General features: G+C 38.2%; 1 protein-coding gene across 2 annotated transcripts; it reads right to left on the bottom strand.

Annotated features, from left to right (window-relative positions):
• Positions 1-568: 568 nt before the first annotated feature.
• Positions 569-24,557, bottom strand: AZI2 (5-azacytidine induced 2). Of its 2 annotated transcripts, XM_084222810.1 has the most exons (9): positions 24,351-24,557; positions 21,643-21,694; positions 15,903-16,132; positions 13,329-13,454; positions 12,905-13,004; positions 11,088-11,236; positions 8,591-8,652; positions 5,746-5,861; positions 569-2,924 (listed from the first exon to the last, which is right to left on the bottom strand). In XM_084222810.1, the coding sequence occupies exons 3-9, from the start codon at positions 16,125-16,127 to the stop codon at positions 2,536-2,538; spliced, it is 1,167 nt and encodes a 388-aa protein (XP_084078936.1). In that variant the 5' UTR covers positions 16,128-16,132; positions 21,643-21,694; positions 24,351-24,557; the 3' UTR covers positions 569-2,535. The 2 variants fall into 2 exon arrangements, with proteins under 2 accessions (XP_084078936.1, XP_084078935.1); XM_084222809.1 differs by lacking the exon at positions 21,643-21,694.
• Between the last annotated feature and the right edge of the window lie 27,473 nt (positions 24,558-52,030).

The raw sequence follows: 52,030 nt of genomic DNA, 5'->3' as shown, positions 1-52,030 counted from the left end.
AGATGCTTCACAAGCCAGCGAGCTCCCAAGTGACTCCAAGTCTGGGGACTTCCTCTTCAAATGTTACAGCTTGGACATGGCAGTGAGTGATTGGATTGGAAATGCTGCCTGCAGCAAACTCTCTGCCATCGGTCCCTCTTCTCCCTAGTTAGCAGCAGCACTCCTGAAGTCCCTCTCATCAAACATTGCTGCTTCCTTCTCCACCCTGGGAAGGAACACAGAATATAGAACCAAGGGTCAAATGCAAAACCTGGAAATTCTCAGGCTCTGCACAGAAAATCCTAATTTTAATTTCATACAGGATAGAACAGGCTGACTGGGAACCTTTTCACACAAGTAGTCAAAGGTAACTAAATCCTTCAGGTTTTGACATCCAGGAGGATACTTCTCCCAGAAGATGCTGAAGCAGACTACAGCAGATGGCTGATTTTTTTTCCTTGAGTCAAAGCAATGAACCTCAAATCTAATTGTCTGTATTTGGAATAACATTTATACATAATAAAGGAATTAAAACTTCAGCAAAAAATTTTGTGCCAAATACGGAAAGGAGATTTGTTAGTGAAACAAATTTCAAACAAAAATAAATTTATTTAATATCTTACAGAGTAGAATTCCTTCATTGCACAAATAATATTAATGCCTGTTGAATATTACATTCCTTAATAAAAAACCTCTGTAATATTGAGGTGGGGGACCCCAAAAGTAAACTACATCAGAACTAGGTACCATATAGCTTATGCAGCCACATGAGAAATGTTTTCTTTGTTATTACATAGGTAGTTGATTCTATCAGCTAAAGCCTAGTGACTTGGATTTGTTTTATGCATATTGGATTTTGTTCTATTACTTTCCAAGAGATTGTACTCCCCTGAGTCAGCTGTGTTCATTGGTCAGAATAAATTCCAGCATCTGACACCATTTCCATTAATCACAGACAAGCCAGTATACGTGAGCAAGATAATAGAAAGATAAAAACAATATCTGGTGAATGGAAACATTGTTTATGCATGCTGCTTGTACTACAGGAGAAGGTATCTGGAAGGCATTTTTTTTTGCCTTTGATAGACAGAGTGAAAGATGGGCTCTGTGTGAAGTACTTACTGTGCAGGGGAGGGTGTGTGGAACCACACAGGTCACGTAGCACCCTCGTAACACTTCTACAGCCCATCATTATTACTATGGCTGTGCTACAGCCACAGCTTCCCCTTGTATTTGCAAGCCATCTTAAGATAATTAGCTACTAAACAGCTGTGAAATTAATTTTTATTACTTTGATGTTAAGCTGAATACTTCATCCACCCACACATTTGTAAATAGCATATTCAGTATTAAATATCTTCCTGGCCATTACAAGTTAGGTATCATGGATCTAAAATACAATGCATTTTTCTTCCACTTTTTGAGCAGTCATTTCACTTAACCCTGTTATTAAGCCAGATATGAAGCAGAGCAGTTTACAAAAAGAAAAAAAAAAGCATAAATTATATTTGTCTAAAAACAGTTCATGGCCTTAAGAGGAAAAAAAATAATGAAAAAGTAGTGCCTAGACACCCCTAATCTATAAAGCAGGTAGCTGGAATTTGAGTTGCTCTGGTTCTCAGGGGCATACTAAAGACACCACAAAAATACCTATTTTTGTATATCAACAATGCAACAACACCAAGTCTGATTAAATTAAGGCTTTGTTTCTTTAACAAAAGAAAAATTAGTAGCCTTCACCACCACCAGGAATGAAGAGTCAGAGTTGTGGTGCTGTGCAAAGGAGGCACAATATGGAAAACTGCACTGTGAGCACACTGGGTCTGTAGCAGCAGCTCCCTTCAGCAGGAACTGAGGGAAGCAAGCTGAACCTCCAGGATGCACAGTGTTCAGCAGCAGCTTTACTTACGGTCCTTCACCATTCACAATCAAGCCCTAAATGAGGCAATCGAAACAGGATAGCCTAAGGGTGGTTCTTCTCCTGCCACTCTCTCATATAAATCAAGGCTGGAACAAAAAACAAACCAAACTCACCTTTCTTAGTTAAATATTACAGAAAAATGCATTTGCAAACCAGAGGAATCAAAGCTAATTGAAAGGAGGAAGGAAGAGAGAATCCAATTCTTCATATTATCTCTTATTCTGAAAAAGAACACTGTCAAAATATAAGCTCAGAGCTGGTACAAGTTCTAATACTGGATACCAAGTATTTTCTTGATGATATACAAATAGCAAACAAATGCAGAACTGGATTATTTTGTTTTATTCCACAAACTCACTTTTCATTGTAACCTTTAGCAAATGTATGTCATTTGCAGTACAAGACTATCTAGGCCCCATGCTAGATTTCTCTGTATTTACATTATACCAGCACAGCTTTAACATCAAGGAACTCACTCCTGATTTACAGCAGAGGAAGACTAGACTTTCTGATTTGGAACTAGAATTAAAAATAAAGAAAGAACATTTCAAGCAATTTCTCTCCTTAAAAGTTCGAGTATTAAGGTGCCTATTCAGAATCACTCCAAAAATGCCTCAGTTCATTCTAAAACTTGTTTAACTCTTGTGGAGACAGTTTTGATTATACTGATCCAGGTAATCTGCTGGACAGTTTAACAAAGTTGGATTATTTTTCATTTCCCAAAACATATTCTCATTGGGCTTTGGAGGACTTGGAAACACCCAGGAATTATCTTCCAGAGAGCTCTTTCCGTAGGAATGGTGTTCCTGAAACATTCTGCCATCAGCTGGAATTGGTCTCTCATCTGTCCAAGCTTGTAGGGTCACCCTTTCTGATGGGACACTGGCATCTCTCAGCAGAGGGGGAGACACAGCATTGCCGAGGGCTTTATCGTTTTGTGACAGGTTTTTATAGACTACCCCAGATGTCAAATTCACCTTTGAAATGTTCAAGTCAACACATTGCACTGGGTCAGTACAGGCAGCTGAAGGAAGAAGATAAAAAAAGATTTTAAAATGGCATTATCTAATGCATTTTTCATGTACCCCAAATGTACTACAGTCTAGCAGGAACGTTAAACACAGTTTCTTCAAGCCACAAGTTTTTGGACCATATTCAGTAACTACTTGAAATCTAAAAACAACATACTACCCTCACCAGTCTCAAGATGAACCCAAAAATGTGAAATCACAATGTCTAAAACACACCCAACTCCAAGGGTATCCAACTCCCGTTTCAACACAGATAAACTGTTGGATCTTCCTGACCAGATTGAAATGAATGCTGAAACTGAGACTATTTTCACATGCTTGGAGAAATCATCCAGATGCAGAAGACTGAATGCTTCTCCCTATTCTACTGATTCTTTACCAGGTTGTATTCTTGTGCCATCCAGAACCCGAACTCTCACTGCCCATGAAGCAGTAAGAGGGAAACATGTGGTGTTCACAGGTTCTCTTGTCTGACTTTTAAAAGTAAAATGACAGACTGCAATGTTCAGCCATGTGACATCCCAGAGGAGTTTTAAATTGTTAGGCAGGGGGGAATTTTGAAACAGAACAGGATCTACCTGAAATGGAAGAGCTGTATCTTCAACACACATTTGAACATATGGCCAAATATAAGCAGGTCATTTTGTTTTGTAATGATAATGTACATAAACATGTAATCAGAGTAGATTCATGCTTCCTGAGTTAAAACTCAATCTTACATAAAGTTTTCTAGTGCAGCTGTTAATCTGGAGCTTAATTTTAACTTTTGTTCTTAAGGGACAGAAAAAGAAGTTGATATCTTGGTCAAAGAATACAACTTCTGTTTGTCACAATAAATTAAAATTTGTGGATGTCAGCCCAAACCACTCTCCAATAGCATGAGCATCATGTCTGAAAGAAATGCTAAGGCACTGCATTTGGCATTTTTGTGCTGGCAGGTGTAAAGCAATTTGAGGCCTACAGACTGTTAAAAGTTCAAGAAAAATAGAATCCACAGAAAACAGATTGAAAATGTACAAAAAAAACCCCCCAACCCAAAACCCCCCAAAAAACCAACTAAAACCACACAAATAAAAACCAACCAAAAAAAAAAACCAAAAAACAAACAAACAAACAAAAAAAACCCAAAAAACCAAACAAGAAAAAAATAAACAAAAAACCCCACCCCATCCCACAAGCACACCCATTTGTTGAAAATTCCTCCATACATAACATACATAAAACGCCTCTGTACATTTTAAGTAGAATCCACATGTTAACTGATACTGTTCACGTACCACACAAAGTAATGAACACGTGTTCTGCAGAATTAATGCACCTCTGACAATGGCAGCTGGTTTGTAGATGCCAAAAGTCAGTACTAGAGGTGTAGGAATTGGAAGGTTTCAGGCAATTGTATCCATATTTTGCATAAGCCAAGATTTGTCTATAAATATAAGCAAAGATATGTCTGTATTGCATTCATAAGTGTGGCTGATGAGCAAGATCAGACCGGTTCACTCTCACATACTTCTGAAAAATTACTGAAAAAAGTCTACAGATGAAAAGGCAAAAGTCCACTGTTTCCTGATCAATCAAGAATGCCTTCTATGGCTGTGGATGAACAACTGCAGAAAATGAGTCTCCTCATCAAGAAGAGAAAAATAAGTAGTTGTGTAGTGGCAAGACAGGTAACTCCATATTAAAAGTAAGGACATAAAGACTGTATATGATCACATCAAACCTTGACAGATTTAAGATTATTTAGACTCATTCAGTTCCCAGTTTCTCTGCTGCAGTTATTTGACAAACATGTTTTAGAATTGTAGGAACACAGACTCACCTGGTAACAATATGGCCAAGTCTACAAAATGGGTTGACAGTTTGTATCAGCCAAGTACCAGAGACAAAGTGATCATTAGTCACTGCTGACCACAAAGGCAGGGACTGCTCGGGAGGTGAATCCTGTCATTACCTCACTGAGCTGTTTAGAAACAAAATGTCTTGATCTGGTAATGGACAGGGACATCAGAGACTGTCACCAGTACATTGTAACCAAGTTCACTGTCTTCCACCAGTATTCTGAGCACAGTAAAGACCACAATTGAAGTGAGCAGCAAACAAAGGAAATTAACTCTTTACCACAGTTTGTTTGCCTGATAGTCTAGCATTTGGCTTGAGAGAAACATATGTATGGAACAGAAAAACTGTCTGATGATGTGCTCACGGAAATTTTAAATACTTATGTGAAAAATATTTAACCCTTAAAATTATGTAAGGCAGTTTTGTTTCCCCAGTATTCTAACATTCAGAAAATGTCACACTGTGTAGCATTCTGTTAGAAAAGACAACTTTTCTGAATACAATATAAAGAAATAGGGAACCATAATGAATTTCAGTCTTTTAAGGCCTAACTTTAAAATGTTGCAAATTTAATACTTCATATATTCTGACTGGGAAAATAAGACTGCATTTGCGAAAAGATTTTTTCCCCCCTAATATGAAGTAGTTGTGGTAAAAGGTCAAATACGAGTAAACTTAACACCTCAGCCTTGTGCACATAAGCAACACTTGACTGAGAAAAAAGCCACAAGGGGAACAGAATACAGTACTGAAGAAAAAACACATCAGCAACACCTTTATGTGTGAAGTTGACCAGTATGAGACAGAAGCAAAAGCAGAAAATGGGGAAGCTGGAACCATAATACAGTCTAGCTTATCAACTTCAATTGATGAGATTCTGATAAGATATGATAGCTGGTTTATTTTTAAAATGCTACAGCTTGCATCAATGGTCTGTGTTTGTAAGGTCTGTTACTGCCAACACTGACTTGCCTTTCTTGGCTCCTGGTGGGTTCCTTTTCAGTTTTCGTAGGATCTCGGCTTGCTTGTCAGTCACTACACGTAAATTGGACATTTCTCTCTTCAGGTCCCAATATGTTTGTTGCAAACTTTCAAAACAAAAATTTATTACAAGTTAAATATTGCTGCCTCTAAAGCAGCCTAATAACATGCTATCAAGTGTTGACTGTTAATAAATTGTTCTGCAAATTTTGTTGGAGTACCATAACTGTAACTGGACTGAACAGTACTGAGAATTACCTTAAACAGATGGACCTTTGTATATAATTTGATTCTTCCCTATTGCAATATATAATGCATTATATATTGACATACTAGGTAAAAATAATAATTTAAACTCTCCAAAGGAAAGAAATATGAAGCTTACGTTTCATTTCAGTATCTGAAACTAACCATCTTGCAATAAAACCAGTCATCTCAAAGGAATACTTTATTTAAAGTGACACCAAGTTATAAAAAAGGTTATAAAAAACTCTGAATACCTTTCAATAAATGACCACATACCCCAACACATATTATGAGCCTAGTAATATTGATTGATTTTAATTTCAAATAATCAAAAGCCAGTATTTGGGTCTCATACCATGCACACTGCTACACTAAATTCAGTCTAAATACCCGAGACCCAAACTGAGCATACACACAGGGTCCAATCTAAAATATAAACTATACTCTTTCATATTCAAGGCCTCCAATTTATGTTAATACACTGCCTGGTCAGACAATGTAAAAAATCATGTTCCAATTCATTCTCTAAGACAGCATAATACAAGAAACTTATTTAGCAACAGCAGGACTGTTCCAACACTGATGTTTCAGGTTAATAACTGGTAAGAAAAATTAAGAGGGGAAAAAAAAAGTCAGCATCACCATATGTTTCTTGGTAAAATTTCTAGCAAAGGCTCACTGAATATCACATTTATGTTGATTAATAATTAACTTCGTGTTCAAAGACATAAGGATGTAGTTACTTCAACTTAAACATGAATGCAATGATTTAATGTTTTTTTAATTATTAACATTCTACCAAAACACATCCATTGAAGACAAATACAATGGATAAGAGTTTCCAGAATTTTTTCTTCCTCCCTACATTCACTAAAAGACATTTATTTGAAAACAGCTCAGTATCCCAAACTATTGAGATGAGTAAGAATGAATAAGCTTTATAACTGTATGTAACCCTATCCTTCAAAAAAAGCAATATAAAATCACTCCTGCATGAAATATCAAGCACAAATGTTCAAAATCACTCTGAGAAGTGCCTATAATGCAAGTCAACACTAAGAGAGTTCCCTTAGAACAAAGAAATAGAACTTCTATCCACAGAAATACTTCCCCAGAATACAAACGTTCATCATAAAGTTCTGTTAAAGAACACAGGAAGGTGTTATTTTAATAAATAATGTATTAAGTGTCAGCAGTTCTGACAGAAAGTTAAAATTTTCAGAATTGATATTTCAAGAAGTTCAGATAAACCTGTGGCCTTTCTACTGCAGACTCCTTTTGGCTCTTTCAACTCTTAAGAGATGACAACTTAATTTTAAAGCTGATGTGGCAACCACACTTCCTTAATTCTCATATTTTGATCTAAAAAATAAGATCAAAAACTTTAGTTATGTCAAACCAGAACTGTCCAATATTTAACAGAGAAGTGGTAAATATAGCAACAGCTGAAATGTCTGCCATGTCTGCCACCAACTAGAAGGAAAGTGCTTGGATCAGTTTTTTAAACCACATTCAGCACTTTTACAATCATCTTGCAAAGGGCTGCAGGTACCACAATTCCACTTAAATCACATGCAATTGATTTTAATTGTTTTTGTGGATACTGGCCTAGAATCCCATTGCAAAGCCTAATTTTCAAGGAATTTGTAATTGAAAACCAAGGACTCCCTGTGCCTGGAGGTTTATCCTATACTGCCTTCTAACATGTAATATGAACCTTCACTATGACAGCCAGTTTAAATGTACAGCAAATTAGATTTTTTACACTGAGAATTTAAAGTCAGATTTGCAGGCTGCTCACAAGTATGAAGTAACTAGTTTCCAGAAAGTTAACTAGGTACAAATGCCTCATTTCTTATAAAAAGCAGGACTGCTTGCTTTAAAATGTTTCTCATAGGAGGTTTTTCAAGTGTTTTCTCCACAGATTTTTGGATGGGCTTACATATTTATTACACGTTTAGTATTTACATTACAATAAACACTATATTGTCCATATGCTATTTTAGATGGCTGCCACCTGAGCACCACTTGGTGGAATAAATCTGCTCTGATCAGTAATTATTTCTGATCAGTTTGATCAGAGCAGTGATCAAAGCGATAACTGCTGTGTCTTGAGAGAACATCTTTCATCAGGCATGTGAGGCTGACAGCAAAGCTCCAGGAGGAACCACAGGAATAAGTATCCAGTCAAGGTGAAAGGACAAAGTGTGATTTGTGTGTAGTGTGTGCATTGTTAGCCTCACTGCACCAGAGAACAGATGATGGGAAGTGTCTGTATGTTCTCTTTCAGTGGCTGAAAAGTCTCTTCAACACCCAAGGAAGCACCAAGGCCTGGCATTGTGAAGGGCTGCTCTTCCCTCTGGTGGAAAATGCTGTAAGTGCACCAACAGGCATAACTATGTAAATATTCATCATCCTGAACTACAAACACAAGAAAGAAAAAAAATGTACAATGATCTTGCTGAATAACTCTACCTAGACTTTCAATGAAATTATATAACTTGAAATAACACACCTGAAGAATCTGCAAGAATAATTTACTTGCTCAAACAACTGTCCCTCAGTAAACTGAAAATAAAGTATTTCATACCTCTGGATGTCTTGCCTTTGAAGGTGGTCTCCATGTAATGGATTTTCTTCTTGAGCCTGGTCCTGCATAACAAAGTGAAGGGAAGACAGAGAATGAATGAACATGATTTCAGATCTTCTCTCTCAAACAACAGCAGTGAAACTCCGAAATTCACAAGTAGTCTTCATCTGTGTTAGCTGCAGTGGGTTTCAAAAGTAGGTTTCAATTCTAGTAAGAATTTCCACTAAAAAATGCTTAAACTACCCTACTTATATGAAGGCATTGCTCAGCCACGTCCATACTCTTCTTTCTGGAAACAGCTGAACTCTCAGAGATTGATTACTTTCTTAAATGGACATGTCTTCTTAAATGACAAGTCTTTCTCAATTTCTGCTTTTTAAACAGTCTCTTTTTTTGTTCTTTCTCTGTCACAGTATATAAAGATCCTTAACTTAAAGGAAGCTGTTTCAGTATAGATTTACTTCCACAAGTTAGTTTTATGACAGAACATAATTTATCTCTTCAGCCTGAAAGACTGCTTTAAAATTGCACATATAGGCAGCCACACCGAATTTACCAGGACTGTTTAACAAATCAAACATTGGGCTCATTTTGTTAGCTGTGCTTCTATTAGACCCTCATTTGTGATGAGCTCCCTCCCTTTCATATTCCTTCTTTCCATGTTCCCTTCCTATCATTCCCTCTAGCCAAAGCTCTTATGGATTTGATCCCTTTACAGTGGCTTTAAGGCAGGCTGCACATATTTCAAGCAACTTGTCAATACAATGTACACACTGCATGAACTACAATGTAAAACTTGAGTAAGACTATATAAAAGTACAGAAAAATAGAAAGTACACTTGCCTAAGGTAGAAAACATTTGAAAACATGTTTTCCTGTTTTCATTTTCATTATTACTTACTTTCATTACATGTTAGCTAAACTAACTAATGTAATGAAAATAATTAATAATGAAAATACCAGCTGAGTTGAAATAATGCTGATTTGTCAGTGCCCATTGATCACACTTGACTGTATTTCATCTGACAGATTTTCCCCTCCTGAACTTTCTCACCATCTCCCAAAGATTTAAATTCATAGCATAAAAAAGTTGCACTGTATTACCCCATATTTGAAAACATGCACTTTATTTCCTGTATTAAGCAGTTACCAGGATCAAGAAGAAATTATATTAAAGACAAACAAAAAAACAGCCCGCCCCCCCCCCCCCCCCCCAAAAAAACCAACGAACGTAAACCCCCCAAACCTCCCAAAACAAAACAAAAAGCTGTTCCCTGTATTTGTTCTGTGCAACAAAAGCTGCTGGCATAAGCATTATTTAAACAGTGTCACATGCAGTATTCCTTACAAATGCTATTTTAGTCTGTTCTCTCTGACATCATTCACTCTCACAATACAATCTGCAATTATTTATGCAGCTGTTCCTCTGTTCTAGAGTTACCCAAAGACACCAGAACTTCACACAGGTTACAGCAAGCCTACAAGTTATTGAAAGCACCTGAAATAGCTCCAGACCCAAGTGAAATAACCAACAGTAAGGGAATTTAACAAAACACCTCACATGCTTTATCCCCACCTAGTGGAAAAACTGAAACTCACTCAAATGCTGTGTGATTCCAGATTACATAACCATAAGGAATCTAAAACAGTCTGCCTCCTCAAACAATGACATTTAAATGTTTTACATTCACTGTGTAACTTCAGTGTGACTGCAGAGTCCTAGAGACTGGCACTGTACCTTCCATCAAAGCTAAGATGGAAAGCAGAAAGAATGCACTAGACAATAACTTAGTGCTTTTTGTTACTGTTATCTTAATTTTCTTTTTGAGATCCTAACATCATCTAGGTTACAAAATCTGTCCCTCAGAACAGATATCTGCCCCATAAATTGCAGGGAAGATGCCAAAAGAGGTACTTTCCTGACAAGCTTCATGCAACTACCCTAAAGAAAAGCACCAGACCTCCTTAAACAAAGTTCATGACATCTTAAAACATTAGCATCCCATTGCTGTTTAAAAAAAAAAAAGTAAGAGAGGCCAGTTTTTGCCCAAACTTTCTTAGTAGCCCAGCTTACATAGAACTTCAGCAGCTACTTATAAAAAATCCTAAAGCTTTATTTTCTGTTGTTATATGGGCAATGGCTGGGAAATCTCACTTGTATAGAATCATAGAATATCTGGAGTTAGAAGTGACCTGTAAGAATTACCTTAACTCCTTGCTCACTGCAGGACTACCTAAAGCTAAACTTTCTAATTAAGAGCGTTATCCAGACACTTCTTAAATTTGGACAGGCTTGATGCCATGAACACCCCCCTGAGGAGCCTGTCCCTATTTCCAAGAAATATTACAGTCTATGAAAATATTTAAGGTTAATTTTACCAAGATATTAATCTTTCACTCAATTGTATACTTCATATTTTTGTTAACCCTTGATTTTTTTTGACCTTGGGATTTAAAACTAACCATTCATACAAAAACTCCTTAAAAATTAAGGTACCTTCTGCTTGGAATTTTGCAACTCCTTCCTGAGACTGTTGCACTCTTCCTTGAGTTTTTCTAGATCCTGTTCCAGACTATGCACTTTCAGGTCACTGTTCAGCTTCTCTAATTCCCAGTTAGCCGGAGTACAATTCAGACTTTTTATCACTGTAAAGAAGACAAGCAAGACAATTAGATTCCAATCTTAGTCCAAAGAACATAATTCAATATGCAAGATCCTCTTCTATCATCCCATGCCCTACAAAAACATTGTATTCTGAAGAAATTGAGTCTGTGGCAACAGGGAAATATAACACTAGTAACGGTATTGGCAGAGGTGGTCTATTTTCTGGGTTTAAAGCATGAAGCCCTACTTTCTAGAAATGTACTGGACATTTGACACAGAGAAAAAGGAGGTACTAGCACAAAAAGGCACTGGAAATTAAAAAATCAATTTATGGCAAATACACATCATATATGCCAACTTGCATACTTACACGCTGTGAAAACATGAGTCTTTTTGCCCTCAGATTTGTATTATTACATCACTTACCATTAAGTTTTCCCCAAGTTTAACATCAAGAAGTTCCACACAGAACAACAAAAGATACAATCCAAACAAAACGGGAAAGCATAAAAGTTAACAAATCTTGTTAGACTGTAGCAATTCACACGGTAAGAAGCAACCTAAGCTGATCAGCAACCTAAGCTGATCAGATCAGCAGCAGTGCATTGGTGAGACAGCAAGAAAAGGATGTGACAGGAAGAAAACCCACAAGTCTTCAACTGTGTGGTACACTTGTTTCCAGATTTAATAGTTTAAACAGCCTTAAGTTACACTGATTCTTTTTTTTTTTAAAACAAGGTACTCAGAGTCCACTTGCGAGTAAAACTGAGTTACAAATAAGGAAATCATCAAATTTTCAGAGCTCTTACAAACTTTACAATTCTTACCTTCTGAAACAATGACATCCTCAACAGTGATACTAGCACTACCTGCAATTTGTTTTTCTAGGTTTAAACATTTGTGCAATTGAAGTAGTGCATTACATGCTTAAGGTCCTTTTGGAGAGTAACGAAATTCAAGCACAGCTATACTCAAAAGTGCCTTTCAAATGACTGCATTTGTACAGACTCTGAAGTCAGTCCATACTCTAACCTTATACAGATGGCATTTTCTTGTAACTAAATTATCAAGGGGTGTTTTTCCTTCCATGGTGTTTTGTTTTACGCATCTATCACATACAGAGCGCTCTTTACAACTGCAGTAAGAGATGCTGGATTTGGGCTTTTGGAATTGCCAGGACATAGTGTTAGTTTCTCCTTCCTCTTTTCACCAGGCTCTCTACAACCAACATCCTTCTATTTTTCCTCATTTCCCAGCCAGCTAAGTAACTGTTGGCAACTGCAGCTGTTGCTATACAACATCCTCTTGTATTTGTCGTATCCAACAGTGAGACAAAGCAATATACAGGACCCTCTGTAGGTGCCAGAGGAAATGGGATTGACTGGAATGATCTTTATACTTGAACAGGCCTCTGCCCTGCTCTGAGGAAAAGGTGGTGGGATCCAGAGCTGTATATGACACAGCCTATAAACTGTTAGGTGGTGCCCATTTCTCAAATTTGTAAATCACTTAGGGTGGGAGAACACAACAGCCTCAGAACATATGTGTCACCATTCATGAGAATGAAGACAAGTTCCAAGTACCTCACTGCTGTTCATGCCTCTCTTACCTCACCCCTATATAGGGTTAAACCTCTTCATGCCCCGAGATCACAATATAACCTCTATGGCTCCTCAACATACTTAAAGATGAAGTAACCAAATGCATACCTTGCTGAGTTTCCACTTCAGTTCTTAGTTGTAACAGCTCTACTTCTTTAGATTGCAACTGTTCATTCAAGTTTTTCAAGGATTCCGCACTTTCCTTTGCCTATTTTCAGAGGAGAGAAAAACCCCAACCCAAAATAATTTGTGAAGCATTTTTCTATCATGTCTGACAATTCAATATTTTAGAACAAATACAACAACAAAAAATATTGCTTTGATTTTTTTTTAAAGCATTATTCTGGCCCAGTAATAAAACTGAGGTACTTTAAATCGTTATTTCTACGGAAAGTATTGTCATGTACTTTAAAAGAGTGATAAAACCAACACCGCAGATCTTGAGAATATAAAGTTCATTCTACAGTAAACATGTACTAACTATGCAGTACTGATAAAGCAAGCACTGAAGCCACTACTTAAAAAGGCACACCATTTTTTCCAGTTTGCTTTTCAGATGGTCGCGGTCGATGCAGGCCTCTCGATAGGCTTGGTACGCCTTATTGACTTGTTCCCGCCCAACTGAGCTGCATTCCTCTTCCATCCGGGAGCCAAGCACCTGAACATTCAACACACAGGAGAAGTGAGAAGTTTTGTATGTTATGCTGGGAACTGCAAAATTTTAAAAAGGCAGTGGTACAGCCTGCAATATTAATCTAACAGCTCTTCCTTTTTTTGCAGTTTAGATAACAAATTAATCAAATACACTGATATGGGCCAAAGTTTTTTACAAAAATGCAGCAAAGGCTGTCTACAGATTCTGAAATCTCTAACAATGCTTAATGCTCACTAATTTATAGAATCATAGAGCAGTTTGAGTTGGAAGAGGACATTTAAAAGCTCATCTAGTCCAACCCCCCTGCCATGGACAGGGACACTTTCTAGTAGACTGCTATGAGTTCACTCCTATCAGTGGTTAAAAACCATTACTAAGTTATCATTACTGCCACGAACAATCCCTTAATCATATTTTTTCCAGGCTCCAAAAAAATGTAAACTGGTTTTTGAAAAAGGAGTTTTAAGCATATAAATGCACAACACACAAAGTTCAAAGGAAGCCAAACATAATTTCTTAAATGCTTCATAATGTAAATAAAGACCTTTTTTCAGTGTATTTATGTACAAAAAGCCAAAGCAGAATAATTTTACAAATATCTATAACTTTCAGATCGCCACCATCTTACTGCCTGCTATGGCAAGAGACAAGCAAGACAGAATAACCACACCCACTGGATTGCTATAAAAAAAGGAACAGTTAAAATACATTCAGTGTTTTTAATAAGACAGAAAGTAAAGAAGTCTTACATCAAATTATATCCATTCATATAAAAAATTCTTGCTATAATTAAGTATTGTGTTTTCCTTTTCATTCTTTTTATCCTGAACACTTCCTTTACGTATACCTCTTGCAGATATTCACAACAGATTTGCACATATTTTCTTAAAAATTAGGAGTCACACACAAAAAAAAAATTACTAAAATAAAGCATTGACACTCATATCTACTTTAATTATCTCCTCTTTTAAGTGTTTGCTTGAAAGAAAGTATGGAAAAACAGGCCACAAAGATAGGAAGCTCCTGCCCTTTGCTTTTTTTTTTTTTTTTGGTACATGTATGACTTCTTTTAAGTTTTGTCCTTTATATTTTCTCCCCCTAAAAAAACTTTCTGGAAGTTTCCATGCACGTTGCAATAATAAACTCTGAAGGGGTAACTCCCCATATATTTTTTAAGCATACAGGTACATTAGCTATTGACAAAGTCACTAACAGCCTTGGCCTTGTCAGTACCTCTCCCTCATAGAAACACTGCAGTAGTATTCACATACAAAAAAGTTTTCTCTACAGAAAACAAAGCAGCATCTTCAAGAAAATTAAGCTACACCAGGCCAAACCAAAACACAGAAGACAAAAGGAATTGTCAAGGTCAAATCCTGTTTATTGTGATTCTGAGTAACAACATAAAAGATGTTACACTTGGCATGGTTCAGGTCTAAAGCTCTAGTCCTATTCCCAACATCCCCCTAAACTTCATATAAAGACAGTCTTGAGATGGTTTTTCTTTTTGAGAAAAACCTCAATCCAGCCTTCACCAAGAATTCCCAAATAAGTGTCTCAAAGCTGTGCCAAGTGTGACTCAAGTTCTTCATTCCAATGCCACAAAATAATACACACTTGGAAAGCTTTTAAGAGTCAGTAGCACAGTAAGGAGAAAGTCCTAAAAATGTCTCAGCTCTAACACTAGGATCTATCTTTGCATCTTACATAAGAAAGCAATCTATCAAAGTCAAGAACTTCTGCAGTACAAAGACACTTGGTGCTCTGAACAATGGATGTACATTTTATCACGGCATTCCTTACTTGGAGAGAAAAACCTATGCTCTGGTCAATTTTTAGCTTTAATGACCTTCACTAGTTTATGGCCATGAGAAACTGCCTATAAAACAAAATCCAATCTTCATTTACATTTCAGAATTACTGCATCAAAAGCCAGCCAGCCAGCATCTATATTAGGCATTGCAACTTTGCATTTCACACTTGAGGCTGTGATTAGCTAGACCTAGCTGTATATTCTTACCAACCAATTTTTCCTTATCATTTTGATATGCCCAAGGGTCTTTTGATAGACAATTCCTGGATTCTGATAATTTGCACCTCACTGTTCAACAATACTGTGTCACATGCGCCCAAGCTAATAAACACCATGAAGAGGCACACAAACTACAGTGACAAATTCTATGCAACTACACATCTGTCTGAATCAGCCACTGTCTTTGCATTGCATCATATATATGCCCAGTGAGAATCAAAAATGCCAGTATGACCCAACTACACCACCAGAGGAACAAACTGCATTTCACTTAAATAAATAAAACAATTAATAAAAACTTTTTAACATAAAAATGATTTCAAGTATATATTCCAAATCCTTAACCTTCATCTCTGCCATCCAGCCAAGAGCAAAAAAGAAGCTGCTACCAGAAACTGGTATATCAACTATTTTCTTACCTTCTCTTCTAAAATTCTCACTTTTTTTTTCAAGAAGGAGTTCTCCTTCTCTGTCTCCTTCAGTCGTTTCTTGATATCTTCATATGCAGTGACAAGTGCAAAGTGTGAGGCAACAGACTCATCTCCACTATAGGATGGAACAGGAATATCGCTGTCTCTCTTGTGAGCATTGTCTGCTTTTTCATGGTTCAAAATACAGATGTCATCCTCTACCAACTCCTCCATGACAGCTGTTAAAAAGACAGATATAAGTGCTAAGTTTTCACAAAGACAAATTCATCAAGAGTCTGAAAACCTTCCAAAATAATACTGCAGGGTGTTTAACTATGACAAGACAAGACAAGACTGAATGATCAGGAAGTATCTTAATATCGCAGAAAAATCTTGAAATCCATTTCACCTTGAAAATACACTGTTTAGAAAAGACACATTTCACCTTGAGATAAATATTTTGAATACCTATCAGATGTATGAACCCTCAAATTAATTTTTATTAAGTCTTAACACCAATGTAGAATTTGGCTGGTACCAACTATCTGAACTCCAAAGGAATATTATATCAGAGCTTTTGCAAGCCAGCACTGCACAGTAAAACAGTACAGTTCCAACAAACCAACTAACTCCTGTGGTTCCTGAGCACAAGCGCCAAAGCCTCTTTATTTTTGAATGCAAATACTTATATTTTCCTGAAACTTCAAAACAATCTTATATTACACTTGTATTTGTCATTAAAGAGACTGCATGAGTAGCTATTCTTTCCCTGGTCACAACAGAAAACCTCCTTCTGAACAACTACAGTAATTTTTGACTGAAAATATGATGAGAATGAAAACATGCACAGTAACATGACCTGCCTCAGTATGTGTGGAGAAAACTGACAATAATCTGATCCTTAGTAAAGTGTCACTCTAAAATACCAGGAAGATCCACCTGAATGACAAATGCAAAGGAGATGTTACACTGAGTTTTTGTTGCAACTTAAGTCATTCAGCAACAGCAAAATATTCAATAAGAAAATACAATCTTAAAGAAATTCTATTTATTTTCTTGAGCAACAGGTCTCAATGGAAAATCCCCAAAAGCATTTTCCCTAATAGTTACAAGTTATCTGGAACAAGTTTTGAGGTTTATTTAAAAAAAGCCAACCTCCAAAATGCAAAAACAACCAACCAAACCCAGACACATCTCATTTAGTTATGAATATCAAGATTACTTGTATTCCTATGCAGTACTAAGAAATGCTACAAAGTGCCTGATAACACCACCCCCCTTTACACAAACTAGTCATGTGACTTCTACAAAAAGTAGACTTTTATTTTTTTCCCTTCAACAAATCCTTAGGTTCCTGATGATTCGCTAATGAACCAAAAGAAATGCTGGAATGAAAGAATTGAGCATAATGAAGACAGCTTTTTGTACAGCAGGAAAAACTTCAACAGAAAACCGACTTGACCAGCAGAACTTTGCAGAAAAGGCAGGCAGTGAAAAAAACCCACAGTCACAATTGCTGCTTCTACTGTGTATTTGCTATTTGAATTCAAACTAAACTTCCATTTGTTTATAGATTACAAGAAGTAAAGGCCTGGAGCTTGTCTGTATGGTCAAATTTCTCTCACCATGCTGGAAAGCTTTCCGAGTGCAGCACTATGAAGAGCTGTAGAACAGCTACTGCTGAAGAACAGTGCTGTTATCACATTTGTCTCAATTTGCTCCAAGCCAGTTAGACAACGTGATAAAAAACTGTGACAGCTCATTTCTACTAAATAAGACAGCAGTGGAGTCTTTCAACAGTGAAAAAAAGACAAGAACACTACAAACCAAAGCTGAACTCCTTTTAATGGTTATGTTCAGGAGGTGAATGGATGCCTTGCATGTTGTGTTTGATGCCTTCTGACAAAAAAAAGTAGCCTAAGCTTCCCTTGCTTGTTGTCCTGCCTTGAATATTCTGAGATTTTTGTGATATTTAAGTAGAAAGAACCCTGCAAGAAAGGTTTGCTTCCTTTTCATTGTAGGCACAGTATCACTCCATGCACAAGGTGACCTTGACCAAAAGCACCACATCATTCAAACTGCATTAACTGACTGAAGGAATTGCTCATTTTGTCTTCCAAGATGAGCATAACATACCAGCTTATCCTCCCCCATTTCACCAAAGGCTCTGCAAGTCTTGTCACCCATCTCATCAAATTCCCAAGAGCTTGCCCTCTCAAGGCAACACATCTCCTTTTCTTGGAACGCTTGACTCAAAAGTCGTTAAAGAAGTGTCACAGCTTATCATTATCTCTCAAAGAAAGCAGCAAATTTGTGACCTTGTACATAACACAGATCTTTGTCCCCATGCTTTCCTATAGCTCCTAAACCTGAGAATCATACATTCCCTATTTCTTGCACACATCAGTGCTACCAGGAGATGGCAATATGGGAAAACGGGACCATATTTATTCTGCATTTTGTTAACCAAAAGCGCCTTTATGAGCCTCCAAGCGAGAAACACCTTCCAAATAAGACTCAGCATACACAAATACTATTTTATAAATACAAGTACACAGCTAACCTGCACCAGTTAGGAAGACCAGTTACTCTAACATTTTTTTACTTGAAAGATCTATTTAATTTACAGGATCATTCAACTCTGGTTCTCTGATGCTGCTCTCTAAGCCAGAACATGAGATTATTTAGAAGAGAAGCATATAATTCCACATAATTCAAAGGGACTTTGCATGCTTTTCTAAATTTCTACACTGAAGATAACACTTCCAAAAAATCCAATATACATATTTTTACTAACTATATTGCATACTAAGTGATGACAAGATGCCATTAAACAGTTCAAGATCAGCAGTACTATAAAAGGCCATGGTGAAATGCACAGCTCACCCAGCTTTTTTTGCTGTCAGGATACACAAAAGCCCTCAGTATAGAAAAAGGGGCTACGTCTGTAAGAAATCCCTGACTCCAGCTGTAGTCTTTAACTTCACCCAAGGACAGGAATCAAAATTTAGATTCCCCAGTACTATAATACCTCATTTAAAAAATATGAACCGACAGCAACAATCAAATAAGTATTTTGATTATTCCACAGGTTACAGCTCCTCAAATCTGGAAGAAGGATGCCAGAAGGTCTTTCAGGATGGTTCACCAAGTCCTGCCACAGACTTCTGCCCTGTTTTAATCTGTTTGACTTCTCCTAATTCAAAATCACATTCGTATGCACTGCTGACACTCTGAAACACCTGAGTGAATACTGACCTCTCTGGAGCTGCAATTCATGAGATAATCTGTCCTACAGTAGCCAGTTCAAGTGAAAGATTTCTCACTAAAATATTTTAAGTAATATACTGACAAGTTAATGTCTCTGAATACAATTGATATCCATCTTGGCTTCCTTAAGGCAAACTTCACAATCCCATTTACCACACATCCCATCCTAAGAAAGGTCTTCTTAACAGTTTTTACTCCCTTTACTTCAGCACAGTAGCTAACTATTTTGCCTGTGATAAATATATTTCATTTACACTTTAGAACGATCTGCACACAAAACAGCCTACTTAAAAGGACTTTAATCTTTATGTCCAAAACTAAATACGTTAAATGAGTACCAGTACTACTGTCTGTATTAACTAACTAATGTTTAAAAGCCAACAAACAAAAAATCCAACCTGAATACACTGTTGACAGGAAACAGCATTAAGTCCTAGCAGGACTAATTATGTTTATAAGCAAATGAGTTTGAAGAGGTGGCACCACTGAAGTTTTCTTTCACACAATGTGAAGAACAGAAGAACTAACAGAAACCATTTCTGTTGCTCAACATAGGTTATAGAACAGCTTTGATTCAATACACTGAGTATTTTGAGCAAAATAATGTTTTCCCATATCTTACTAATGCTTGGCAGAAACATCACTTTTCTCTTTAAAGAGCTTTAAGAACACTAGTCATTAACACCATGGGAGGCAGTTAAATATAAAACACATTCTACATACAAGGAACATGGGATGCAGAGGCTCTAATACCAAACAGACCACTGCACAAACAGAGCTCTGCAGTTTGAAATGCTAATCTTATTCTCGGATCAGAAGGAGAGATAGTAAAAGGAGGATTACATTAAATTTTTCCCAGTATGAAGCAGATTCTCATTTTGGCCTAATGGTTGACTTGAAAGAGAATAAAACAGTTCTCAAAATATTTCCAAATATCAAATGCAAATAATTTCAAGATGGTTGTTTTCCTGTTTGCCTTCCAGACTTGAAGAGTTTGACTTCCTAATGGTAATTTGAACAGTTTCCAGCTGTTGATAACAACAGCATAATTTTTGTACGGATTTATCTTGCCTTACAGAGAAGGGTATACATAAATGCATGTAACCATTAAAAAACCCTTTAAATTCAAGAAATGCCTTTGAACCAAAGGAATCCTGAGTGAGCATGTTACAACCTTCACCTCAATTTCAGAAAAGCTGTACTGTTTTTTTCTTCTTTTTTTAGAAGATACTTCAGCAGAGCAAGGAATAATACAGAATTCCTGTGGCCAGCATCAAAAACTCCACACGGTACTTGGAGCATATGACACAAGATGTTAAAACAAGCAAGACTTCCAGTCTCTTAAAGCATCCATCACTTTGCACCTCTCCTTCAGAAATCTTAGGTTCACTTTGATTCCAGTTGTGAACAGACTGTTCTACAGAGAAAGGCATCACTTTTTTACACATACTTGCTCCACTTTAGAGTAATAAAAATTCTCACACGCACACCCACATCTCAGCAGCTGCTACTTTGGCCGCTGTTCATTCTCCCCTATGGCCAAAGTCCACCCCTCCCAGCGAGTCCCAGAGCACAGGGGAACACCCAATGTACTGGGTACTCCTTCAGAAACACGTCAGCATGCGAGCTACATCTCACCTCCACAGCACTTTCGTTTTATTGCCTTCAGGAAATGGAAACTCACTGTCTCTGAGCTCACACACCAGATCACTGTAGCTCATCTATCCTGAACATCTGGGTAAGCTACAAAAGCCAAGTAAAATCTCCTTAGGTACAACAGGCAATTTTTTTCAATCTCAAGGTTTTTACAATAAATAATCTACTCTCACAAGGACCAGAAAAGCAATAAAAAGCCCATTTTACTACAGAAGCGCTTGATAAATTTTACTTTCTCTGAACAGTGTCAGACTCCAGTACCTCCACTGCTAATTTGCAAACCTTATGCATCCTCAGTGTAATATATTCAATCTGCTTTTCTGTGGATGCTGTCACCATAATCACTCTCCCTGACAACTACCTGAAAAGGGGGAAAATAAAAATCCAGAAGTAGGAATCAATAAAATATTATCCTTTCAGCATCACATAATCCTGTTTATTAAACTATTATGTTTACTGTTGAAAGTAATTAAAAGCAGTACTGTCAAACCTAAGTAGGAGCAAAATGGCTTTTGGCTGTTTAACATTTCTACCACCAAATATAAGTATCTTGAAAGGTTACTGAAACCCTTATTTTGCTGTTCATTCATTCCCACTTCAAAAGGTTTATAAGGAATAACAATTTCCAAAAGTTTAGAGGGCTTGTTTTGGATTTTTTTTTTCATACCTTCTTTTGTAAACCAAACAGCAGGTCCTACCTCCCAATCACAAGTTTCCTTCTATTCAATTAAATAGGTTAATTACCATTCAGTAAGTTCACAAGTTCAGTGATAAGCCTTTTGTAATTGTATTAACTTTTAATTCAAGTGGAAATGTGCCTCACCTGTTACAGCTACTGGAAGGCAAGTGAGTCTCACCGATGGCCCTTGATCATCCTGCAACTCACAACATCTGTAGGTTTACAAGACACAAATGGACAAGATGCCAGCAAATCTGATTCAGGCTCCCTTTTACAAGGGGACCAGATGATCTTCCCAGGTCCTTTTCAACTTGGGCTGTCTTCTAAAATTCTATATTCAGATTTAGATAGCAATATTTGAGACAAACCTGGTAATTTGAACTTAAGTTCCACTTAACAGCTTCTAAGTGGATGACTTTGAATATTCAAGCCTCCTTTATGCTTCACCTACCCACTCAAACTTTATTTCTTCTCCCCAAAGGTCCTGCCAAATTTTAGCTGCATCTACAATTTCATACACTAAGAACTCCATATAAAAACATTGTATAATCATATAAATTACTTAATTAATGCAATTATAGTATAAATATTTAGCAAAAACATAAGACTGAGTACAAAGTGAACCATGGATAATGGACATAGCTATGGAGTTGAGCAGAACTCCCCACTGACTCCTACCAAGCTGGTCCCTATCCTGACCCCTTTGTTAATCCCAGCATTGCCATTTTAGCAAACTGGATCTCATTATCACTGTTTTAATCAATATGGACTGTCAGACTTTCCCTGTGAAAGAATGAGAACATATATCAAAAGGTAAACCCACATTGCATTTTATCCTGTTTCCTTCTACATGTTCTCTTTTTTTCTTCAAATTCTGTTCTAAAGAAACCATATGAATAGCATGTGCAGCGACAGGGGAGTTTCCCCTTTCCCAAATAGGCGGCCCACAATCTCCAATTCAATGCATCTCTTGAAATAATACAAACAAATGTTACTGCATTTGCAACTCTATGATTTTCCAAAGCTCTGAGATGAAATAATTCTATTTCTCTGCCCTGAATACACTAAGTACAGTTTGTTAATATATTTCACCAATAATTTTCACACTTTCCCCACCTTTTGAGTGACACATGTAACAGATGTACTGAAAACCAAAGTAGAATACTTGCTGAAATTTAGGCAATCTTAAAACTATTTCTCATTTATTACCCATTTTTGCTGCACAAAGATGTCACTTCACCCTCTTTGCTCTTTTGAAAAACTTTTTACTATTTAATTTTCATTGTAAAACATAACCTAGCTAGCACTTGAGCAATGGTCACCTCACACTTTTCTAAGCTACAGATGTAGCAAACAAGGTTCTGAATAATTATGATTTTAGCAAAAAATACAGGTGTTGGGAGTGAGAAGGTGGCTAAACTCTTCATATAGTTTAATCTAGAGTTCAGTGAATCAGTGTTTTCTGCCTTCTGACTTCACTGAGAGTTTAGATGAAAAAATTCTGCTTAGAATTTGAGGCAATAATTATCTACTTAAGCTATAGGGCAATTATCTGATAAACACTTCTAACAAAAGTGCTGTTATTAAACAGCAATTATTCCAAGAACAAAAAGTAGTCATAGATTTCTTTTAGTTTCTACAGTAATTCCAGTAGAATTACTAAAACTCTAAAATAGATGTTGGAACAGATAACTTGAATTTTTAGCAGCAGAAGCATGTGACCATACACCACTATCCCGGAAATGACAAGTTTCCCATAGCCCATAACAACATCTCCCACAAAAATGTCTCAGAAGAGAAACTGACCTTTGGAGTCCAGAACAGACTTTACTGTCCTGGCAGTAATTCTCCCCTAACTCTGCTTTTTCCAGAGTCTGTTTCCAGCACACTGATTTTACTGCATACATACATACAGTGAAAGGCAGTGGGGAAATGAAAGAATTCCTTAAGAAACAAAAAACTCCTAAAAGCCCTCACTGGAACAGTTGATACTCACTTCTAAGTTACTAGAGGACCAATTCATTTATGGAGATTAGGGTATTTTCTCTACCAGGTGAAACAGCAGGATTTCAAGAGGCAATTTTAAAAAAGTTTAAAGCACCACTAGCACACACAACTACCTCAATGCTCATCTACACTTCCTTCTTCCAAACTAACATAGCCTGCAGCACCTGTGTTCCTGTCAGCTCCAAAATTCCATGTTTCTGTTTTCACACCCGTAGTTTGCTCATTTCCTTTGCCAGACTGCTCTGTACCAAGGCACAAACTGCAGATCCAAGAACCCACCCAGTTTTTCAGCTTGATCAGAGGCAGCTTTGTAACCAGCCTACCCGAGGCCCAACCCCAACTTGCTGGCGGTACCTGTAAGCCTTGCTCACCCTCCCGCCACGGGATGACTCCTTATTCCAGCCAAGTGTGACTGGGCAGGGCACGGCACAAGACCGGCAGGCTGCTCCTTCTGCAACTCAGGAAGTTCCACTTCAACATGAGAAGGAACTTTATATGAAGGAGGCAGAGCACTGGAACAGGCTGACCAGGGAGGGCGTGGAGTCTCCCTCTCTGGAGTCACTCAAAACCCACCTGCACGCATTCCTGTGTCACCTGTAACCTGCGCGAGGTGACCCTGCCTCGGCAGCGGGGCTGGACTACATGATCTCCCTTCCAACCCTCACAATTCTGGGCTTCTACGAGGACGACTATATTTTAAGGGGAGAAACGAAAGACCAGCCTCTTTCCCCAGCGGGAATCGCTCCTCTTCCACGGGGCACGAAGCTTTACAGCACCCCGGGGGTACCCCAGCCGGGGGAGCCCCGGCCGGGGCCGCCCCGCGTTCCCCCCGCGCCGGGACCAACCTGTCCGGGCCCCGCTCGGCCGGGCGGGTCAGCGGCGGGCGCTCAGCTGGGCGGGGAGGCAGCGCCGCCCCTCGCGGTCTCCGCTCGGGCCCCTTCGGACGCCCATGGCCCCCAGGCCACCGGCCCGGCCGCGGTTTCGGCCTCCGCCACCGCGGGGAATTCCCGGGGCTCGGCGCCGCCCCCGCCGCCTTCGAGGAAGTCAACAAACGCCGCTCACGGTCCCCGCCAACGGGCGCGCGCCGCTCCCGGAAGGAGAGAGGCGGCCCCGCCGCCTGAGCGGGCCGGAGGAGGGAGGGCGGACTGCAAATCCCGGCGTGCAAGCGGGCCGCCGCCCCGCCCAGCCGAGCGCTGGCTCCGCCCATCCGGGGTGGGGCTGCCGCCGGCCCCGAGCGGCCTGGGAGCTGCTGCGGGTCAGCGTTCCCACCTGGAGCGGTCTGACAGAATCACGGGGTTGTTAGAGATGGAAGGGACCTTTGGAGATCATCCAGGCCCAGCCCCCTGCCAAGGCAGGGTCACCACGAACACTGCTACATTAAGGCGTCCAGGTGGGTTTGGAATTCCTTCCGAGAGGGAGACTCCCCGACCTCCCTGGTCAGCCAGTTCCAGTGCTCTGCCTCTTCAGTGTAGAGAAGTTCTTCCCCATGCTGAGGTGAAACGTCCTGTGTTTCAGTTTATGGCCATTGGTCTCTGTCCTGTCTCTGGCACCATCCTCTTGGCATCCACATCTAAGATATTTATATGCACTAATGAGATCCTCTCTCAGAACAGGCCCAACTCCCACAGTCTCTCCTTAAAAGAGAGACCCCTGAGGGTCCCACTGAGGGACCCTTTCCAGTAGCTCTTTGTCTTTCTTGTATTGAGGAACCCAGAACCGGGTACAGCACTCTCATCTGGCAAGGATACAGATGTGCTCTCTGCCAGTGCCCACTCTTCTAGCACCACTGGGCATCTCCACAAGCAGGCAGCCGCTAAAAACCCGCTTTTCTCCCTTTTCTGAGGCACACTGCACTCCCTGCTATCATTCAAAACAAGGCTGTAGCAAAGCAATAAAGATCGGTGACTTGCAGTGGGAGCTGCCCCCAGCTTGCTCCAAATACTCCTCAGCAGAGGAGCCCATCCAATTCACATTCTTCAAACTCTTTCCAGCTTCTTGAGAAGTTACACCTGCACACAGCTGAAGAACTAGTGAGACATGGTGTAACATTTTACATTCGTAGTCTTAATTTTTTTTCTCCCCACAAGGCAGAGATGAAAGGCAATGGATGCTCTGTTGCTACAGCAGGGTGAAAGATCATCTCATGTAACCTCATCTGCCAAAAACACAGCTTTTGTTCCTCCACCAAGGTCGAAGTGAAGCAAGAATAAATCTAGATTACAGATCAGGACCTCAGTTACAGGGAATAAAAACAAGCTGATTCAACAAGCCTAATGTAGATCTACAGGGGAGAGCAGCTGTGCTCTTCAAGACTAATTTAAAACTAACAGGAGTTTCCTTTGCTGCTAAAAAAACAAGCAGTTTGCTTTTATGTTGTGAGAGTTCTTTAGCCAAATCCCAAAGGACTTTTGGCAACTGTGCCACAAAGTCAGCTGGAGCAAGGGAAGTGTACTAACGTGCCAAATTGATGTATATATGGAAAAATGTTGCAATATTGAGTACTCCTTAAATGCTTAAAGACCAAATGGAAACAGGACTCCTGCTGTGGGTAGGGAATTCTTGTTTGGACAAGAATGTAATTTAAAAACCAAAACCACAAGTTCTCCATTAATCATGCTCAAAGGCCTCAAAACAAATTTTTAAAAAGTTTGTAGCATACTACCACTACTAAGATTTTCACTAGAAGTTTATGTTACATGTAAATTGCTTTTTATTTTATGAACCAAAGTAGCACAATGCTACTTTCTGCTATATTTCTTACCAAGAGCAGCAGCCTTCAGTTGAAGGGCAAAAAATACTATTTCCAAGTTAACACCTCTTTGTAACAATTCATATGACATGGATACACATGGATACATGTGTTGCATGTCATTAAGATGCAGAGCAGAGGTTTTACTACATGGATTAACATTGATTTGAAATAGTGCTATTATGAAATCCAGAAGGAAAGCACATAAGGATTTGGGCTATCAAATATGCCCACTATTGCAAAATTATCACATTTTTTTTATCTAATGATCACATTTATTTTATCATGTATTTAATTTGTAATCTTTTCCCCTATAAAATACACAGTTGGCATCCTATCTACAGAACAGTTAAACAAAAAATAGCTCCAGACAATGGCTGGTATTGTAAAACCTGTTGCTACACATTTAAAAACAGCTTAAAGACAGTCATATTAAAAACGAATGTCAGAATTTTCCAATAGTAGAGGGTCTGGTTTTGTTTGTGTTTTTTCTTTGAAATGTTGAATCTTTAGGTGGACAATGATTCATCATGTCATTTATATTTTCTGAAAGAGACATGCTTTGATTTCTGAAGAAAGAAAAATGAATTTATTATCACCCCATTTGCAGAGGAAGTGCTAGAACAAGGTATGGATTAAAAAGCTAACTAGCAAATGTAAAAACATACATTGTTCAGGTGCATATGGGCATGCATTGTTCTGTTGAACAACTATGGAATAAAAAAAAAGATAATGAAACATACCATTAGATTGACAGATTCTTCTTGTAACACCATCATGTTTCCACACAGCTGTTTGTAAGCTGCCCAGCCTAGAGCTTGGAAGCTACCAGGAATTATCTTCTTATTAGCAGGACATTTCCCTGTACTTCAGTCTGACATCCTAATCCCAGCACATGTTAAACACATACAAAGGAAACACATTGCCAGGCACAAGCATTAGGCCTGCAGAACCAGAATACTGGACTTTTAAAACACAAGAAGAAAGCCCCACCAAAAACAAATCCCAGCTCTTTTCAGACTTTAGCAAATAATTCACCATAACAGATGGCCACAAGGATGTGTGCCAGAGCATCCGGTGTCTAAAGGTGTCTTTCACTGAGACTAGTAACTTTCCAGTACTAAATACATTCCAGTTTCATGACCCATCAGAAAGGTGTGTTAGCTGATTCCATTGTTTGTTTTTCAGATTTATGGGAAGACTGTGTTTTGCTACAAGAGAGAAAAGTTAAAAATTCTATAATGGAAAAATAAAATTCTATCACTGATTAGCAATCAAATATAGTTGTTTGGTATAAGTAATATTAAATGACACCACACCAGATTTTCACCTAGAAAATGGTAAACAGAAGATAAAATATTCAGAAATGTTGAGGCCCCAGATGACAGTGTGAACCCTGGCAGTGTTCAAAGACAGGCTGGGTAAAGCTTTGAGCAACCTGGTCTAGTGGGAGTTGTCCCTGCACATGGCATGGAGGGGTTGGGACTAGAGGATCTTTAAGGTCCATTCCAACCCCTTGGCATACTATGATGATTCTGTGGCAGTTAAATAACTCTGATGCATTAGAAGTGTGTGCCTAGAACAGCTTACTCCCTGTACTCTGTTGAATTCTCTTGACTACTTCTATTATGTGTGATTTAAATAAGTACAATTAGAATGATACAAAACTCTTATTGCATATAATTAGAACAGAACAAGCTTGATATAAAAATCAGCATTCTGTGAACCACATTACATTAGATTTCACTTTGACAGATGCAAAGGCTGTGTTAAACACATCTATTTATGCAGTGCAAGTCCTTGCAAATACAAAAATAAGTCATAGTTGCTTTCTTCTGATCCCTTTCTGTGCTTGACATTGTACAAAAGCAACAGAAAGATCACAAAACCTGTCCTGCTCAGAGATTATGGCTCAGCACTCTTTATACTCTTTGCAGTCCTGCACCAGTCAAAGTAGGACACAGAGTTGCAGTAAAAATTTGGGAGTACCAAATAATAACGTATGCAATGAAAATCCTACTTGTGCATTTCTCTAGACTACTGATAAAGCATAAGTAACATTTAAAATAAGTCTGCCCCAGCACAAACAAGCAGTCTGTTTAAGGTCAGTAGTTAGCTGTAGAGGTAGGAAAAAAGTGAATAGAGCCCACAAACAAACCAAGCCCAAAACGTTAATTTCTTGTAATTAGTGTAATTTCTTGTTTATGGATTTATAACAAATCAAGCCCTTTATTAGACATGAAAAGAAAAAAAGGTCCATGCAGTAACATGTGCTATGCAAGGTCATGGAAACAATGCTAGCCTTGCCAAAATTACTAAACTTTGTAAGATGACTAGACTGGTATTTTTTTAGCTGTCTATCTTGACAGATGCAGGCCATACTGGAAGGTAAATCTTCATGGTTTTGGTGACTCTGGCAGGCAGCTGGTGCTTGTTCTGTCCTGGCTATTGTTGCAGGGTCTCTTTAGGGAGGCTATGAAAGGAAGGATTTTGTCAGGAAAATCCACAAATGCCAGAGGTTTATGTCCAAAAAGGAGATACAGGAGTCCTTCAAGTTAATCAAATAAAGGGAGAGAGTCAACTGGGGCAAACACCTGCTGGGTTTTCTCTCTCGAGGTTTCAGAGGGCGCAGCCTCCTTTTATCCTAAACTTTGGCCGCATGTTGCCCTCTTTCTTTCTCCTTTGCTGAGGCACTAGGAAGGTACAGCCTTCATGAACCACCTGCCACATATTCCCCCCTTGAACCTGCTATTTTACCCCAAAGTTCAGGCTTGTGCAGACCCACTTGTTTGTTCCAGGAGCCAAGCTGTCTGAGCTCTGCTGCCCAAAGTTAGCAGAGACTTTAAGACCTATTTCAAAGCTGTTAACATCCATACCTTCACCCAGCAAATTGCTTGTAAAGACATTAGGTTTCCTCTCAATTTGATAACACAAAAAGAAAAAAAAAGATAGGTCTGTCTGGGGGAAATTATTTAGGATATGTTTATACTTTGTTACTTTATTAGGATTTTTGTTAATCCAGTTAAGCATAACTGGATAATTTTATGACTAGCAAAGAGCAAGCGAAGACTAAAAACAGAAGAAAAGCAAACTGCACCTTTATTTTCTTAACAAAAGTAGTACATTTTCCTTGATTAATTCTGAGGTATTTACAGTTCCCTAAGAAAACTATGACTAAAAACCTCCACATAGGCTCAGTCCTGTATGAGATGAGGGACAGGTGTGGGTGACACTTCCGGTGCACCAGCTTCTTTATGGACACTGCTGTGGAAGAACATTTTTATTTTTTTTAACCTTACAGTACATAAATGATCACTATTGCAATAGCAAATGGTCTTGCAGAATAATTTCTAAAGTTTTAGTTTAAAAGGATTTGAGAAAGAGCTGTAAAGCTGATTTTCACCAGGCAGGGCTTGCTGACTTGGGCGCCAGTGGGTCCTGTGCTGGAAAAGGTTATAAAGACAGGTTTCTGACTAAGAACTGTCTTACCCAGCTGCCAGCAAAGAAAATGAAGCTCCAAATTAAAAAGCTGCCAAGCTGCGAGACTTCTGCCCAGGTCCGGTCCCCTCACACCCGGCGCTCCGCAGCGTTTTCCCTCACATCACTCCGTGCCTCCACCGCCGGACGGGCGCTGCCGGACGGGCGCAGCGAGCCCGTGAACAGCTGCGGAAATGCCCGCAGGGTGCGGGACAGCGGCTGAGGCCCCGGGTCGGGGCGGAGGGGCACAGCGGCCCTGCCCAGCCCCGTTGTCCCGGCCGCGGCTCCTGGCGGGAAGCCCCGGGAAGCCATCGGGCGGGCGGGGGGCGCCACGGCTGCGCCCCTTCCCCTCAGAGCGGGCTGCGCCCAGCGGCGGCGGGCCCGGCTCGGCCCCGGGCTCCCTGTCAGGCGGCGCGGGGAGCAGGGCCGGTGATGCCGCTCGGTGGTGCCCGGTTCGCCCCTCAGCAGGGCGGCCCGAAGGCTCCGGCCGCGGACAGGGCGGTTCCGCGTCCTCCGCTCGCTTCAGGTGCCCGCGGATGCTCGGGTGCGGCTTTCCGTGAGGCGATGGGCGCTGCAGGAACACCGCAGGTACCGCGCCCGCTCCGGTTCGCTCGGAAAGCAGCAGCTCTGGAAGCAGAGCAGCTCTGGAAAGCAGAGCAGCTCTGGAAAGCAGAGCAGCTCTGGAAAGCAGAGCAGCCCCGGCCGGCCAGGCTGAAAGGGGCCGCCCCCGTGCCCTCCCCGCCCTGAGCGCTCCTTGCAAAAACCTCCCTTCCTTCCCCTCATCCAGAGCCCTAACAGGTTGAAGGAAGAAACAGGTTGATCATAGGAGTTTAGTGGCTGGGGCTTTTAAATTTTTTCTTTTCTTTTTTCTTTTTTTTTTTTTTTTTTTTTTTTTGTTTTGTTTTGTTTTTCTTTTTTTTAGTTAACCGTTAGCAGGCTTCTCAGAAAATCTGAAGAATTTTTTTTTTTTTTTAATCACAATAGGTCTACGTATACTTATATTCCTTGAACCTAATGGTGCTGCCTTGGTGAATTAGCTGAAATGGTGAATCCTTGCAAAGAACAGATGCTTTGGCAGATTAATATTAAGTTTCTAATGAGAAAGATAGTGCTTAAAAGAGGCTAAAAATATAAAATACTGAAGATCCAGCTTTCATAATCATCTATAACTTAAGGAAAAGGGGTGTTTTTTGATTGACAAAATCAGTGTCAAACCTTTTACTAAATTCAGCTGAGCTAAATTTCTCTTGCTGTCTCTTAATGATGTCACCAAAATCCCCATGATTTTGAAATACTAAATTGTTTTGTGCATTAAAATTGAACATCTTTTGTTTGTGCTTAAGCAAATATTATTTTTACTTATTCTTACTTTGTTCTTTCTGTACTTTGAAGTTTAAAACAAAATCTTAGGTCCTTATTGCATTCAGTAAACTTGACTAACTTTTCTTTCTTTGTAGCTAAGACACATCTACTGGGTTTGTTGTGTTCATCAAATGAATGAACTGTATGTTTGAAGTTTTGTACAATCTACAAATGTCTGGAAAACTCTTGGAAGTTCTCTTTTGACTATTGTGTGATGTTGCCAGAAGGTTTATTTGTGTGTGAATGAAAAGAGAAAGGAAACAGAAAGAGGTCTGTCCTGAACTAATTTGGTGGTAAACATCATGCTTTGGAGGGGTCACTTCACTCATTTTTTTAATAGGAAACTCTCTTCTGAAAGAAAATCTTGGCTAAAAATGAATAAACTCTGAGGCACAGCTATTGCCATTCTAAATATGGCAATTTATGGCCATAAACTTTTTTCACACTTTTTACAGAAAAAGGTTTTGGATTGGAAAGGAATCAGGGATGAGGGGAGGAAGCTTGGAGTATGACTAGGGTTTTGCTACTGGCTTAGTATGCTATTAAGCTTATTAAGCATTTCTTTTTTTTAGTTGACATTTAGTTATTTGTACTTTTTTCTTATCTATTTCATGTGTGCATTTAGTTTTATCCTGCAGTGCAACTAGGATGTGGCACAAATGGGCCAAGATGAAGCACACTCAGATAATTTCAGTATGATAAAGAAAACATAAAACCATCAATAGTATGCAATTCATAAGCTGAATAAACAATACTTTTATTATCAAACTAGTTAGCTCTGGGTTGATTTGTCTGTTGAATGTCTCCTAAATTAAAGCTGTGTCTGTCTATTCTTTTTTTCGTGGATTATAGCAGGAGAAAGTGGTAAGAGCTAACAGTACCCTCAGGACATTCTGGTGTCCTGAGACAGCTTCCTGTAGCAAATTGGTTTTTGTCTGATTCCACAATCAGAATTTTAATGGATGTTTTCTTTTCTTGTGAAATACTTTTACTGTTTTGTACAACCCTTGGTTTTAATTACCGTTTAGGTTGATGATTTAGGGTTGTTAGCATCTTCTGTCATCTTATTCATAACCTTTCTTAGAGTAAGCCTTTACATTGTATGAGTGCTGCTGTCATTTCCAGTAACAGAGTGTTAAAATGTCAAAATACAAGGTAGAGACATAGTCAGGACTTTCAGCTCTCTGAAGACATGAAATTATCTGAATTCAAAAACTACCATGTCCCAACCCATAGGCACTGCCTTGCCTTGTGGAAGGCACTGAAGTAGCTGGCACCTAATGTTTTGTCACTGTCTAGCAGCTGTGATCAGGGTACCTGAGCCAGAGAGCTCTGTTGACTGTCAGGGCAGCGTGTCCTGGAAGCATTTCAGCTGAGCAAAGGGAGCTGGTCTTCAGCACACTGAACTTGTTCTAGTTAGTTACAACGAGTTTGAACTTCTATATACCCATATGATAAAACTAGTTAAAATTCCATTACCCTTTCCTGACTAAGCTTTTGAATTTTATTTCAGTGTTAATCCCAAACTGCTCATATCTCAGTTTTGAGTATTTAGAATTGGAAATGTAGCTACTTTTTTTAGCTAAATGTCTTTAGAACTTGCTCAAATGGGGGCTTCCCTGCTGTTTGGCTGTTTCTTTATGGATTTCTTGTACAAATATTAGTGAAACATATGAAGTTAATAAAGGGAAAGGAGAAGAATTTGTAGGGTTCATTTTGTGGTTTTGTTTATTTGATTTTCTTTTTTTTTCTTTTTTTGGGGGGATGGGGAGGAAGAGGTGTTTTGTGGGAAGTAGGATATAGGAAGGAAATGTTTGTATTCCTCATTCATGGAAGTTATTAAGGGGTACTGTGATAAATAGATGATTTGGTACTATAAAAAGAATGAGTGAGTAATTTTCTGCTGAGATAGTTACATTAATTAGAGACTGGCTTAATAAGCCTCCAGTTCAGTGATACACACTGTAAATGCTTTGTATTCTCTAGTCTTCCCTAACCAATGGAACTCTTTTCAACAGCTTCAATATTTTAAATATCTTAGTTGAGTTCAAGAAAACTGTCACTTTTTAACTCAGGAAAACTGAACAACTCCTTTTGGGCCTTCAAATGATAACAAAAACATTGTCCTACTACAGAGGTATAGATCTCCTTCATGAACAGAAAGGTCCTTTGGCATAATTTTTCTTCTCTCTTTTCTACCAACACTGATGAGCCAGGCGAATTCCAGGACTGCAGTTTCAAAGCCATTAGTTGGTAAGCGTGATGTGAAAAGAAATGCAGAGAGATGTTCCAGTCCAGTCTGCTCCTTGATGGGTCAGCAGCCTGTTCTAGAAGGCTAAGAAAAAGAATTAATTTCATTAATTTTGGAGGAATAATCACAATTCAGGATAGACTAATGTGCTTTTCAGAAAAGCATTTTCCTGGGGGCTTTTCCATTTTTTTTGAACCATGAGAAGAAGGAGAATTGTAGATAGGCATACTGTACTGAAGGCAGGCTCCATGTTCTTGGGCCTATGTTCTTCCTATTTTTTTTTCTACTGGGCTCTTGTTTGAGAATGCATTTATGAATACCTTTCCTGATCATCTGGAATGTATATGACAGAAAAAGAAAAGAGTATGGACCAGCCATCCAGGCATGTCATCCACATATGAAAATATATTGCTGATTTTTAATTTTTTTTAATTTCTTTTTCTTGCATACATGTACCAGCAATGTTATATTCTGCAGTTAAACCACTTAAACTGGTCTTGGGTTCAAGTTGTGCCTGCTATGCTTCCTGATCACTGTGCTGACCTTGTAATGCAGGCAAGGGTCATTGCTGTCATACTTCATTTCATTATCAAAGCAATTAATTCTTTAACAAGACTCTGTTCCTCCCTTTGTGCAATATTCTGATTTGACAAAACTAAAATTTAAAAATCTTTTAACATAGTCATTCTTCTGGGATAAAAGAAAACAGACCTGGTTTTGTAAACTAGAAAATGAATGAAAATGGGAGGCAATGTAATGATTTTTTTGTTGAAATGTCATTAATGTTCATATAATTAATTATGCATTTTAAATATATTTCTTTGGATGTAAAAACTATAGAGAAATGGTGATCTCAAAGAACTGTATTGACATATATATTTTACAAAATCTTGCTTTTTCTCCACAACACTTTCTTGCTGTTTTTTCCTTTTACCTTCTTCCCAAGGAAGTAGAGAAGTCAGTGGCTGGAGTAATCCATTGCATATGCACTGACTGACAGTTTCCTGGTATCCTCATGGTGTGTAAAGATAAAATGCTTTTGTCACAAGATGTTTTAGGTCATAAAAAGAACTAAAAATAACTTTACTGGTAAGTAAATCTTCCTTGAAAAAAAATAGGTTGCATTAGTTGTTATAACTCAGGGATTTTTGAAAAATTTAGAATAATTACAGTTTGACGCTTTGTAATGAAGGATTTGCAAAGCCTTTACTTTCCTATGGCTGAAAAAATGAAAAATGTGTCTGTATAAAGTGTAGGTTCAGCATGAAAATGGAAAGTGTTTAAAGCAGGGACTGATGATGCAAGTTTATACAACTCAGCCATGGTATTGCAATACGGATACTCATCCATATTTTAAGTGTGTTGGATTTCTGACAAGTATCTTCCTGAAGAGACTGAGCCCCATAAGAGTAGAAGTAATCATATCTGTCTGGACCTTCCTCTAGGAAGCAGTTCTGGGAAAAATATGCAGATAGCCAAGGTAAGATTACAAGGGCTATAATCCTAATTTTTTGGTCATTTTTGTCAGGGCATGCACATACTTTGCATAAATATTTAAAATGTGCTCTTTTTCTCCAGAGTTTGAAAAATAAAATTTAGTGGTAGAAAACCACTTAATATTATTTCAATCACTACTGAATGTATGCTCCATTACTGGGGGCAGGATGATTTGTCTCAAATTTTCAGCACCAGTGTATTTTTTAATTAGATTTTTCTTCGTGTTGTCTCTATTGATACCTATTTAACTTTACTGACTAATGTTTTTAAGAAGTCTCTGTTGTGATTAGCAGCCTCTAATACCAGTTGCCTTTGAGCAAAGCTGACTTTTCTGATGATCTAAGGCTTAGTCAAGGTGTACAGAAACAATAGGAACATGCAAACCAATCTCATCTTTTCAACAGAGCAAAATCTGACCTGACCTCTCCACCCTACCCCTGCATAAAGCTTTTTATTCCTTGGGGCTTTCTATTAGTTTTACTCTCTTGGAAACCATACCATAATCTTGTCCACAAATGAATCTGCTGAACTCTTGCAAACCCCTGAATGATGCTCTCTAGCAGACAAATGTTCTCTGCCCATTTCTCTGGAGAATTTCACCCCCAGCACTCACCTCTCTCCCACAGTGCCCACAGCATAGCTTTGTATAGAGCTCACAGGCGCTCCTATGCCCTGGCCTGTGGTTCCCAAGCCTGTTGGCATTGATTCCAAACAGCTGCGCCTCTTCTGGAGCAAAGGTTCCCTCTTCTTGCCAGCTGCAGCATTGACAGAATGCCTGGCCCTTTCCTGTGGAACAGGAAAGCTTTCTAAGTCATTCTGTGAATTTTGGTTTTATAACTAAGTTAAGAACATGGAAAATGCAAAACATGCATCTTGCATGTTACTCCAGTAGAAGTTCTTTCAATTGAAATTTTACAATTGTTATTTATTTTGGGGCAGGATGATCCCCAGTTGAGAAAAATTGCACAACTGTGATGTTTGTGTCATAGTACTTTTAGATTTTAGCATCAACAGGTCCTTCAAATTCATTAAAAGGATTTCTGAATGTCTAGAAAGACAATCACAATTGGAAAATTGATCAATGAAGGATCTTTGAAGCTTTTTATCTTTACTTTCTGTTCTTTTAAATTATAATAAGCATAAAGTAAAAAAGAACAGGTAGTGTGGCCTGCTACTGCAGGAATAGCAATGAAATGGAAAAACTAAATTTTTAAAATGTATCAGATTGGACTTGCTCTCTGTTGGTACAGAGGTTTATCACAAAATTCAGATGAAGTCAATGTGGGTTATAATTGTTCACCTATGAGAGCTTTCAAAGATAAGGATTTTATTTCTTCCTCCTAATGCATTCCATGCAGTAATTGATGGCAGCAGAGATATAGATGCATCTCCCAAATAGACTTCCTAAGAAGGCATTTTTTCTTTCAGTTGCTTTTTAGGGGGCTCTGACAAACTTTGTTCCAATCCAGGTAACAGACAGTGCATGGTGTACATTTTAGATGTCTTTGTTATAGATATCATGCTGAATTCCTGGTTACTCTTTGTTCCAGAGCTTGGGTAGCACCAAAACACATTAACAGTTATTCCAAACTCCATTAAGGTTGTGAAAATAACACATTATGCACACATGACTGATAGAATATTTTCATATATGAGTTACTGTATAGCTATGCTTAAAGGTAGTTGGTAACTGATTTTTCATATTATATAGATATTAACAAACATAAGAATAGGACACTAATTATTCTGGGAATTGTGAGATTTTCTGACTGTCAAAAGTTGAAAAGTAAAACCATGTCTTAGAAGTGGCTTAAAAAATTCCATCCAAAAGTAAAATTAAAGTACAAAGGAGATTAAAAATTGAAAGTTACACTCACACTATCTGAAAGTACACATGCATACAGTAGTGTGACCAAAGCTGAAGGTTCAATTTGGCAAAAAAGAAGGTACAGAAATATGACTGAAGTTCCTATGATCATGAAGGAAGTGGATAAAAGAAATGTGGAACTGTTGCTTGCCAAATCTCACAGTAGTAAAACTAGATGGCATTCAATTAAGGTGGTTGGAGGTGAATTAAAGAGACAAGTGAATTGCTGCTTTATGCAGTAGGCATTGAACTCTTGGAATTTACTGGAGATTGTGTAGTCAAGAAGTACAAGTGTGCTCAAAAAGGAATTGTTGTCATAACCAAAGTAATTACGTAGTAAGAACAAAAGTAGGCAAGTGTGTGTTTCTGACATTCCTAGCCCAACACTTGTAGGTGCTGTGGGGGTGTGCTGGGAGAAACTGGCTGGAAGTGTGTTCTCTCTACACAGCATTTCCTTTTCTTACTTGAAGAGCTGTGCTATATGGATCTTTTGTCTGATTTAGCAGTACTTACATATAAAACCTTCAATTTTTCTCACCAAAATATTTTTTTACTCCTGCTTGCTGGCAATCTTATAGGAGCTTAAAACTGATACGAAATATAAAGTAATTTCTAAATTACTTGCCATTTTTTGGGGGTGTGAATTAATTTTTCCTTTTTATAGGCATTTGGAACATCAATATGCACTTCTTGCCAGTGTATACTAATGAAAATGTCAGATATTTACCATAAAACACAACTATCTCATGACTATTGCTTTGACTGCTTTTGAGTTCTTGCCAGAGATTAGACTGTGGATATAATTTTGTTTTAATAACTTTATGTTGGGTAGCCCTGAACTCTAGTTTACCCAGATTTGTGCCAGAACAAATCAAATATGAAATCTCTGTCTTATTTATTTTGGAATTCTAAATGTAATATAGCTTATGGATATTTTAAGAGAGTATATTCTGTGTGCTGTCATCAACTATAATCTATTCTTCCTTCTGTTCAGTATATCAGCACTTGTTCCTCAGTGACAAGCATGTTTTTTCTGGAAGATGTTACTCCTTACATCCTACTTAGAGGAATACAAAACAGAGAGCTCAAAAGCACAGTCTTTTTTTGTTTAATATAATTTGAACAATTTTTCAGATGATCGTAATTTTCAGTAAATCAATAATGCCTTGCAAGATAGTTGCTATGTTACCCGCAGCCAATGCTTGCTTGGTTTATACTGATAGAAACAGCAGAATGCCAATGTATTCATACAGGAGTCTGTAAGTCTCAATATTCACTTATTTGGGCTAGAAACTGTTGAAGGGCTGTCATTTTTGAATGTTCAGGCATAGCACAACTTTCTATCTGTGAATATACACCTGTGTGTATATGCATACTAATAAATTGGAATGTTGAATGTTGAAACTAAAAAGAAATTGGTTTTAAATAAATGAAGATAGTCCTGAGAGATGTAATATTTTGTGCAGAAGGGAGTCCTAGTTCATTTTTAAAAAACATTCTGTAATATTACCATGAACTTTTCTTATTTATGTATAAGTTTACTATCCCTAATATGAATGTCCTTTTTTATTGTTTTTATTTAGTTTTCAGACTTTCAGTCTTTTATAGGAGGAGAAATCTGAAAAGGTACATTGAGTTTGTGTATCAGGGTCTTGGTAATGGAGAGGCTATAGGGCTGGCTTCTGTGAGAAGCTGCTGAAAGCCTCCCTCAATTCAAACAGTGCCAATGCCAGCCTGGTTCCAGGATAGACCTGCCACTGCCCAAGGCTGAGCCTATCAATGACGGTGGTAGTGCCTCTAGGATTACAGATTTAAAAAGGGATAACAGATTTAAGAAGGGGGAAAAACTGCTGTGAAAAGGTAGGAGAGAGTAATGAGAATACATGAGAGAAGCAACCACAGACAGAAGGGTCATGGGAGAAGGATTCCAGGCACCCTCACAAATTCCCCTGCAGCCTGTGGTGGAGCCTATGGTGGTGCTCCTGCAGTCCAGGTTCATGTTGGAGCAGGGCAAATTCCCCTGCAGCCTGTGGAGGACCCCATGGCAGAGCAGGTAGAAAACCAAAGGAGGCTGTGACCCTGTGGAAGCCTGTATTGGAGCAGGCTCCAGGTAGGACCTATGGACCCATGGACAGAGGAGTCCATGCTGGAGAAGGTTTGTTGGCAGGACTTGTTACCCAAGAGGGGACCCATGCTAGAGCAGCCTGTGCCTGAAGGATTGCACCCCATGGAAGGGACTAATGATGGAGCAGTTTGTGAAGAACTGCAACCTGTGAGGAGGACTCATGTTGGAAAGGTTTTTGGTGGACCCCATACTGAGGCAGGGAAAGAGTGTGAGGAGTCCTCTCCCTGAAGAAGAAGGAGTGGCAGAAATAGTGTGTGATGAAGTGACCATAACCCTCACTCTGTGTCCCCCTACTCTGGGAGGAGATAAGGAAAAACAGTATTTAAGCCTGGAAAGAAAAGAGGAGTAGGGGGAAGGTGTTTTAAGGTTTGGTTTTATTTCTCATTACTTTGATCTGATTTGTAATGAATTAAACTAAGTTCCCTAACTCAACTCTATTTTGCCTGTAACAGTAATTGCTGAGTGACCTCCCTTGTCCTTATCTTGACCACAAGCCTTTTGTCATGTTTTTCTCTCCCTGTCCAGCTGAGGAAGGGAATGACAGAGCAGCTTGATGGGCACCTGGAAGTCAGTCAGGGTCAACCCACCACAAAAGGCCATCTGTCTTTTTATGTCTCTGATAAGTGTTGGAGGGGTTTCTTTAGGGAAGATGGCCTGTTGTCATTGATCTTTAGAGCCTCCAACAGATTATTGAATGTACAGGTGTAGAATGTAGACAGAGAGGCCCCCAAGCAGAGTTGACAATTTAAATAGTTTCCAGTTTGTCTTAGATTGGCTGAAATTATTTTTTTGGAGACAAACTGAACCTCTGGTCTTTATGATGGACCAGAAGAATTTGTCATGTGCCTGATAAAACTTATGCTTAATTCACCCAGCTCATCATGCATTTCTTAATATACTCATTCTGGTTTTTTCAGACATTTCAATTCTTTTTCTCAATAAAGATATGCCCATTATTGTAGAGAGGAAAAAAAATTCTTAAAGGAATTACTGTGTTCTTGCCTTTGGCTGAAGCATATCTCACTGCTAAGATTGTGAGGAAGCTTGCCATGCCACTCTGCTAGATGAGCAAGACTACACCTGAGATTAGTTGTCCTCTTGACTTCTTTCATAGAATTTTTACTATTACCTGTCTGCAAAGGTGATTACCTAGAGCACTGAATGGCAGCAAAATTAGCTCCAAATGGGTATTATACATGGGGTCTGTGGAGCATTCCTCCAAAAGTCCTCAAAACCATCTGCTTGTGAGAACTCCAAGATAACATGCTTCAGGACTTTATTTCAATTTTCGCATCCATCTGTTCTGATCATTAGACACATCTGATCTCCCTGTGGGAGAGGCTGTCCCTGACCAAGAGGGGCGGGGTATGAGAAGCAGCTTTATGTAAGTGTTCCAGAACTCTGACCCCTCTCCTTCTGTCCTTCCCTCAAACTTGAGCAAGAGGTGCACCTTCCAGCAGCAGGCACAAATAAGAGACCTGCATTTTAATGAACATAAGGGAGTATATATATTTTCATTCTGGTAGCACTTTGGGACTGATGTTTACCTTCTCAAGTACATCTGATGCCAGCTTTGCCTAAGGTGTGTAGAACCCTACCAGCAGGTCTCAAATACAGGTTTCAAGATTTCACAAGTGCTGCTTAGACCGTGGTATTGTACTAAGCTTGCTGTTCAAGAGAGATCTTGATCTACCTGTAGGCAAAATATGACCTGATGTATATATATATATATATATAAAATATTTCCTAATGGAAGTATTCACTATCAAATAGAAGTGGATGGAAACTTGGTCATGAATGGTTTTATGCTGGATTTATTTTTGTGAATTTCTGTCAATTGCAGAGTTAATCAGACAGATGCACAGTGAATCACAATGTATCATGATGTTTTCTTCTGTACAGATCTAACAGCAGCAGCGTTGACATTTTCCCACCTTTCAGCAGTATCTCCTTTCCATATGGAGAAAAGGCTGCCTCATCCTTATCATTATATCATGGCTTAGTTCATGCTAGACCAAGTATAAATGACTTTGTAAGTCAAGATGCTCTCTGGAAATGTGTGTGTTGTACAACTTTATGTGTGGGACAAAACAGTTGTAGCAGAGCAACGTAGTCCCCCTCCTTCTGTATGTGTACAGTCACATTATTTATTTTGTCGATATCTTTAGTTTCTCTGGTGTCCTGTTTGGGTACTTCTGTCTTCCCTCTGAACTTAGGCCTTGACTAAGAGTTTTATGAAAGGTCATAGTACTGCAATCCTTTTCACAGAAGTAACTCTGTTGCATGACTTCATCCTGTTGCTGCAAATTATATTTTTCCTTCTGAAATGTTTGGAATGCACTTTGTTTATGTGGCTGAAGACTGAATTTTTATTACTTAAAAAAATAGAAATGGGAGACTTTAACCCCCACTTTGTTGTATTCCACATGAATGTACTTAATTCTAGGAAAGGCATACTTGCAAATTAATAAGAAGGAAGTATTACTTATGCTAATTTTATTTTGTTCATATTATATTCTTGCCAAGATTGTAATTTGCTTAAAAAGTTTATGAATATGATTTGCAACACAACTGAGCTCTTGTCATATATAAGCTTATTCTAGGCTGTTAAACCAAATACTAATTGAGATTTCAGGGGAAAAAAACCCTAAAAGAAGGTTGTATGTGACGTTCTAAAGAAGTGAACTCTTTTGTAGTTATTGTGAGAAGTTAAAATAGGAGAAATTCAGCAAATCTAAATGACTGTAAGTAGATAAAATAGTGTGGATTTTTAAAAACACCTTCTGTTACTTTACTCATATTTTATTCAAGAAATACTGTTTTTCTGATTAAAAATTTCTGATGAGTAATTTAATTTTTTTTATATTAGAAATTTTCACTTGAATAGGTATCTTACTGATCCTGTTATCCAATATATTTTATGCAAAGAAATTCAACAAGAACTTTAATAGGGTTGGGCACTGGAACAGGCTCCCCAGGGAAGTGGTCACAGCACCAGACTGACAGAGTTCAAGAAGAAGAATGTTCTCAGGCACATGGTGTGACTCTTGAGGGTGGTTCTGTGCAGGGCCAGGAGTTGTAATCAATGATCCTTGTGTGTCTCTTCCTACTCAGCATATTATCTGATTCCGTATTTATGATTGCCTTTAAAATTAAATATTCAATCTCTTCATAAACCTAAAAGTAGGTGAGTGAAAGTATCTGTAAGACTTAAAATCTTATACTATAGGTGTGAGAAATTCAACATACCGCTTTCTTGTAAGGATCTCAAAATAAAATTTTAGTACTGCTTTAGCCATGATGAGCTGAATTGCTCTTCAAAGCTGCACAGAGCCAAAATAAAGGTTAGGAGGAAGTTGCATTCCAGTAGTGTTTTCAAGTAAAGAGATATATTTTGTTTCTGAGGCGCGGGTCTTTAATATTTCATGTTCTTGTGTCTACTAGAACCATAGGGTTTGTGTGTCATGAAACCCAAATCTAATTCCATTCACATCTGAGGGAGGGATATTCAGGCGGTCTGTGATGTTTTTGGATTCAGATTAGGCTTGAAATTTAGTTTGTTTTCCTCAATAATTGCAGTCACATATAACAATGTTAATGAAAGCATGTCTGTTTTAATGCTAGAACAGCATTTGAGTTAACTTTCTCTTTCATATATCACTAATGACCTCACTTCTTAAATTTTAGAAGAATACCCATTTCTATATAGAGAGCCTATAGGTAGTGTACTCTTCGGATTTTATTCCGCCTGCCCCACACCACCGATCACTTCTTCAGGGTCTCTGCTTTTAATATCGAAGGCAAAAGAAATGGTGCTCTGCAGCGCGGGTGTCCTGGACTGCACTTAGACCGTGTGACCACGAGATGTCACAGCCCAGCTGCGGGTGCGGAACTCGGCTTTCCCCACCGACTGCCTTCCCTGCCCCTGTTCGCGAGGAGCATCACACACCACCCCCTCCCAATATTGTCTTCGGAAAAGTATTCATTTCCTAATGGCAAGTATTTCTGTCTTCAACTGCCTTTATAATTTGCTCTCCTTTTGCTAACTCGGTAGTCAAAATACTTTGTCTGTTCTGTGGCAAACATTCATTTGGCTTTTCACAGCTGTACTCTTATGCTTTTCTCCTTTAAGCAACTGCTTCCCCTATTGTTGTCTGTATTTTTGTGAGAACACACCGAAATAGGAAATAAGAAAAAATCTCTTCACTTTTTCTATGCCAGTCAAGACTTAGTATATCTCCATTTTATGATCTTGTCAACCATCCCTTTTCTAAGGTAAAGAATTCTACCTTATGTTGTGGTACTTGAAAGGTGTTGTCTTCCTTGATTCCTTGTTACTGCTCTCTTTTTTGTTCTGTCTTGTTCTCGTGGAACCAAAAAGCATGCAGCCTGTAAGATTTGGGAGCTTTGTGAAGTCATGTGGTGGCATGGTGATGTGTTCCTCTGTTCCATCTTAGTAATTCCAAATACTTGATTTCCTTTTTTGATTGCTCCTGAACATTGAACCAATGTTTTCATAGAGTTGTCATAACTTCAAGGTCATGTATAAGTGTCAAATTTTTAGCTGGTCATGTTTATAAAGGTAAGTTATTTTTCCCATATTCATCACTTTTACGTTTTAATTTACCCTGTATTTCATCGGCCATTTTATTGCCCAGTCAGGTCTAGAAAAGTTTGTAAGGTTTTTTGCTATTTTTGAGTTGGTTTGTTGGTATTGTTTTCCAGTTCCTTATCCCCATGCCTTTCCTCTTTTGGGAACAAGTTAGTATCAATATTAGAGCATACTTAGAGATTCCCCTTGGTGTTTACTTAGTTTTCCAGGTCATTTATGCACATGTTGCACAAAAAAGGGCCAGTTTTTGGATTTCATTGGTGAAAAGTCATTACTGAGAAAACAATCCAAATATGCTTTTATCCTTTTTTTCCTTTTTTTTTCATTGGCTTAGTCATCTGAGGATTCGTAAACCATGACATTCTTACTTGTCTTAAGAGTCTGTAGTGAGGAACTAAGTGCCTATCAGAAATCCAAGGTTGTATTAACTTGATTTCTTTGTCACGATACTTCCAGATGACTTCAGGGAGTTTGAGTGGAAGTAATAATCTTTACATCTGTATTCATTCTCTATGATAAGAAGTGATTCAGTATTCCCATCACCTGAAGGATCTTTGAAGAATAGTGTTTTTTCAAAGCAGTGATTCAGCACCATTGCATAGATCCATTTTCTCCATACTAATACCATCATCCCAGCACTGTATCCTAAAACTCATCTGGTACAGCCTTTACACTCTCATTGTAGATGTTTCCTCAGCCATGACATTATCTATCCCAGTTACATAAATTCAATGTTCAGAAAAAGAAATCAAATAGCAGGATTATTTTTTGGTGCAAGTTAATTTGGAAGGAAAAATTGCAGTACTTTTCTTTGTGGTATTTTGGTCTGGTTGGTTGGTTTGGTTTTTCTTTGAAATTTTGTTTGATCCCTGTGCTCAGAAAGTGAAGGTTTTTTCTGGGTTTTGGGTGAATAGTTCAACTTCTGAAATTCTGAAGGCTCATTTAGCACAACCTCTGTGTATCACTTCATTTTCCCAATGCTTTAAAAATATCAAACTTCAAAAAAAAAATCCTTACTACTGGCATTTTTTTATCTGGGTGGGGTACTTATTGAGGTATCAAAATTGAGGTATCAGTTTGACTTTCATTAAGGGGACATGTTCAGCTCTCATAGAGCATTCTATCCTATTTTCCTGAAAAACTTGGTGAGTTATCCAAATATTAGGTACATACCTATCTGCTGCATCTTTGCTGCTGAGTCTGAATGAAGTTCCTCTCCTGGATTTGAATTATTGTACATACTATTGCCTTAACTGCAGAAGCACAAACCAAAATATTCAGAGTAGCCATGGGAGAGCTAATGCTCTTCTTCAGTAGCCAGAACCTTAATTAGAAATTCTGCTTAAGTACTATGCTTTCTTTTCTGTTTAAAACATTTTTCCTGCACTTAACTGGAGAACAACTTATACCTCCTTATGTTCTGTGCAGGTTTCTGACTGTTACCATAGCATCTACTGAGGTCTTTGAAGGAATGTAGTTTCCTTGTAATAATGGTGGTTAACGAATAATTATCACCACAATTTTTCTGTCACTTCATCTTCTGCATCAAAGTTTACTTTGCTCAGGGTAACATCACAGTTGAAGAGGTTTAACTCAGTGTGTGGTCATTTCACTCTCAGACGTTTCCAAGTTATTTTTATGAATGTTTTCAAGAACAATGCCACTGAAGGAGGAATTTTCATCCTTCCTTTTGAGTTCTTGCTCTAAAATAAAAGGAAGATTGAAATTAAACTGGCGAAACGTGAATTTCCGGTTGATTATGCCAGTTTACAATATAATCGTACTTGGAAATGGGATTTAAGACAAACATTTGACTTTCAACATTCAAATGTTTATTTCAGTGACCCTGAGATTTGTTAAAGATTTTGTAAGCTTATAACCAGAGGATGCTAATTCCACAAACAACAACATACAGAAGTAACCCTTAATAGTAAATTTCCTTCAATAAAATATGCTCAGGAATTTAATTCTCCTATTGCCCAAGTCTCTCCGGTTTCAAAACTCTCTTAAGGCGCTGATTTATTTCTCATTATTTGCTGGCAAGCTGCAGTTCATAAGGAGCTGCACCCTAAAGGGTGGTATGGAGCAGAAGACATATTTTTTCCAGATTCTGAGGGGAAAGATCTTGGGCAACAGCAAACCATTATGAAAATGCTACTCTCAGAAGGCTTTAATGAAACTTGCATTAGTGTCCAACAGCTGTGTGCCTGGTCCAGTGTGATCGAACCACGTCCTAGTCAAGGTGAATATCGTGTTGAATAGGAACCATTAAGTTATAATGCTGTCCAAAAAATACAAAGTACAAGGGTCCATAATTTTGTAGTGGTCTTTCCACTTCATTTGAGGAGTGCTGGGTATCTTCAGGTGCAAGTCCTGGTATCTGGGTATGGCAAAACCCAAGAGTGCTATGAATATGTTGAAGATAATTTCTGTTTTCAGATGTGAACATCTGCTTAAGTTTAGAAGCCAAAAACTTACAGGCATTCACTTTCTTTTCTTGTCAAGAAGTGAAAACCATGATCCCAAAAATATCTGATCCTTCATGGTAGATTTTTTGATCAAGTTACTAAGTTTCAGTTCAGTGCTCTTTTACCAATACAGAGGATTTCAGATAGGCTTCTTTAAAGCTGTGAAACCAGAAATCTCAAAAGGACATGAGATTTGAACAGAAGCCATAAAGTATATATTGAATCTAGAAGCCTTATATTTTTATATACTGGTTACAAGTATAGATTTTATTATGGTTTTATTAAAGCAATGTCTAATATTGAAGACTTTAGTTCTAATACATGTTAGTATTGGGACTTGTATCAAATTTAGAAATAGTTACTAAAAAGGTTAATTTTAAATTATATTCTCTTTGATACTTTTTTTTTTCAGATTCCAAATCACTAGTTTTTATAAGTAGCACCTTATTATTTTAGAAATTATAGGAAAATAATCCACATTTTAGCTTACGTAATGCCATAACACACAAGTCACTCTACCTCATGAAACTTTACCATTAGTCAGAGGCTTGATGCTCCCTGAATGACACATTATGAGAGTTGAACAATATTTTTAGTGAGAGAGAGAGATCTATGCTGGATTTCCTACAGATGCCCAGGGAGTTTTCACGTCTCAGTAAATATATAGAAAATTACTGCAGTGTTCAATTTGTTTTGATGCTGCTTTCAAGCAACAGCTCTAAACACACTCAATAGTTGTGAAAGTTCCACTTTTTGATTCGTACTGTCAACTTCCACACAATATCAAACAACTGTAGGTAAGTCCTGTAAAAGGCAACTGGGCTCATTGACCACTGTTAGAATCAAGGTAGGAAAAAAGTTAAGGTGAGCCAAAGAAGCAGAAATTAGGAGTATCACAAAGCACCTTAAAAAAAAAAAAAAGAAAAAAGGGAAAAAAAGGAAAAAAGTGAAAGCATACTCAGGAGTCAGACTTGGAATGAAAATGCCACAAAATCAAAATATATACTAAATAGAAGGGCAAGGTGAGAGTTCATTTCAAGAAGCAGGCGGGCAGACTGGTCAGAATTGGGAAGCAGAATGAAGCAGGTATTAAGTGGGTCAGAGAAGGAGCCACAAGAATGAAGTTGCAACTGATCACAAATAACTGAGAGCTCACCTGTCTGGCATCTCAGAGTTTAATGGGGCCACAGGCAGACACACAACCCAGTACCCACACAATCACACAACTGTTCAAATTATTCAGATTTATTAGGTCTTACTGGGAGAATTCCTCTCCCTTCAGTAGAAATGCAGATTAACGGGCACCACCAGCAACGTGATATCTTTATTGCTGTTGTTTATTCTCCATCTGGTTGCATTGCTCATATTTACACATAGCTCCTCCAACGAGTCTGTCTTTAAAAAACGGAAAAAACCCAAAACAAAACTGCTGCCCTCATTTGGTCAGATGGTCACCTCAGGTATGACACATGAGGTATCCTGGGGTAGACTGGGTGCTCCACAATGCAGAGGTGTTGACAGTGCTGCCATCACTTACTTGTTTTCAGTGTATTGTCTAAATTCCCTTTTCCATGTGCCGGCTTAACTGGATTTACAGAATGTATTAACTAGTTTTGATTACATTAACCCGCACAAAATGGACAAGTGTCTTAAAAAGATTCTGTCAAAGAAACTCTAATTGAAGATGATTCTAAAAACAAGCAGGGAACAAAAAAATGGTAGACCTGACACTTCTGTTCCAAGTGTGCCTTCTTTGTCAGCCACAAAACATCAAAAACAATGGTGATCTGATTGGATCTGACAAAAAGTTGATCAAACACATTAAAAATTATAAAGACTGTAAGGAAAGGCTGAGAGAATTTGGCTTGTTCAGCCTGGAAAAGAGAAGGTTTCAGGACAACCTAATTGTGGCCTTCCAGTACTTGAAGGGAACCTACAAGAAAAACAAACTTTTACAAAGGGGACTTTTACAAAGGGGGCAAAGGGGACAGAGGGGAATGGCTTAAACCTGAATGAAGTTAGGTCTGGATTAGATATTAGGAAGAAGTTTTTCACTGAGAGGATGACAAAGCGCTGGAGCAAGTTGCCCAGAGAAGTGATGGATATATCATCCTTGGGAAGAGTTCTAGGCCAGGTTGGATGGAGCTCTGAGCAGCCTGATCTAGTAAAGTTGTCCCTGCCTCTGGCAGGGGGGGTTGGAACTATTGTTCTTTGATTCTATGACTCTATGATTCTATGAACTGACAATCACTGTTAATGAAGTTCACCAGAATGTGTATTGTGTCTTGAGATATGAGCTAAAGGTGGTATGAAGCCACTGTGGTTAGCCAGCTGTTTAGAAAGCTACGCATTCAGAACATGAAGGCAGACCTTCACAAATATTTTTAAGTAGTTTTCAGTCATGCTGCTCAATCCAGCACTTTGCAAAACTTAATGATAAATGTCTACAAGTTTCATAGATAATAGCAAAAGACCACATGCCATTGAGGAAACAATTGCTATTACCACAACAATAAAAATCACTGAAATAACACAGGTAGAAGAATATAGCAGCAATCTAAAATGCATTGTTGTCTGTAAATACTGTTGAAAGATACATAGAACACACTGCTGAAGATTTGAAGAAACAAGCATTAGGACAATTACTGATCCAAATGTACTGGAGAAGATCTATTCTCAACAGGAAACAGTTTTTTTGATGAAACCGATGTTTAATGGAAAAGCTGTGCAAATGTAGCCACTCATGCAGTGGCTGCCTTAACTGGAATAAGAAAGGGATTCCAGACTAAGGCTACAGAAAGAGCGCTGCACACAAAACTCCTTCACTGCCTCACTCAGAGCTAAGCTATTGCAGCAAAGTAATGGAGCCAGGAGTGCACAGTGCGCTACAGGATGGCATCAATGTTATAACCTGACAAAAACGAGCCTTCAAACAGTGGCATCTTTACCAGACTTTGTAATGAGATGGGGAGGGGCCATGAAAATCCCTGGCACCACACAATGGTTCTCTGGATAACCTGTGGCAAAGTGCTTAAAAGCGTTGTCAAACTTAATACATTTTGCTTTTACAAAAAGACAAGTGCTCCAAATCCACTGACCTTTTCGGTGATGACAAGTGCCTGTCAGTAGTTTGCTACATAGCAGGAATTTCCAAAAATAAACAGACTTAATATGTCCCTTTGAGGGGAAGGTGATGTTTTAGCAATGAATGAGACATGCAAACATATTTTTATTATATGCTATTCATTAATGGTATGATGTTTGCTATTCATTAAAAATAATAACAGAGACCACAGATCTACGCATCTCAAATGGAAGTAATTTGAAAAGTGCGATGAAATGGTTTATTATACTGGTTTATTGTGACATAATAAATCAATTACAACACCTGTATTAATATATCAAAGGTAAGGAGTACATATATCTTATGAATAACCAGTATAATATAATTTATTTTGTTTGTCAGATGTATTTGTCTTCTGCCTGTATTGGTTTTGAAATGTTTTTGGCAGTACTACAGGATCAAAAAGGTAGTAATGCTCAAGTAAAATTTGCTGTAAAATATGAATCTCTAATATTCTGATTAAAAGAGATGATAATCAAGGTATTAGGTTCATAGTTTTTGCATGTCTTACCTATGTTTTTTAAAATGTCCACCAATTTTATATTTGTAGCTCTTAAAGTACTTTGAAAAAACAACTGGAACCCCTCCATCACAACAATTCCGATGTTCTTCAGGACAGAAAAAAATTTAATTTTTTAAAAAGCATAACTAGAAGATGGTAATAATGTATTTTAAAGTATCATAAAAGCAATTGTATTTGTAAATACTATTTGACTTTTGAATTTCTTTCATATTATTGTTTTTTGCATATCTTCCATTTTTTTTCCACATGCCCCTTTTCGTGTATTATTCTGTATTTTAAAAGTAGATATTTGAAATGTGCCAGTGCAAAACTGTGAAGCAAAAAGGGGGCATGTTTTGAGGGGCAAGAATGCAGGATCAGGTGTAAAATCTGAAAAATTCTTAGAGGGTTTTGATGTGTTTAGACAAAGTTCAGATTTACCTGGTCACATATAAATGTTTATTTAACAATTGGCATGTAAAATATTTGTTTTGTGTGATAATGTTGAAGAGTGTAGTTCAGCGAACCCTTGAAATATGTCTCAATTGAATTGAATGTGTTAGGATTTCTTTAAAATTGTATCAAGGCATATTTCTGGTATCGAATAGTCAATCTCTATCAAGTTGTTGGAAAACTAAATCCCAAAGTAACTCTTTCAATGCAAAGAATGTGAAAACAAACAAGCAAAGAAGAGCACATTCATTGCTCCCAGCAGAGACTCCCAAAGGAGCTGCTGCAGTACAACTCATTGATATGAAAAGTGAGTTACCATGTATGTTTAAATATAATCCAATTCCTGTAGGTTGATGTGTTGCAAGACTCCATAGTATGTCTCTCATGCAAAATCATGAGCTCTAACCATGATCAAAACTGGCATCAAAGATTTTGGAAGGTGCCTCCTTTTTTCCCCCCTTAAAGATTTAACTCCCACTTAACTTTAATGAAAACAGATCACCTATATTTTGGAGCTTTTTTTGTGATTTAAAAAAAGACTATTTTAACTACCTAGAATTTTTTTGGCATACTTCATCTTTTTGCAGCCAAATAATGGCTTTGGACATAAAAACAGGTGGATAAGTTTCAAAAAACCCAAAATGCTAACTACCAGATTCTGTTAAATATCAGGTCACAATATGGCTGTGGGTCTTAGGGTGTACAAGATCTGATAGTCTCACACCACATATAGGAGGCAATTCTTTGAAAAAAGCTGTTAGAATAATTTTGAAACTTTAGAGAAATTACACCCTGATTGGAGTTTCTTTTACCTTGCTACTATTAATAGCATTTCCAGGTATAACGCTTTGTCCAGATGTTCAAGTGGTACTACTTTTTTATTTACTATTTTACTAATCTCTGACTTCTGGAAATTAATTAAAAAAATACTACACTTCAACACAATTAAATGCGTACTTATTATCAAAAATATGGAACAGTTGTTAAATATGGGATTGAAAAAGATCTTCTAAAGTGCTAGCAGACAGTAGCTGTACTGTAAAAACAGGTTATGCCTCTGTCCCTGTAACTGGAACTATAACAGTACTTTTGTGACAGCTGAAATTTCTGATTTATGGTCAGAAATGTGCTTTCTAATAGATGTATAACCGTTTTCTCCAAGTGTTGTCCTTATGTTTAAACATCTATCTTCCTTCTCGGTGTTCCTTTCAACATGTGTTTATTAGCAAACAATGATCTGCACTTGCATCATAAATTTGCATTGTTATTCTTAGCTTCAGGCCTTATTTTCTGCGTGCCACCATAGACTTGCATACTCAGAAAAGGCATCCCATCAGGAAACTGATGACTGAAAGGTTTTTATTGATTGTGAGTCCCTTGACTCAGTTCACTGCATAGGTACAGGGGCATTAGGACTGGTAGAATGGTGCAGTTGAGGCAGAAGCCAAAACAAAATGTGGAATTAGAGGTAAGGAAAAAGGTAGTGAGCCATCACTTTCTTTAACTTTGATCTTACAAAGCAGGGAAATTTCCATTCTCTTATCACCCTAGTAACAGTTCTCCCCATGTCCCACTTTGAATCCATTTTTCTTTAATATAAGCTGCCAGAATTCTGTGTAACAGTATACACAAGGACTCATTAGTGCAATGTAAAATAACATAAAGTCTTCTCTTACTCTACTGAAATGATCATTTCTGATTTAAGGTCATGTTTGCCTTGTAGGGTTGCATCACATTGGTGGCTCAGTTGTCCTGAGATTGACTAATATGTTATGATCTTCATTTCCCTAATAGGTTTTCAGTGTATTGGTTTCTGAGGAACTGTCACAGAACCAGATTTAGGCATAAATAGTTGTGTATGATGACAGACTGATGTGTCTGCAGAATCATCATGGTACAGAATTGCTCCCATATTTCATGCTCTCTTAGCAGCTCAGGGTGCCAAGATCACACGAGCATTAATTTCATGACTGCTGCTATGCTGGCTGTGTACTCGTCCCCTCCTGCTCACACCTTTTCTCCAACACTGTCTACTTGA

The sequence above is a fragment of the Fringilla coelebs genome (genome assembly GCF_963513975.1).
Source record: "Fringilla coelebs genome assembly, chromosome: 1".
In the NCBI taxonomy this organism is placed as follows: Eukaryota; Metazoa; Chordata; class Aves; order Passeriformes; family Fringillidae; genus Fringilla; species Fringilla coelebs.
Note: the sequence above shows the minus strand (reverse complement) of the source record. Positions and strands in the feature narration are given on the sequence as shown.

Bases quoted from the DNA above. Each gene is read 5' to 3' on its own strand.
- AZI2 (XM_084222810.1), bottom strand. From the start codon at position 16,127: ATGGAGGAGTTGGTAGAGGATGACATCTGTATTTTGAACCATGAAAAA. The intron at 13,005-13,328 runs GTGTGCCTTTTT...CTCTGAAAATAG, and splicing joins AAAGCAAACTGGAAAAAATG to GCAAAGGAAAGTGCGGAATC. The intron at 5,862-8,590 runs GTATGAAATACT...TTGTTTTGAAAG, and splicing joins CAAAGGCAAGACATCCAGAG to TTTGCAACAAACATATTGGG.